The 72,089-nt window shown below is 43.7% G+C and overlaps 1 protein-coding gene across 1 annotated transcript; it reads right to left on the bottom strand.

Moving 5' to 3' along the window:
- Positions 1-27,736: 27,736 nt before the first annotated feature.
- Positions 27,737-50,331, bottom strand: LOC138924185 (putative neuroblastoma breakpoint family member 5). The gene is made up of 8 exons (XM_070267588.1): positions 50,154-50,331; positions 49,349-49,438; positions 48,045-48,147; positions 41,124-41,338; positions 30,743-30,791; positions 29,901-30,115; positions 28,754-28,805; positions 27,737-27,962 (listed from the first exon to the last, which is right to left on the bottom strand). Exons 1-8 carry the CDS (start codon positions 50,329-50,331, stop codon positions 27,737-27,739), a joined length of 1,128 nt encoding a protein of 375 aa, XP_070123689.1.
- Positions 50,332-72,089: the final 21,758 nt, after the last annotated feature.

The raw sequence follows: 72,089 nt of genomic DNA, 5'->3' as shown, positions 1-72,089 counted from the left end.
TGGTCTTCAGTATTTTTAGAAAGCTCTCAAGTGGTTTTTATGCAGCTAGAGATAAGAACCACCCTTTGTCTCCTATGACCTCAGGTTCAGCATAGAAATGTGCCAAACATTTCAGTGCTTTGAAATGTCTGAGTATCCATCAGTCCTTGATGGAATTGTGTTTCTCTCTCAACTGTACTATCTGTATAACATGCAAGAAAATCAAGAAGAAAAAGAGGTAGATGAATGGATTCGACTTAGAAGAACTCTGCTTGGAAAAGAGTTTCTCCAACTTTTTAGAATACAAGATAAAATGAGAAATAAACATTACATAGAAACCCAGGGGCTGGCTCCGTGGCTGAGTGGTTAAGTTCGTACACTCTGCTGCAGCAGCCCAGGGTTCGGATCCTGGGCACGGACATGGCACTGCTCGTCAGGCCATGTTGAGGCGGCGTCCCACATCCCACAACTAGAAGGACATGCAACTAAGATATACAACTGTGTACAGGGGGGTTTGGGGAGATAAAGCAGAAAGAAAAAAAAAAAAAGATTGGCAACAGTTGTTAGCCCAGTTGCCAATCTTTGGGGGGAAAAAAAAGAAACCCAGTTTACAGAAACAACACCTCCCTATTACAAATAACAGAATTTAGCACTTTCTTTAATTTTTTTCTGTCATTTTTTTTTTTTGGTGAGGAAGATTGGCCCTGAGCTGACATCTGTTGCCAATATTCCTCTTTTTCCTTGAGGAATATCATAGCTGAGCTAACATCTGTGCCAATCTTCCTCTTTTTTGTATGTGGGACTCTGCCACAGAATGGCTTGATGAATGGGGTGTCTGGCCATGACTGGGATCTGAACCTGTGAACACCAGGCCACCCAAGCAGAGGGTGCAAACTTAACCACTATGTCACCACGCCAGTCCCTTCTTTCATATTTATAATGTAAAACTTGAAGTTCAGATTCCATCAAATTGAAATCAAGTCCAATGGCTTTGGCACTACAGTTGGAAAATTTTACCATTGATCAATTTTTGTCATTAAGTAAAATCCTCAAAGAGAACCATTATATTCATTCCCCTAAAGAAAATATAATAGTAAATAAACTGAACGTTAGGAAAATGAGTTAGGTTTATGCTTCTTTATGCCATTGTTTACACTGGCATAAATCCTAAAAAGGCATCTTTCCCAAGGGAGTGCTTTGGGGGAACCAAAGGGAGGGTGGAAGAGAACCTATTCAAACCAATTGCCTTATGCATCCCCTTCAGAGACTTTCTGGTCTAGACCTTGAGACTATTCCTAGCAATGCCCTAAGGTGTATCCTGGTGTGGAATCAACAGGAGGACTGAAGGAAAATGAGTGTGTCCATGGTTATACTCCCTGCTGTTTTTTTGATAATTGCATTTTGAATTTCCCCTTGTGGGGTTCTTCCTCAGTCCTTCTGGAGAATATTTCTCTGTAAAGCCTTACACTTGTCCAGCCAAGGTGACCCAACAGTATCTACTTCCTGTTGACACCTCCAGACTGGAGCCCTTCCTCTCACCTTCCCCGAAATGTACACAAAGGGAGAGGCCTGAGTTCTGGCCCCAGGGTTGTCAATAACAGCTCAGGTGGCTTTAGTTAGGCCTCAGCCCCCTCACATCTCCACTACTCATCAGTAGAAGGTGGAACTGGATTTAGATATATTCTGAGGTCCCTGTAGGCCCTTACATTCCAGACCTCTTCCCATCGCCTGCCCTTCCTCCTCAGAGTACTGGGACAGAGAGAGAAAGAGGGTGTGCCTCTCTGCCAAGGGTCCTCTCCTTTCAACAGCAGTCTGTTTCTGAATGTGTGTAATGGATGCTGAGCACATCCCTCCCTGGGAGGTGTGAGACAACCATCCCCTTGCTCCAGACGAAGGGGATTCATGAGTGAAGTGGCTGCTGAGGAAAGGGTGGTGGGGATCTGGCTAAGGCTCTGTAGCAGCTCTGAGCTCGGAAGTCACCAGCTCCTGGTGGGCGAGGACAGGGGTCCCTGGATCCTGTACCATGGACTGGATGGAAGTTTAGGGAGGTTCTTCTTCTACCTTTGGATTTCCCTTTCCCCTTCAGCCAGCCTGTGGCTCCCCCTTCAGCTCCTCCTCACAGTGGGAGCTCAGTTTGCTCCTGGCCTCTGTCACCATGTAGCCAGCCCTCCAGGCTCAGCTTGCAGCAGGACCTGACAAACACTCACACTGGATCTTTTTGTCTCTCGCTCAGATACCAAGTACTTCTGAAACCAAGAAAAGAAGAAACCCCATTATGAAAAGTCACTTTTCCACTTGATGAGAAAATCTAAAACAGATAATCCAGTGCAAACCCAAACAGAACACCAGAGGGATCCTTTGCTGAGAATCCACATCACTACCACAAACCACTCTCCAGGATGTTTACTCCAAAAGCCTGCTTCGATGGGAGCAATCCCAGCCCCTCAGCCTCCAGTTGTGGTACATCGCGAAGGAGCCCAATGCCTAGATGCACACATGGTTCTGAGAGACCTTAACCCTCGCTCCTCTCAATTCCCATCCCCTACGTAACCAGAATCAGGAACAAGTGGGAAAAGACAACAAGTCGAACCGCACATTCTTTGCCACCAGCAGTGCTGTGCTAGGAGCAGACAGCAGTAACCATGCAGTGTTCTCGTTGAGAGTGTGTAGGCTGAATTTCATCATGAGGTCATTATCAGACAACTGCAGAATGTAGACCATTGAACAGACAACTGACCTTTCTTCCAACGGTCAGTGCCACCACAAAGACGAAGACAAAGAGGAGAAGAGATATTTTCGGTTCCTAAGGACTGAAAGGATTATGTTATTGTGTTTTTTTAGTCTTTTGGGACCAAAAATATCTCCTCACCTTTTTGTGGTTGTCTGTGGTGGTGGTGACGTGGCCTTGTTTGCAGGGGACAGGTCAGTCGTCTGGCTCAGTGGTCTATATTCTGAAGTTGTCTGACCATTTCCTCATGATTAAATTCAGACTCAAACTTCTGCCAAGAACACTATACAGATAGTTTCTGCTGTGAGCATCCCAGCGCAGCCCACTTGGCGACCAAGGATGTCCAGTTTATCTACCACCGTTACCGTGAGACTGGCATTGGTCACTTTGTTCTGGAGGGCCTACGAGATCAGTTCATTGTAAAGACACATTTGTTTTCTTTCTATCATTAGCAATTTGGTGAGTGGTATTTTGAGAGTCTATAAATATCCTCTTCTCTAAAGATCTTTCTCTAAAATTTTTACCATCATTAATGAGCCCTGCTGTGTGTCAGTCATCATATTCCTGTTTGTACACTGGAGATTTTCTCATTTCATATTCCTCTATACTTGTAGTTGCTGGCACAGTGCTGTGGAAAAGAACTTTCCCTCCCCCTTTCATGCCATTAAAGTTTCTGTTGTGACTGTCACTGTGGACTCGTGAATCTTTTACATTCGTTAGCATAATCAATTATAATCACGACTGATTTTGATGGATATGGGTTTAACTTAATAGAAATATTCTTAATCCTCCTGTTCATACGTATGTGCTATAGTTTCCCCCATGAATAAAATTTCCTCAGTCATCTCTTATTGGGTAGAGTTGGCCCTTAAAAGACTTCCTGTGATGGAATCAGGACTCCCCAGGGGTTGCATGTTTAACTCTCTTGTTCTGCTGCCTGATGCACGGACAGCTTGGTGGAATGTAAAGGACTTGCCCACAATGACTCTTATTCAGTTTTTTAAAAATATTGTCTTGCTCTGTTTGTTCTGTTGAGATGGAGAATGCAAATTGATTTTCTCCCAGTTGTATGTGAATTGGCTTTGAGGGGGTGGGGGCAGGAGTGGAACTTAAGAGGAATTTTTTGTTCTTTTCCTTTAAATCTTTTAGTTCTAAGAGGATAGATTTGGGAGTTGACCATTCCAGTCTATTTCTCCCAGGTATCCATGATTTTCTCTCTGATCCTGTCTCATCATCTTTTCTTCATTTTTGTTCCACTTGATGCTTTCATTTCTTTATTAAATATCTCATAATTTTGAACAAATATGTTGCCCTTATGAACCTTACCATTTAATCTCTCTTTCAGAGAATTTAATTTTTCTTCATTTTTGTCCTAAGTTCTGCCAATTTTAATTTCTCATTTGCTGTTTTGTGCCAACTTCTCTTTTGAATTGCCTATTTCTTATGTGAAGTTTTGTTTTTTCGTATCCACAAATGCTTTGTCAGGAACATTTAATTCAGTTAGGGATGAATTTAGACTTTTCCTATGTTTTGTGATTGATTTTGAGAGGAATCATTTCATAGGGGAGGAAGACATTTCCTCTACCTACTCTGGGTACTTCTGGCAGGGTAGTGAATTAATTTCACATGAGACAGAATAACAGGAGAAAATTAAACAAAGCTTTATAACATGTATACATGCGAGAGGCTCAGGCAAACTGAGCAACTTGCCAAAATGGCAGATCTTCTCATAAATACCACCCTACCCTAAAGACAAAGGAGGATATTGGGGGTGGAGGGAGTCAGTTATGGGAGATTACCAGACAAGTACAGTAAACAAGAGTCAGGTGATTATGCAGACTTGAGTCGTTGCCTTCCATATTGATGAGAGTTTCTAGAGATAAGGCCATCCCCCCTTCTTCCCAGTACAGAGGGGAAGACACCTTTACAGATGGGGATTTCCTTTACAAATGTAAATGTCTCTTAACAAAGGGTAAGTAAATTCTACTTTTCAAACTTTTTCTCGTGTCTGCAGTTTTTAAAAGTAACCAGCCAGCCCAAAATAATCCTCATACCAACAATACATATCTTGGGGTGGCAAATTCCAGTTCCCCACAGTTTCGTGAGCTGAAATCTTTGACTCTCTAGTTCTGGTTTTTTTCTTCTGTCATCTTAGAATACATGTCTGCCATATGATTTTCCCGTTAACATGCTTAGTTTTACTGAACGAGAAACAAACATTCTATCTAGGAACGGATGAGTGATTTGTTTGGCTTTCTCCATTTCTTAGGTCTGGATCTCTCTCTTTGGTGCAATTTGTCTAATAGACATGAGGTTTGGGAATAGGCGGGCTGTGTCATTTGGATTTGGGGAATCTATTTTCTTCCGGTAGGACCTTTCATTTCTATCACTTACTTCATTCTTTTCTTCACCACAAGCCTCCAAAGACTCTGCCTTCTTCCAGTTCTCTCCCTGGCCCCAGCAATTGTGCCTCCCCAAGATTGTCACCTCTGGTCCTCTGCATTGTGGAAGCCCTTCCTTTTAATTCCCCAGCAGCCAGAGCTGTGGTGGCCCTGGTCTCAGGCCTCCTCTGAGTTTATGACAGTCCCTTTCAGTGGAGGATTTCCCTGTGTTCCCTCCTGAGCAGGCCCTTCCTGCTGTCCTCTCCTCCATGTGTGTGGTCTTTGCTGATCCTCCCCCTGCTGTGTGGCCCCAGACCTGGCTCAGTGAAAGCCAGTTGAATCCACAGTGTTCTCTGGCCCCTGGTGTTTTGGGTGCAAGGTTATGAGTGGTGTTTTGGAGTCCTGTGAGATAGTGGAAAATATTTTCTTTGCTCCTGGTTCCTGGCACACAACTCCTAAAACCTTGGTAATTTCATAAGTGATAAGAAAGGAGCATCTCTCTTGTAATATTTGGTCTTTGACCTTATCCCTGACACAGGGCTCTGAAAACCCTTGTAAATTCCTAAATGACAGGAGCACCAGGAGCAGCATTTGTTCTATTGAGGTGACTCTGGGTGGTCTCCTGGATGGCTCCTGGCTAGGGGTGACCACCAGAAAGACCCAGCCATGATTAGAAGCTTGGAATTTTCAGCCCACGCCCCACCCTCCAGAGGATGGAGAGGTACTGGAATTGGAATTAATAATTGACCCTGCCTACAGGAAGAGGCTTCTAAATCATCCCAGTAGTCAGGGGTTCGGAGGGCTGCCAGGGCGGTGTCCTTATCTGCACTGGGAGGGTGACGCACACCAACCCCATGAGGATAGAAGCTCTTGTACTCAGTTCCCTTCCAGACCTCGCTGGATGTATGTCTTCATCTGGCTGTTCATCGGTAAACCAAACCTGAGGAGTGGGAACTTCTGCTTTGTTGACACATGGGACAGAAGTTGTGAGTGACCTGGGAACCTAGTACACACAATTGGCATGTGAAGTCGGACACTCTCTCCAGGTAGGCAGTGTCAGAATTGAGTGAAATTGTAGGACACCTAGTTGGTGTCCTGGAGAATTGCTTGGTGTGGGGAAAATAACCCACACATTTGGTGACCAGAAGTGTCAGAGGTGAAGTGTTTTGTGTGATGAATAAAGGAGACACACAGGAAAGAAAAACACAGGAGGAATGAACTGGGTTTTTTCTTTTACATCTCTCCATGTTAACTCCTAGTCCTTTGAAATAATGCTGAGAAATTCAGCTGCCGTCATCCTAGGTGGACCTGTACTCTCTACCACTCTTTCCAAATGCAGAATTTCTACAGTACACAGAAATGGAATTCTACAACAGAACATCCTCATCTTCATCAAGCAGCTTCAACAATTATCACCTGATAGCTGAATTTATTTTAATACAATCCCACTTGCGTCCCCTTTCCTATATTATTTAAAGCAGATCCCACACATCATGTTCATCTGTAATTATAATAACATGTTTCCCTAAATGATGACGCTTCTTAAAAGTATTACCTGGTCAGCCTGGTGGTGCAGCAGTTAAGTTCGCACATTCCACTTCTCAGCCCATGGTTAACCGGTTCAGATCCCGGGTGCAGACATGGCACCGCTGGGCAAAAGCCATGCTGTGGTAGGCGTCCCACGTATAAAGTAGAGGAAGATGGGCACAGATGTTAGCTCAGGGCCAGTCTTCCTCAGCAAAAAGAGGAGGATAGGCAGTAGTTAGCTCAGGGCTAATCTTCCTCAAAAATAAATAAATAAAAGTATTACCATAATAACATTATGATTATTCATCAATTAATTTAAAATCTTTAATATCATGAAATAGACAGTCTTCAATTTTCCCATTGTTGTTTTTAGGTTGGTTTCTTTCAATCAAGATGCAAATAAAGTCCACAAACTATGATCAGTTGGATATGTCTTTAAGTCTCTTGCATATGCAGGTTCTCCCTCATTTTCTCTCTCTCTCTCACTCTCTCTCTCTTTCTTGTTCTCTCCTCTTTTGTCAATTATTTCTGACAAAACTGAGGTGTTTGTTCTGTAGCATTCCCGCAGTCTGAATTTGGCTGATTTTGTACCCTGATATACTTTAACACATTCATGTGTACTCCACGCTTCCTCTCAGTGGGTGGTAGAATCTGGAGCACTGCTGTCTAATAGAAAGACAATGCAATCCGCATATGTAATTTAATAAATTTAGGGCCGACCATCTGGCTGAGTGCTTAAGTTCCCACGCTCCCCTTTGCTGGCCCAGGGTTTTACTGGTTTAGAGCCTGGGCACGGACATGGCATCACTCACCAGGGCATGCTGAGGCAGGGTCTCACATCGCATGACCAGAAGGACCTATGACCAGAATATACAACTATGTACTGCGGGGCATTGTGGAGAAGAAGAAGGAGAAGGAGAAGGAGAAGGAGAAGGAGAAGGAGAAGGAGAAGAAAAAGAAGATTGGCAACTGATGTTAGCTCAGGTGCCAATCTTTAAAAAAAGAAAACAAATTTAGTAGCGACCTTGGAAACTAACATGTATGAGCAGTCAACAAAACAAAATGCTCATCTTGTACATTGCTACTGTTAAGGGAAATAGTTCTACCAAAGTTATACAGTTACGTCTAATAAAATAACATTTCACCTGTCTTCAGTTTGAAAGTTTACATTTAAATGTTATAAATTCAATAAAATTAAAATTCACCTCCTCTGTACCCCTAGCGACATTCCAAATGTTCAATAGCCACATGTTTCTTGTGGCCACTGTGTTGGATCTGCAGATGCAGACACTGATCAGATTCGTGTTTGATAGGTTGACAAGACTTCCTCAAAAGCGGTGTGTGCTCTTCCATCAGGGGACACGTCACGTCCTGTGTGCCTCTTCTAATGGTGTTAGCAGCCCTTCATGTGCAAGGCCCAGGTCCATTCAGTGATGACGTGGAGCAAACTGGTGATACTCCATCGTCAGGTCTTATTACCTGGGACACTTGTAGAAAGAGAAAATTCCCCTAGATAACTAGTTAGTTATGGAACAGAACAGTCTGTAAAGAGAACTGCACCTTAATGAGCTGGTCCCCTAGCACCCTCGGTGGTCACCAGTTAGCTTCCTTTCTTTTTCTTTTTCTGGGTTGATATGAACTCTAGGATTCAGACACATGGAAGCAGTTCAATCCATTGCAATATGGTCCTCACTGATGCTCCAATTATCCTCCCTTTCAGCAAAGAATGTGAGTTCAAGTTGGCCCCTTAATCCTTTTGATAACATGCTAATAATCTCTGAGACCTCTCCTCATATCAGTATGACAAGGTGTTTCTATCTCATCTTGAATATTTACTGCTCCTTCGTCGACTCAGCCATTTCTTTAACAAACTCTGGTTTCTTTTTGTGCAAAATGGTCTTCCCAGATCCAACTGTGTATCCTAGAGGTGCTCATTGCCATTCAGTAGTTTCCAGTGGACAGAACTAGGAAATGCACATCTATGTTCATATGTATTCATGTACTCACATATCTTCACCAACACTGCCAATTCTAATTTGGAACTACAGGGTTTTTTTCTTTTTTTGCTGAAGAAGATTCACCCTGAGCTAACATCTCTTGCCAATCTTCCTCTTTTTTATTGTGAGCCACTGCCACAGCATGGCCACTAGCAGATGAGGGGTTAGGTCTGCACCTGGGTACCAGACCTGGGCCACCAGAGCCAAGCACACCAAACTGAACCACTAGGCAACAGGGTCTGGTCTTATAGGGTTTTTATTGAATGTCTATCTTTCATCTGAATCTCTTTTGTCTAACACCAAGCATTTTTTTGTGTGTTTTTTGGTTTTTTTGAGGAAGATTCGCCCTGAGCTAACTACTGCCAGTCCTCCTGTTTTTTGCTGAGCAAGTCTGGTCCTGAGCTAATATCTGTTCCCATCTTCCTCTGCTTTTTTATATGTGGAAGCCCTACCACAGCATGGTATGCCAAGCAGTGCCCTGTCCACACCCGGGATTCGAACCTGAAAACCCCAGGCCGCCAAGAAGTAGAACGTGCGAACTTAACCCATTGCGCCACCAGGCCGGCCCGGCATTTTTTGTTTTAAAGGACACTGGGTGTAATAGAATATCCCACAGTGTCTCATTTATATAAACAAAAGAATACAGACAATAGCAACAACACCACTAATAACACGCTTGAGGAAAGTGGTCTTTGGTCTTGTCACTCTCTTGGAGTATAGATAAATTATTGTGTTTGGGAGTCTCTTGGAACAGTTCTGATCCACATGGTGGTTCTACAACAGGGATACACAGTTGGGTTCATTTGTTACATTATGCTTTCAGTGTCAAGAGGTGAAATTTCTAAAACTTTCCTTTAGTTCATTAGTCAAAATGAATATAGACTGCAACTCAAACCTAAGCAAACAAGGTGTATTCGAAATAGTCTAGCCTCGACTGGAAGCACTGCAAGTGTCTCAAAGGCCTGGGTGGACGTGGGTCCAAGACTCCTGGTCTCCACAGACGTTGGACCCCTGGCTAGGATTCCTCTTTCTGGCTGAGCTGGGGATGCAAAGATGAGATTTCCTGGACTCAGTTTCAAAGCCAGCCTTTCAGGGGCTCTAGAGTCCAGTGGAGACAGAGGAGCTAGAAATTCTGACTAAAATCTGAATCGGTTAGAATAGGATAAGTGAAAACTCTGAATGAAACAGGACATTCAAATAAACAAAGAGCTTCCAGCTTAGGTCTCAAACCTTCAACCCCAAAGCTCAGATACCATCCCCCAGGGCCGCGCTGGCCACGCCTCACAGCATCTCCTCCTGACCCCTTCCTCACAAGGAGACACTGGGTCCAATGACAAGACGGGCCGCGCGGGGACCCCTCGTGGCGTGTCGGAGTGGACCCCGCCTCTGCCTTTGGCCTCGCGGTCCGAGGGTGACCATGACGACGGGGTGGCCCTGGCTCAGTCTCCGGGACCCTGGGCGGAGGGGCTGGGGCCTCCGAGGCACAGCGACAGGCAGAGCTGCACGGGGCCAGCGGGGACACCGCAGGCTGGGACCCCGCTACGCCTGCCCTGTCCATGTGGACGCGCCCGCGGAGAACCCGGTGTCCTTGACCCTGACTCCGCGGAGGCGGCGGGAGCGCGGGGGCCTGGCGGCGAGGCACGGGCGGCGGTGGGAGCAGCAGCAGGGGACCCGGGGCAGCGCCGGCCGTGGAGGCTCTTTCCCGGGCCGGTCGTCTTCCTCGCCGACAGCGGGACCCGAGGGCGCAGGGCGGCCCCCACGCCCCGTCCCCGCGGGGAGAAGACGGCCGAGGCTCGGCCTGGAGCGAGCGTCCGGAGCAGGGCGGGGGCTGGAGGCCGCGGCCGGAGCGCGTCTGGTGCCCACGGAGCCCCGGCGGGGCCGCGCCTTCTCCCGGAGGCGGCCCGGCCCCTCAGCCCCGCCGCCAGGACGGGTCCGCCGGCCCTGTGGCCCGAGGTTGGCCCGTCTGCGACTGACGGGTCACCCCGCCTCCCCGCGCTCTGCCGGGCTGTCCTGGCCGCTGGGTTGGGGGAGATCGGGTCCCTCTGGAGCGGCGACAGGGAGGAACCACGGAGACCGCCGAGGCGACCAGGCGGGCGAGCAGCACATGCTCCACAGCAAGGGGAGCATCTCCTTTCCTCCTCCTTCAGGTCGGCCGCCTCCTCCACCGAGGACCTTTAACTGTGGTGGGTTGTTTTTGGGTTTTTTTTGTTGTTTTTCTTTTGACGTAACTAGAAGTTTGGTCATAAGCTGCAGTCCGACCCCCTCCCCCATCTCCAGAGCAGCGGTTTCTGAACCCCCCCCCCCACCTGTGACTGGGACCTTCTCTGTCGCGGAAAACCTGCGCCCTCTTCTCTTCCGTAAGTCCTGCCCTGCCTCCAGCCCAGTCCCTCTGCCCGGAGACCAAGCTGGCCTCTCGCAAGTCCCCTCCATCCCTGGAAGGGCCACGTGCCTCACCTGCGCCCCGCACCGCCCCCATCCCCGCCCCAACAGGTGGCGTGTCCCCACTCGGGGCCTCAACGGAGCCGCTGCTGCCACGTCACTCAGGACCCCGTGCCCTCCCCTGAATCCGTCCGTGGCGGCCTGAGACCGGTTCAAAGTGCAGCACTAGCGTGTGTCCTTCCACCTTGAGGGTGAGGCAGGCTGTGAAGGTTGTCAACAAAAATAATCCATAACCAATCTATAAATGAAAATTTGGGAGAGTTTATTCTGAGCTAAAATGTGAGGACCATGGCAGGGGACTTTCTTCCCAAAGAAAGAAAGGGCACCAAAGAAGTGGGGTGTACAGAGTGGTTATATACCCCCAAAGAGGATGTTTCACATATGATTGAAATGTCCCTTTTACAATAGTTTCCAGATTGCTCTGTCGGCACATGATTGATGGACACAGCAGGTAGATCTGCTGTCTCTGTGGACAAAGCAGGGTGGCAGGTCTGTTTCCAGGTGGGTGGTCACAGGTGAGCTGGGTGGTCAAAGGTGAGCACAGCAGTCAGTTCCTAGCCTAAGGAAAGATGCTTATCCTTAAGGAAATGCCAATGTGGGGGGAAGTTGTACCTTTATCTTAAGGCCATTTGTTCTTGCCATAGTAAATGTTTAAAGCAGATATACAATACGAGTTCAACAGCCACAGTCAGGCCCTTTTAGGAAAAACAAAGTCAGGCCTAATTAGGTTTACACCAGATGGCTTCCTCATATATTCCAATATATATCCTATTGCTTGCCATTTCTAATTGTCAAGGTGGAGCCCCCTGAGCCAAGAGACGCGTTTTAGGGGCAGGGATGAGTCGGAGGGGACCTTGGAGCCATGTCCCCCGCAGGGCTGGTGCCCCAGTCCCGATAACCATATAAGGCGCGGAACCCGCCCCCAGGCAGACCCCGAAGGGTCAGGTTGGCACCCCGAGAGGCCACTCTGACCCAGCTGGGCCGCTCGCTCTGCGACCCCGCCAGGTTCTGCAGGCTGGGGGAGCGCACGGAGGCCCACACTGGCCTTGGGTGCCCGGTGAGTTGGAGACTCAGCCGCCCTGACCTGGGCCCGTGACCCTCCCCACCGTTCCTCACCGCCTCAAAAGCTGCCGAGCTCCTGGTGACACCACGGCCACTGGGGCTGAAATCATCCTTTTCCTGTTCTTGCTCGCGTCACCATCACGTTCAACACCAGTCCACCAGGCCCCACGCACCAGCTGGCGTGGTGGGCAGGACACGAACTGGCGGTGCTTCCACTGCGCTGCCCTGGGCTCCAGAGGGGGCTCCACGGGGCAGGACCCAGGGTGTGTGCACAGTCAGCCTCTCGCCTGCAGGAGGGCCTGGCATTTGGGAGGGACCAAGGATTCTACTGGGGACTCTTCAGTTTTTGTCCTAGAGACTAAAACAGGTGTAGACAAAGAGGGGAGGAAAGGGGAAAGGGGCAGAGAGAGTGAGAAAGAGAAGCAGGAAGAGGCTGAAGAGGAAGGCAGGAGGGAGAGAGGAGAAGGAAGAGGAGGCAGGGAGGAAAAAGGGATGGAGTGGAAAGAGAGGTAGAGGGAAGGAGGGAGGGAGACAGGGAGAGAGGAGAGGAGGGGAGGGAGGGTGCTACTCATCACGAAAGACAACAAATGTCAAGCAAAGGTTGAGGCTCCCTAAGTCAAATGGGAACCCCCACTTAACACCGCAGGGGCTTCTAGGCCTCAGTACACTGAGTCACAACTGCCCGAAGCTCTGCTGGAATGGGAGTCTGGGCAGAAACCACCTCACTACAGCTCTGCACAAGACCTGCCTCACCTGGGGAAATGCTCAAATCCCTGGCCTGAGGTCTGCAGGCCCACACCTGTGCCCCCAGAACCTAAGCCAGGGAGCCGGAGGGCCTGTGAGGGAGGACAGGCAGCCTGGAGACCTCGCACCTGGGGCAGCCAGAACTTTCTCCTGTGTGTAAGACTCTGGAGAAAGGCATCCAGCACTGTGGTGGAAGGAGGATTCTTAAGAAAAGTCCAGGCAGCTGACCTCCTACTGCTGGGGAGAAAACAAAAGCACTGTTTTTCCTCATCCAGCTTGTTCAATCCATAGCCTTCAACTTTTGTTCTTGTTTCAATTATCATACAGTAAACTTGTCTGTTAAAAAGTATGCAGTTCTATACATTTTAACATGTCTAGATTTGTGTAATCATCACCATAATGAGAATACATAATGATGAGAATGCATAATGAGAATTTCATCTCCCTAGTAACCTTCCGTGTGCTGTCACTTCATAGTCACACCATCAACCCGGACCTGGGCTCTGGGAGACCACCAGTCTGTTCTCCATCACTCTAGTTTTGTCTTTTCCAGAATGTCATACGATGGAATAATATGGTATATAAGCTATTGAGACGGGCTTCCTTCACTCAGCACCATGACTTCAAGATTCGTCTGAGTTGGTGTGCACATTGACGTCCAGTCCTTTTTGCTGCTGAGTAGTACTCCGTCGTGTTGATAGACCAGAGGGGGTCTATTTGTTTACCTGTTGAAGGATGTTTGCATTGATTCCAGTTTTTGGCTTTTACAATAAAACTGCTATAAACATTAGTGCAGACGTTTTTATGTGGACAATAAATTTCTGTTTCTCTAAGGTTGATACCCTGGGGTGAGCTTGCTGGGATGAGAAGTGTATGTTTAACTTTATAAGAAACAGCCAAATCTCATCCAGAGGGGCTGTACCATTTTGCATTCTCACCAGCAATGTATGAACATTCCTGTTGCTCAACATCTGGATACTTGGTATTGTCAGTATTTTCTTTTTTCCCATTTAAGTCATTCTAATAGATGTGTGGTGGTACCTCAGGGTCGTTCTAATTTGTATTACCCTACTGCCTAATGCAAATCAAACATCATTTGTTAAGTTATTTGCCAACACTATATCCTCTTTGCTGAAATGTCTATTCATGTCTTTTGCCTGTTTTGGGGAGGGAGTGGGTTGTTTATTGTTTAGTCTGGAAAGTTCTTTGTATACTCTGGACACAGTTGTCTTAGTCTGCTCATACCACAGACTGGTTGACTTAACAAATTTCTTTTCTCATAGTTCTCGAGGCTGGAAGTCAGATATTAGGGTGTCAGCATGGTTAGGTTATAAGGAGAGTTCTTTTTTCTGTCTTGCAGATGTAACCTTCTCAGTATGTGTTCACATGACCTCCTCTTTGTGGGGGATGGGTGGTAGGGGAGGTAGAGGAAGACAGAGACATAGAGCTTTCTGGTGTCTCTTCTTTGAGGAGCACTGATCCCATCATGAGAGCCCCATCCTCATGACGTCATCTAGCCCTAATTACCTCCCTAAAACCCCATCTCCAAATACTGTCACATTTAGAGTTAAGCGTTCAACATAGGAATTTTGAAGGTAGAGCACAAAATTTCAGTCCATTGCATTCTGCCCCTGGCCCTCCAAAATTCATGTCCCTTTGCTATCAAAAATGCATTCATTCCATCCAAGTAGCCCCAAAGGCCTTAACTCATTCCAGCATCTCTAAGGCCTAAAGTCCAAAATCTCATCTAAGCATCATTTAAATCATGTATGGATGAGACTGGAGCTACGATTCATCCTGAGGCAAAATTCCTCTCCAGCTGAGAACCTGTGAAACTGGACAAGTACTGTGCTTCCAAAATACAATGATGGGACAGGCATAGGACAGACTTTGCCATGCCAATAGAGAAAGACCAAAAATAAGCATCTGTGATGCTCTAAAAGATTGGAACGACCTTGAGATTCATGGAAGGCTGCACCCAACAACTGAGGATACACATTCTTTTCAAGTTCACACGGAACATTCCCTAAGACAGACTATAGGCTCAACAATAAAATGTGCCTCAAAAATATCAAAGAATAGGACTCTGAGTGTGTTATTTTCACCATAAGAGAATTAAATTATAAATTAATAATAGGTATCTGAAAAATTGCCAAGTATTTTGAAGTCAGGCAACATGGTTATAAAAAACCTGTAGGTCAAAGAAGAAGTGAGGTTGGAAATTAGAAACTCTTTTGAACTGAGAGATGATTGACAAGCCTCATATCAAAACTGATAGGATGAGGCTGAAGAAGATCTTAGAGGAACGTTTCTATCACTAAATGCTTATATTAGAAAAGAAGAGAGGAATTAGATCAATATTTGGAGCTCCCACTTTGAGAAGATGGGAAAAGTAAAGTGAACTATGGCAAAGTAGGTAGGAGGAAGTACATAATAAAGCAAAACACTGGAACACAGAAAGTGGAAAACACAGAATCAATAAAGAGAATCAACAAAAGCAGAAGGTAGTTCTGCAAAAAGATTGATAAACTTGACATACCTCTAGCAACACTCATTAAAGACAAGAAAGATGGAGGGAAGGAGAGAGACAGAGAGAGAGAAAGAAAAAGTAACAATATCAGGAAATAAAGACAGGATATCACAGCCCTCAAACCAAGAGGATTATTCTGAGGCTTTGAAACCTAAGTAAAGAATTCCTGCTACTGTTTGTCCACCTTGATTTTGAAAATCTTTGGGGTCAATGACTCATTTTTACCTTCTTTTTTCCCCTTTTTTGAACTGGAATGTCTCTAATTGTTATCCAAAGCCTGTCCCACCAATTGTCTATTGAGAACAGATCTCAATACGGGGAGGAATTGTGCCCAGAAGCTGTACCTGATAGATTCTATTCAGGAGCCTCAGCAGCACCTGATGTGGACATTGAACTGATGCTGTCATGGGATGAGGCTTTAGGAACCTTAAGAAGGTGTGAATGTATTACGTATTTGGGATCTTTGGGGGCCAAAGGGCACATTGTGGTAGGCAGAATTTCTAGACTGGCCTCCCAAATACGTCTCACTCTAATTCCAGAACCTGTGAATAAGATGAGATATCAGTCCTGTGATTATGATGTTATATGGCACAGTTCTCTTTAGGATGGGGCGATTATCTGGGTGGGCCAGGCCTAATCACATGAGTTGTTAAATGCAGAGGGTTTTCTCTGGGTGGTAGGAGAAGACAAAGCCAGAGACATTCGGAGCATGAGAAGGACTCAATGACACATTACAGCATAGAGGATCTGAGGAAGGAGAAAGCCACCTGAGAAAGAATGCAGACAGTCTGTAGAAGCAGAGAATGGCTCCTGGATGACAGCCAGCAAGGAAATGGGGACCTCAGTCCTTCAACTGCAAGGAACTGAATTATGCCAATGCAGGAATGACCTTGGAAAGGGACCCTGAGTCTGGGTGAGATTGTAGCCAGCTATCACCTTCATTTCAGCCCTGAAACCCTTAGCAGAGAACCCAGGCACATCATCCCAGATTCTGACCTACAGAGTCCACGATAATAAATGGGCATTGTTTTAAACAGCTGCATTTGTGGTCATTTGTGACACAGCAATAGAAAACTAACACAGATGCTGTCTCTATTCTGCTGAATTTCTGTCATCAGATACACATAATCTGATGCCAGCAGGAGCAAAAAATCTGCAACCACGGGGAAAGTCCTGCATGCACGTTTGTGTGACTTGTCCTGACCCAGTGCCTCTTGAGGAACACCATGAAAGTCATTTCAAACTCTCAAGGAATGGCTCTTCACACAAAGCTCTGAAAAAATTAAAAAGATGCAGTGCTTAATTCTAAATTGACATTATGTGAGAAGTCATCATCTATTTCTATTTCCTATGACAAATTTATGCAATCTCCTTGTACACTGGAGCTCACCTGCCAAGATTTTAAAGCAATGACCACTTACTGGCACAGACAAAATTCTTCCATAACAACAGAAACCTCCAGTCTTTATTATATTTCCCCAAATAAATGAAAGTGCCAACAATGTAACCCCTCCACCCGTTGTCATGAAAAATAGGGAAAAAGGGAAAAGATCCATTGTTGGAAGTCCTACCTTAACAAACCTTTAAACTTGAAAGCCTTGTTTTCGGAGTTTTATTTTTCTCGTGCCCAGTCATTCAGGCCTTGCTCCATGGGATGGATGGTTCCCAGTTCACTGGGCTCTCTCCAGGAGGAAGTCAGGTTAACCAAATGACAGGTCCCTCCTGTGAATCAGTCCCTCACCCACAAAATCCAGAACGACATGTGAAGCCAACAAACACTATCATCCCCAGCAAACAATGAGTTTGCAGTGCTATCAGCTGCCAGATTATCTAACAGAACAGAGATGACAGAGATAGCAGATAACAGAGAAAAAAAAGTTGTCCTGGTTTCAGCTTTTCCAGGGTGCCAGTTAGTTGGGCTACTTGCACAGAGTCCAATTATATGGTAACTCCTGTGGGCAAATCTCCCAACAGGGGTTGATTGTTGGCAAAAAAAATTGCAGGTCCTGGTACTATGCGTGTTGGCAAGAGGTTGGAAAAAAGAATATTCTCATAAATGGTGAGACTGTGACTTGGTACCACTTCTTTGCAGGGCACTGAGGAGTAAGTTAGCAAAATGGAGAAATGCACAAGTACTTTGATCAGGCAATTCCATTACAAGGAACCTATCCTAGAGAAGAGTACTAGTGATGAGGGATATATGTGTAAGGAGCTCCCCTCCAGCACTGTTTGTAACCATAAACGTTGAAACCAATTTCATGTCCATCAACTGGGAAACGTTTCAATGCATAATGACCAGTCCACACCATGAAAGGCTATGCAGTCATTTAAGAGAACATGGGAGATAATGAAAATGCTGAGTGATGGGCTGACAAGAACTCCTGTATAGTGAGTATTTACTATGTGCCAGGCACTGGGCTCTGATAAGGTCAAATTTTACCTGAGCCTTGTGATCCTGGAGAATAGGGCAGGTTAAGAAGTCCTGGGACCCTTTGTGTCCCAGTCAGTATGGCTGACTGCAAAGAACTGCCCTTTCCACGTGACTCAGATGACACGCATGGACACCTTCCTTGTCTACTTATGACAAGGCCAGACACAGACCCTCCCATTTCCACTCTTTGCTTCACACATGATCAGCTGAACTTCTGGAGACACTAACCAATTAGAACAGAATGATTGTTAATCCAACTCTGCTTAAGTCTCTCTCCTTCCTCCAAGCCCTGGAATTTTGACCCGTCTGCAGCCTGACCTGAGTGTAGGCTGGTCTCAGGATGGCACATTCCCTGATCTGCTGTCCAATCAAGCCCCCTTTCATCTGTCCACACGTGGCTCTTCTCCCCTTGTTTACTCCCCCCGTAAAAGGAAGCTCTTTTGTCTGACCCTTGAGACATTTGCAGATCTTACAGTCAAGGCTAGACTACTTTGCATGTAACTTGTTTGGTTAGATTTCAGTTGCAATCTACATTCATTTTTTTTTTAAGATTTTATTTTTTCTTTTTCTCCCAAAGCCCCCTGGTACATAGTTGTGTATTTTAGTTGTGGGTCCTTCTAGTTATGGCATGTGGGATGCCACCTCAGCGTTGCCTGATGAGTGGTGCCATGTCCACACCCAGGATCCCATCCAGCGAAACCCCAGGCCGCCAACGCAGAGCACACGAACACAATCACTCAGCCACGGGGCAGCCCCTCTATATTCATTGTGAAGTAACTATGAAACTAAATGAAATTTTCAGAAATTTCACCTCTTGACATTGAAAACACAATGCAACAAGTGAACCCAACTGTGTATCCCTATTGTACAACAACCATGTGGATTAAAACTATTCCAAGAGACTCTCAAACACAATAATTTATCTATACTCCAAGAGAGTGACAAAGCCAGAAGCCACTTTCCTCAAGCATGTTATTAGTGGTGTTGTTGCTATTGTCTGTATTCTTTTGTTTATATAAATGAGGGGAAAAGTAAATGAGACATTTTGGGATATTCTAATTCTATTACTCCCTGTGTCCTTTAAAACAAAAAATCCTCGGTGTTAGAGAAAGGAGATTCAGGTGAAAGATAGATAGTCGATGAAATCCTGATAGTGGCAGCCCCTGTTGCCTAGTGGTTCAGTTTGGCATGTTCAGCTTCTGCAGCCTGCGTCCAGTTCCCGGGTACAGACCTACACCACTTACCTGCCAGTGGCCATGCTGTGGCAGTGGTTCATATGCAAAAGAGGAAGATTGGCAAGAGATGTTAGCTCAGGGTGAATCTTCTTCAGCAAAAAAAGAAAAAAACCCTGTAGTTCCAAATTAGAATTGGCAGTGAATTGGCAGTGTTGGTGAAGATATGTGAGTACATGAATACATATGAACATAGATGTGCATTTCCTAGTTCTGTCCACTGGAAACTACTGAATGGCAATGAGCACCTCTAGGATACACAGTTGGATCTGGGAAGACCATTTTGCACAAAAAGAAACCAGAGTTTGTTAAAGAAATGGCTGAGTCGACGAAGGAGCAGTAAATATTCAAGATGAGATAGAAACACCTTGTCATACTGATATGAGGAGAGGTCTCAGAGATTATTAGCATGTTATCAAAAGGATTAAGGGGCCAACTTGAACTCACATTCTTTGCTGAAAGGGAGGATAATTGGAGCATCAGTGAGGACCATATTGCAATGGATTGAACTGCTTCCATGTGTCTGAATCCTAGAGTTCATATCAACCCAGAAAAAGAAAAAGAAAGGAAGCTAACTGGTGACCACCGAGGGTGCTAGGGGACCAGCTCATTAAGGTGCAGTTCTCTTTACAGACTGTTCTGTTCCATAACTAACTAGTTATCTAGGGGAATTTTCTCTTTCTACAAGTGTCCCAGGTAATAAGACCTGACGATGGAGTATCACCAGTTTGCTCCACGTCATCACTGAATGGACCTGGGCCTTGCACATGAAGGGCTGCTAACACCATTAGAAGAGGCACACAGGACGTGACGTGTCCCCTGATGGAAGAGCACACACCGCTTTTGAGGAAGTCTTGTCAACCTATCAAACACGAATCTGATCAGTGTCTGCATCTGCGGATCCAACACAGTGGCCACAAGAAACATGTGGCTATTGAACATTTGGAATGTCGCTAGGGGTACAGAGGAGGTGAATTTTAATTTTATTGAATTTATAACATTTAAATGTAAACTTACAAACTGAAGACAGGTGAAATGTTATTTTATTAGACGCAACGGTATAACTTTGGTAGAACTATTTCCCTTAACAGTAGCAATGTACAAGATGAGCATTTTGTTTTGTTGACTTCTCATACATGTTAGTTTCCAAGGTAGCTACTAAGTTTTTTTCCTTTTTTAAAGATTGGCACCTGAGCTAACATCAGTTGCCAATCTTCTTTTTCTTTCTTCTTCTCCCCAAAGCCCCGCAGTACACAGTTGTGTATTCTGGTTGTAGGTCCTTCTGGTGGTGTGATGTGGGACCCTTCCTCAGCATGCCCTGATGAGTGATGCCATGTCCGTGCCCAGGCTCTAAACCAGCAAAACCCTGGGCCAGCGAAGGGGAGCGTGGGAACTAAAGCACTGAGCCAGATGGCCAGCCCCAAATTCACTAAATTACATTTGGCATTTGGTGCTTGCATTGTCTTTCTATTAGACAGCAGTGCTCCAGATTCTACCACCCACTGAGAGGAAGTGTGGAGGACAGAGGAAGGTGTTAAAGTATATCCGGGTACAAAACCAGCCAAATGCGGGGATGCTACAGAACAAACACTTTAGTTTCATCACAAATAATTGACAAAAGAGGAGAGAACAACAGTGAGAGAGAGAGAGAATGAGGGAGAAACTGTATATGCAAGAGGCTTAAAGACATATCCACTGATCATAGTTTGTGGATTTTTTTTTGCATATTGACTCAAAGAAACCAACCTAAAAACAACAGTGGGATAATTGAACACTGTCTATTTCAGGATACTAAAGATTTCAAATTATTTACTGAATAATTATAATATTATTATGATAATACTTTCAAAAAGAGTCATCATTTAGGGAAACATTCTGTTATAATTACAGATGAACATGATGTGTGGGATTTGCTTTAATATAGGAAAAGGGACGTAAGTGTGGGATTGTATTACAACAAGTTCAGCCTTCAGGTGATAATTGTTGAAGCTGCTTGATGAAGATGGGGATGTTCTGTTGTAGAATTGCATTTCTGTGTACTATAGAAAGTCTGCGTTTGAAAAGAATGGTAGAGAGTACAGGTCCACCTAGAATGATGGCAGCTGAATTTCTCAGCATTATTTCAAAGGACTAGGAGTTGACATGGAGAGTTGTCAAAGAAAGAACCCAGTTCATTCCTCCTGTGTTTTTCTTTCCTGTGTGTCTCCTTTATTCGTCACACAAAATACTTCACCTCTGACACTGCCGGTCACCAAATGTGTTGGTTTTTCCCTCACCAAGCAATTCTCCAGGACACCAACTAGGCGTCCTACAATTTCACTCAATTATGACACTGTCTCCCAGGAGGTAGTGTCAAATCCCACAGATAAAGGGCTCACTCCTACAAGAATGTTCCCACCCAACTTCACATGCCAATTGCATGTAGTAGGTCCCCAGGCTATCCACAACTTCTGTCCCACTTGGCTACAAAGCAGAAGTTCCCACAACCCCTTCCTCAGGTTTGGTTAACCAATGCAAAGCCAGATGAAGACATACGTAGGGTGTGGTCTGGAAGGGTCACGAGTATAGGAGCTTCTGTCCTCGTGGAGTTGGGTTGCCTCACCCTCCTGGTGCGAATATGTATACCACCTTGGCAGCCCTCTGAACCCCTGACTACTGGGATGATTTACAGGCTTCTTCCCATAGGAAAGGTGAATTATTAACTCCATTTTCAGTCCTTGTCCCCTCTCTGGAGGGTGGGGCATAGGCTAAAAATTCCAAGCTTCTAATCATGGCTGGGTCTTTCTGGTGGTCACCCCTAGCCAGGAGTCATCCGGGAGACCACCCAGAGTCACCTCAATAGAACATAAGCTGCTCCTGGTGCTCCTGTCATTTAGGGATTTACAAGGGTTTTCAGAGCCCTGTGTCAGGGATGAGGTCAAAGACCAAATATAGCAAAAGAGATGCTCCTTTCTTATCACTTATGGAACTACCAAGGTTTTAGGAGTTGTGTGCCAGGAACCAGGAGCAAAGAAAATATTTTCCACTATCTCACAGGACTCCAAAACACCACTCATAACCTTGCACCCAAAACACCAGGGGCCAGAGAACACTGTGGGCTCGATTGGCTTTCACTGAGCCAGGTCTGGGGCCACACAGCAGGGGAAGGATCAGCAAAGACCACACACATGGAGGAGAGGACAGCAGGGAGGGCCTGCTCAGGAAGGAACACAGGGAAATACTCCACTGAAAGGGACTGTCATAAACTCAGAGGAGGCCTGAGACCAGGGCCACCACAGCTCTGGCTGCTGGGGAATTGAAAGGAAGGGCTTCCACAATGCAGAGGACCAGAGGTGACAATCTTGGGGAGGCACAATTGCTGGGGCCAGGGAGAGACCTGGAAGAAGATGTAATGTCTTTGGAGGCTTATGGTGAAGAAAAGAATGAAGCAAGTGGTAGAAATGAAAGGTCCTACAGGAAGAAAATAGATTCCCCAAATCCAGAAGACACAGCCTGCCTATCCTCAAACTTCACGTCTCTTAGACGAATTGCACCAAAGAGAGAGATCCAGACCTAAGAAATGGACTAAGCCCAACAAATCACTCATCCGTTCCTAGATAGAATGTTTGTTTCTTGTTCAGTAAACCTAAGCAGGTTAACAGGAAAATCATGTAGCAGACAGGTGTTCTAAGATGACAGAAGAAAAAACCAGAACTAGAGAGTCAAAGAGTTCAGCTCATGAAAAAATTCCTCTCAAAATCAATGAGCAAACATAGGATCACTGTAAAATGACATCCCGAACTGAGTTAAATGTTCCTGACAAAGAATTTGTGGATACGAAAAAACAAAACTTCACATAAGAAATACTCAAAAGAGAACTGGGTACAAAACACGAAATGAGAAGTTTAGAATTGGCAGAACCAAGGAAAAAATGAAGAAAAAGAAAATTCTCTGCAAAATGGCAAGGTTCATAGGGGCAACATATTTGTTCAAAATTATAAGAGACATTGAGTAAAGAAAGTATCAAGCAGAACAAACGTGAAGAAAAGATATTGAGAAAGGATCAGAGAGAAAATCATAGATACCTGGGAGAAATAGACTGGAATGGTGAACTCCAAGTTCTATCCTCTTAGAACTAAAAGACTTAAAAAAAAGAAAAACAAATTCCTCTCACATTCCGGACCTTCCAAAAGTTCCCCACCCCTAAAAGCCAATTCACATACAACTGGGAGAAAATGGATTTACATTCTCCAGCTCAACAGAACATACAGAGCAAGACAATATTTTTAAAAAACTGAATAAGAGTCATTGTGGGCAAGTCCTTTACATTCTGCCAAGCTGTCCATGCATCAGGCAGCAGAACAAGAGAGTTAAACATGCAACCACCGGGAAGTCCTGACTCCATCACGGGAAGTCTTTTAAAGACCAACTCTACCCAATAAAACATGACTGAGGAAATTTTATTCATGTGGGAAGCTTTGGCACATAAGTATGAACAGAAGGAACAAAAATATTTCTATTGACTTATATCCATATCCATCTAAATCAATCCTGAGTATAATGGATTATGCTAATGAATGTAAAAAACCCACGAGTCCACAGTGACAGTCACAACGGAAACTTTAATGGCATGAAAGGGGGAGGGAAAGTTCTTTTTCACAACACTGTGCCAGCAAATACAAGTATAGAGGAATATGAAATTAGAACATCTCCAATGTACAAATAGGAATACGATAAGTGACACACAGCAGGGCTCATTAATGATGGTAAAAATTTTAGAGAAAGATCTTTAGAGAAGAGGATAGTCATACACTCTCAAAGTACCACTCACCAAATTGCTAATGATAGAAAGAAAAAAATGCCTCTTTACAATGGACCAATCTCGTAGGCCGTCCAGAACAAAGTGACCAATGCTAGTCACACAGTAAAGGTGGTGGATAAACTGGACATCCTTGGTCTCCAGGGGGCTGCGCTAGGACGCTCACAGCAGAGACTAACTGTATAGTGTTCTTGGCAGAAGTTTGAGTCTGAATTTAATCATGAGGAAATGGTCAGACAACTTCAGAATGTAGACCACTGAGCCAGACGACTGACCTGTCCCCTGCAAACAAGGCCATGTCACCACCACCACAGACAACCACAAAAAGGTGAGGAGATATTTTTGGTCCAAAAGGACTAAAAAAACACACTAATATAATACTTTCAGTCCTTAGGAACCAAAAATATCTCTTCTCTTTGTCTTCGTCTTTCTGGTGGCACTGACTGTTGGAGAAAGGCCAGTTGTCTGTTCAATGGTCTACATTCTGCAGTTGTCTGATAATGATGACCTCATGATGAAATTCAGCCTGCACATTCTCAACAAGAACATTGCACGGTTACTGCTGCCTGCTCCTAGCACAGCCCTGCTGGTGGCAAAGAACGTCCGGTTTGACATGTTGTCTTTGCCCACTTGCTCCTGATTCTGGTTACGTAGGGGATGGGAATTGAGAGGAGCGAGGGTTAAGGTCTCTCAGAACCGTGTGTGCATCTAGGCATTGGGCTCCTTCGCGATGTACCACAACTGGAGGCTGAGGGGCTGGGATTGCTCCCATCGAAGCAGGCTTTTGGAGTAAACATCCTGGAGAGTGGTTTGTGGTAGTGATGTGGATTCTCACCAAAGGATCCCTCTGGTGTTCTGTTTGGGTTTGCACTGGATTAGCTATTTTAGATTTGTTTCATCAAGTGGAAAAGCTATTTTCATAATGGGGTTTCTTCTTTTCTTGGTTTCAGAAGTACTTGGTATGTGACAGAGAGACAAAAAGACCCAATGTGAGTCATTGTCAGGTCCTTCTGAGAGCTGAGCCTGGAGGGCTGGCTACATGGTGACAGAGGCCAGGAGCAAACTGAGCTCCTACTGGGAGGAGAAGCTGAAGGGGGAGCCACAGACTGGCTGAAAGGGAAAGTGAGATCCAAAGTTAAAAGAACTAACTCCCTAAACTTCCATCCAGTCTGTGATGCAGGATCCAGGGACTCCTGTCCTCGCCCACCAGAAGCTGGTGACGTCCGAGCTCAGACTGCTGCAGAGCCCTAGCCAGATCCCCACCACCCTGTCCTCAGCAGCCACTTCACTCACGAATCCCCTTCGTCTGGAGCAAGGGGATGGTTGTCTCACACCTCCCAGGGAGGGATGTGCTCAGCATCCATTACACACATTCAGAAACAGACTGCTGTCGGAAGGAGAGGACCCTTGGCAGAGAGGCACGCCCTCTTTATCTCTCTGTCCCAGTACTCTGGGGAGGAAGGGCAGGTGATGGGAAGAGGTCTGGAATGTAAGAGCCTACAGGGACCTCAGAATATATCCAAATCCAGTTCCACCTTCTACTGATGAGTAGTGGGGATGAGATGGGGCTGAGGCCTAACTAAAGCCACCTGAGCTGTTATTGACAACCCTGGGGCCAGAACTCAGGCCTCTCCCTTTGTGTACATTTCGGGGAAGGTGAGAGGAAAGGCTCCAGTCCGGAGGTGTAGACAGGAAGTAGATACTGTTGGGTCACCTTGGCTGGATGAGAGTAAAGCTTTACAGAGAAATATTCTCCAGAGGGACTCAGGAAGAACCCCACAAGGGGAAACTCACAGTGGAATTAGCAAAAAAACAGCAGGGAGTATAACCATGGATGCACTCATTTTCCTTCAGTCCTCCTGTTGATTCCACACCAGGATACACCATAGGGCATTGCTAGGAATAGTCTCAAGGTCTAGACCAGAAAGTCTCTGAAGGGGATGCATAAGGCAATTGGTTTGAATAGGTTCTCTTCCACCTGCCCTTTGATTCCCCTAAAGCACTCCCTCGGGAAAGGTTCCTTTTCAGGATTTATGCCAGTGTAAACAATGGCATAAAGAAGCATAAACCTAACTCATTTTCCTAACGTTCAGTTTATTTACTATTATATTTTCTTTAGGGGAATGAATATAATGGTTCTCTTTGAGGATTTTACTTAATGACAAAAATTGATCAATAGTAAAATTTTCCAAGTGTAGTGCCAAACACATTGGACTTGATTTCCATTTGATGGAATGTGCACTTCAATTTTTATATTATAAATATGAAAGAAGGGACTGGCATGGTGATGTAGTGGTTAAGTTTTCACCCTCTGCTTGGGTGGCCCAGGGTTCCCGGGTTCAGATCCCAGGCATGGACAGACACCCCACTCATTAAGCCATTCTGTGGCAGACTCCCACATACAAAATAGAGTAAGATTGGCACACACGTTAGCTCAGCTACGATATTCCTCAACGAAAAAGAGGAAGATTGGTAACAGAAGTTAGCTCAGGGCCAATCTTCCTCACCACAAAAAAAAAAGAAAAGAAAAAAATTAAAGAAAGTATTAAATTCTGTTATTTGTAATAGGGAGGCATTGTTATCTGTAAACTGGGTTTCTATGTAATGTTTGTTTCTCATTTTATCTTGTATTCTAAAAAGTTGGAGAAACTCTTTTCCAAGTAGAGTTCTTCTAAATTGAATCCATTCATCTACCTCTTTTTCTTCTTGATTTTCTTGCATGTTATACAGATAGTACAGTTGAGAGAGGAATACAATTCCATCAAGGACTGATGGACACTCAGACATTTCAATGAAGCACTGAAATGTTTGGCACATTTCTATGCTGAACCTGAGGTCATAGGAGACAAAGGGTTCTTCTTATCTCTAGCTGCATACAAACCACTTGAGAGCTTTCTAAAAATACGGTGGGTTCCCCTTTCTCCTCCACTCTGCACATCCTATTTGCCACAAGTGTTTATTTTACATGTTTCATAAAATGTCATTTGGGATGGTGTTACCATGTAGATTCCTGACAACACACTCTATGAGACTCTCATCATTGACACCTGGATCCATGAATCTCCTTCTGCTTCTCTGATCCTATCATCTCCACACGATCAAACGTCTGAATAATCTAATCACCCAGAAGTCCTGTTCTCATCATGGTCCAACTCTACACATGCAGACTCCTCCCCCCCAGCTTTGTAGTCCTTCTGTCCTGTGGCCTCATGTTCTTCTTTGCTCATAAGTTAAACGAGGGTCCTATCAGGCACACTGGTTGTTGACATTTACATGATAGTAAAACACTGAGATGTGACTCATGCTTGAAGCTCTAACCCACACATGGAAGAAGTCACTGAGCCTACACAAAGAATGAAACCCATGGCCATTTATGGAGGAGGGGAAACCAGAGCCAGAGCTTTGGCTTCACTGAAACCAAGGGGCACAGGCAGGATGGGGCATCCAGGATCTCGTTTTTAAATCTTCAGAGGGAGGTAGTCACCCCAGAGGAAGTAGAGAATCAGCTTTGAGCCCAAAATCATGAGAACAGACCTCCAGAATAATTGCGTAAAACTGTTCCATGTGTGGATGGCCAGAGAAGAGTGGGAGACACTGCTCAGGAAACGCAATTAGCAAAAACACCGCAGGAGATGAGATGCGTCATCTTAAAGAAAGAGGTCTGACAAATACCTACTGTGCCCCTGCTGTACTGGTGGCTGTGAGGTGGTCATGATCCCTTCTCTCTCTCACTTGGGGAAAAATGGCTTGCAGATGCCACTGAGGGACAGGCTGACAGCACAGCTCCGAAGCCCTCCTGAAATCTGTACTTAAAACTTGGTCCAAGAGCCTGCAGAAAGTATATCTCTCTACATGGCCAGCCGTGGTGAGCTTAAAAAAATATGGAGGCTAACTGGGAGACCACTTGGATTTATCTGCTTTATAATAGGAGTACTCAGTGGCTGCCTCCAGAGCCAAGCTGACTTGAGGCTCATCACATGGAAAGGCAGTGCTTCTGAGGGGCTCCCCAGAGGCAGCCAGATCATGAGGACTGGAAGGAGTCAAATTCTGTTCACCTGATGGATCTTGAAGGATTTCATTCACAATCTCCTTCTTCTGCAGCTCGCTCTCCAGACTGGTAAGAGAGGGAAGAGAGAAGAAGAGATGAATAAGGATTAGACATCACGGTATCCCAGCTGGTTCTGATTGAAGGGTAGGGTCCAAGGGACTGGGGTAAAGCCTGGCTGTCCTGGAACAGGAGAGAGGGAGAGAGAAAAAAAGAGAGTGAGCAGAACGTGCTCAGTACACCGGCCAGACAACGAGATGATGATGGGGCCTGCACTCTCCCTGTAAGGCAGACTCATCACACTCGGAGAACCAATACAATGGCTTCCAGTTTGTGAATACATTGTGCTGAATTTACATATGGCAGCCGAGTGAATACAGGCTTCGGAGGCATTGTGGACTCCCAGAGATCTTGTGCCTTCTAGGCCATTTTCTGTCAATACTGTGACCTTTATGTTGTTAATGTTGTTTTTTTTTTTAAATTTTTCTCTAGCTCCTTTTCTGGTGATGCTATACCTATGAAGGACCTAAGGCCAACAGTCGGGAAAGCAGACATGCATCTCATCCTTGTTTTAGCCTTCCAAGAGAGAACAAGGGATTTCTTTAAGGGCAGGAAATCCCTGAGACTGCTTAGTTCCCCTTGTCAGATTGAGGCCACAAGTACCACAAAGACAACAGACAACCTCGTTCAAAGGGCTTTGCCATCGTTGCTGGAGTGACTCAAATCAGCACCAGGGGAGGGGCAATGTTGGTTTCCCCTTGCATGTGAAACCTGGGGCTTTTTGGCCCTCAGGGTCTTTCTTTCAGGTACTCTCCCCACACTTTACACTTACTTATTAGCCCCTCCTCATTCATTGTTACCTGGGGGTCAGTGATTCTTGTTCTTCCTCATCTTCATCATCTTCCAGGTTTTCTGCAAACAAAATTCAGAAATGTCCAGACAGAGATGAAATAGTGCCCCTTCACCCATTACAGACACAAAGGCCTGCCTGGGCATGGACAGCAATGACCTGTGTATGAGGTCAGGACACACTGAGAGAATTGTGCTGACAACCCCACGTTTGACTTTGAAGGAATGGCCTGGGAGGGTGTACTGACCCATCAGGCAAAATGTCCTTGATCTGCTGGACACCCATCATGGCATGCTCTGAGTTTCACTGGGCAAAGATCAAATATCTTTTGTCTCCAGATCAGCGGGTACTTTTCCAGTTACCCTCTGGAATTCTCTAGTTCTTTCCTCACTCCTTCCACAAAGCAGGTTCCCAGTCTCAGTGACTCTATGTCCACTCAGAACTCCCACATAGACCCTACTCCTTTCTCTAAAAGGAGGATAAAAAACTCCATGAATCACACCTCCACACATCCCAGGACTTCATGGGGAACTCCAAATTGTCTTTTACAGCATTAGAGGGGAAAATTTTCTTTGTGGAAAGTGTTCTATTACAAATCAATGTGTCTGCCCCCACATTTTAGGATTATAACTAAATAAACTCCAAACGGTTAGGAGTATCATCCTTTTCTGAAGTACATTCATGAGCCTTCCCTTCTTTAATAGTTACAGCTACCATGCAACACATCTTTTGACCCATTTTACAGATGAGGAAACAGAAATCCCAGAAGGAGAAGTCAATCACTCGCCTGTAGTTATAAAAGCCAGAGCTCAAGCAAGAGCCTGAGGAGCTCATGCTCAGTCCAGGACTCTTTTCACTCTAACAGGCTGCCTCCTGTCACGCCCGCCTTTCTGCAGTGTGACACCGGGTGGAGGCTGCCTCCTGCCCCAAAGGGCACGGTCCCTCAGGGAAGAAGCAGACTCTTGGAGCACTATGACGTCCCCCTGTGCATTTCTCCCCTCTGCTCCCACCCATACAGCCGTGGTCCTCTCATGATTCCATGTGCTATGTGGACACTAGGACAGCTGGCGAAATCATTATGAGGGGAGATGCGGAGGCTCTTGTCAGCCAGGGACCTTGGATAGCCTCAGTGCAATCAGGGCCTGTGGCCGCCTTACCTGGGCTAAGCTTGTGGACAAGGCGCTCTGCCAGCCTGCATCCCTCAGCCAGTTGTTCTCGGAAGCCCTGTCCCCAGTTTCTGCCAATGTCACTGTGGGTGAGGAGGTCCCTGAGGTGCTGATGGAGGAGGACAGAGACCTCTCTTCCTTCCCGTGATGTCTGGCGTATCTGGGTCTGCTTTCGTGCATGATCATGAATTAGGAAGTGGTATTTCCTAAGGTGGGAGGGAAGAGAAATCCTCAGAGTGGAAATAGGGTGATGAGAGATGATAAGGAGTTTGAGAGAGATTTCGGTGAGAATATCCCCAAAAGGCCTTCCCAGTAGAAATCTGCTCATTTTTGGTGGACCACATTTTTTCATCTTTCCTTTTGCATTTTATACACTGTGACCCAGTAAATACATGCTCCTGAGACACTGGAGACTCTAAGAGATCTTGTAACTTCTAGGCCTCCTTCTCTAAAGGTTGAGACAAAATATGAATTTTTATTTAGTCTGGTGACTTTCCTTGTCATGAAATACCTGCCAACAAGCTCAGGCCCACATACAGAGAGCAGGTATGGACCTTACTCTGGGTTTTGACCCTCCGGAGGAGAAGAAGGCATCTCTGAAGGGGCAGGACGTCTCTAGGCCTGGTTACCTCACTGTGAGTGAGACAGACTCCACATGCTGCAAAGAACATGGATGATCCAGTTGGGGGGAGTGGAGGAGACCAGCACAATCAGCCAGTTTTGTGCCTCCTTGCTTCAGGCAAGTAGCTACTTTTGACCTCTGCATCTGTTCTTTCCAGAACCCTCTCTGCATTTGACTTGTACATTACCCTCTTCTGATCCTTCACTGTTACCTGGGGGTCAGTGATCCCAGTTGTTCTTCAGCCTCCTCTTCATGGATTTCTGCAAAGAAATTGAGAAAAGTCCATTTAGACATTAGCTAGTTCCACTTCACCCGTTACAAATACAGGTGCCTCTCTGGGCCTGGAGACACGAATTATCTCTACATGAGTTCAGAAAGGTGTCATGTTTTGTCTGTAAGGAAATGGGCTGCCATGGTATTCTGATCGATCAGGCAAAGTGGCCCTGATCTGATGGATCCCAGAATGGCATGCTCTGGGTTGAATTGGGCAAGGAGTTAAAAATTGATTTTTTACCCAGATCAAGAGATGCTTCTCCAGCTTTCCTAGGGGCTCCTCCCACTCTCTCCTCCCTCCTGCCACAAGGCTGGTTCCCAAGCTCAGTGACTCTGTGTCTCATCATGCCTTTCACAGAGAACTTCCTCCTTTCTCTCGGGAGAGGAAAAGCAATTCTGTCCCACGAGTCTCACATGACTTGGACCTTCGTGGGGACTTCCACGTCTGCGTCTACTGTTCACCAGGAAAATTCTCACCTCGTTAAGTGCTAAGTATTCTAGAGTAAACCCACATCCCACTACCAGATCTATCATACCCAGGACTGAAATCAAACCCAGTGAGTGACTCTAGCATTGTGAAAGTACACTCATAGACATTCCCTATTGGAATGCTACAGCTAGCATGCAACACTTGTGTTAATCACGTTAGAGATGAAGAAACTGAAATCCAGGAAGGATACTTCCATCCCTCACCCACTGTTAGAAAAGACAGAACTCAGGCTGGAGCCTGGGAACATCCACGCTTAGCTCAGGGCTCTTTTCAGCCTAACTAGCTGCCTCCTATCATGTCTGCCTTTCTGTGCTCTAACACTGGGTGAAGGCTTCCCCCTGTCCCAAGGGCCATGGCCCATCATGGAGGAAGCAGGCACTTGGAACACTATCACCTCCACCTTGTACATTTCTCCTCTCTGTCCTCCCACCCAGCCACTCCTCGTCCTGTCATGACCCCAAGTCTGATGTGGAAACCAGGACAGATGGCAAAAACATTACAAGGGGAGAAGTGGAGGCTCTTGTGAGCCGGGGACCTTGGAGAGCTCAGTGCAATCAGGGCCAGTGGCCCCATTCCTGGGCTGAGCTTGCTGACAAGGGCCTGGGACAGCCTGCATCCCTCAGCCAATTGCTCTTGGAAGGCCTGACCCCAGAGGTTGTTAAGGTCACTTTGGCCCAGGAGGTCCTTGAGGTTCTGATTAAGCAGGACGGATAGCTCTCTTCCTTCCCATGTCTTTAGGCTTAACTGGGTCAGCTCTCATGCCTGAACTCCAATTAGAAAATCAAACTCCCTATGGTGGGTTAGAAGGCAAAACGTTTAATTGGAATTTGAGTGAAAGGTTCTTAGGACCTCCACAGAGGTTTCTGTGAGAACATCGCCCATTTGCCTTCAAAACAGAATTTTGGGACATGTTTGGCAAATGCATAAATATTTTTGAAAGTTACATCAGTGGCCAGGCAATACCAGCTCCTGAGGCATTGCCGACTCCAGCGTTTTTGTACCTTCTAGGCCACCATCTCTCAGTATTTAGCATAATACAATTTTGGGGGGGTCTAGTTACCTTCCTTGCTGTGAAATACCTGCCAACGACCTAAGATGAACTCTGCAGTAAGTGGATATGAATCTCACCCTGCCTTTTAACCAACCATCCATGAGTGGACACGTGATGTCCGTGTGTACAGGAAATCCATGAGAGTAGTTAGTTCACCTTGGTTCAGACTAACTCCACAAGTACCAGAAAGAGACTGCACAACCCCATTAAGAGGGCTATGTTGTTGTTGGTTGTGGGAATGACAGGAGTGCAATCTGCAGGTTTGGGTGACCATTGCATCACAGATGTGGTCACCTTTGCACTCCTTGTTCTTTCTAGGACCCTTTCCATAGTTTCCCTGTCCTTCACCCTCCCCTGATAGTTCATTTTGGACAGTGGTTCTCTCTCTTCTACATACTCCTCATCTTCATGATTTTCTGCAAACAAATACAGAAATGTCTAGTCAGACACTGGCCCAGCCCTGGTACATCATCACACCCATATCCTCTGCCCTGAGTCGAACAAACACTTAAATATGTCCTTTTTTTCACCAAAGATCACAGGGAACATTTTAGCAGCCTTCAATAGGTGTTGCTGAAAGAGTCAGCTTGGCCCCACAGACACCCTGATCTTTGGTGAGACAGATGGGATTATACACCAAGACGAGACTGATGGGTAGAATCCCTAGGCCCCGCGGAGGAAAGCGTGTTGGTGCTTTCGAGAGGCCAGGATCCTGGGTGGTTCATAGAGGTGGGGGTACCAGGGCGCATGCCTTGATTTCAGAGAAAACTTCAGACATGGAAAGACAGAGGTATCTTTGTCTTGTTCCTGAGCAAGGACAAGATAGCTCAGAGGTGAGAAGGACCAGGGTCCAGAGCTGAGGAACCATGGTAACAACATCTCCAAAGAGATAGGCAAGACTACCACCCTACTTGGACAGTCATTAATGCTCAGTTCAGGAACTCAATTAGGAAGAAAATTACAGGAGAGATCAGAGGGCCCATCTTTATAGAAGCAGCTCATGGAGACTCCTGTTGTGCACAAGCATCAGTGGTGGCTGGAAGCGTGTTATGATCTCTTCAATCTCCCCACTCTGGTTTACCTGGTGTTCACCACCCTGTGCTTGGCATTGGGTCCCAGGGTGACAGAGATTTGATCTGGGACTTGGAAGGGTGTACAGCTACTTGACCCACCCAATGTCTGTGCTTACAACTGAATCTTAGATTCTGATTCAAACCAGGATGGGTCTCCAAGGCCTGCCATCAAAGAGACATTTGTGTACCTGGACAGAGGTGTGAGCACAAAGAACATGGAGGCTACCTGGCAGACCATTCAGAGCTTGTCTTCTTTACAACAGAGTACTCATGGGCTCCATCCAGACAAGAGTAGATTTCATGCTCATCAGATGGGATGGTGGGACTGTCGGGAGGGTGGCAGGATTCAGACAAGTCATGGTGACTGGAAAGAGTCAAATACTGTTCATCCAAAGAATCCTGACACGCATAATTCATTTCCTCCTCCTCCTGGAGCTCCCTGCCGAGCCCAGAGGCACAAACATAACAGGATATTAAACAAGGAAAGACTGGACACCACAACTTCCCAACTGCTTCTGATTGGAAGACTAAGGGAGAGGTCACAGAAGGTAAAGAGGGCACCCCTTGAAATAGGAAGAAGATAACAGTCCTTCTATGACTGCAACTAAGTGAGGCTGCCGTGGTCAGGAGAGGGAGAGCAGCAGGTGCTCACTGCCCTGTCCAGATAACTAGTTATTCATGAAGGAGACTCAGCTCTCCTCTATGGCACAGTCATGACAGAGCACACAACGAGAACCACAGGAGTTCCTACAACTCCAAAGCATAACTTCTGTTCCACTTTTCTTACAGAGGCCCAGTGAGTAAAGGCTCCTGGGGCATTGTGGGCTCCCAGACGTCTTGTGCCTTCTAGGCCTGTTTCTCTCAATACTGTAATACCATATACCCACTTTTGTCTAGCTATATGTCATGCTATGAAATCCTCAGCATTAAACAGGCCAAATGTGCAGACAGAAGTTATGCATCTTATCTTAGTTTTCCCCAAACAAGAGAGGACACGTGGTCTCCCTGAGTGCAGGAAATCTCTAAGATTGGTTAGTTTGCCTTGTGTCAAACTGATTCTAGGTTCTTAAAACTTGAGAAATTAATACCAAGTGGAAACTAACAGGACAAGTCCAAAGAAAATAGACAGCATTCTTAAAAGGGGTAATTCATCGTAGTCTGATGGGATGAAATAGGCCTACTGGTACTTTCTAATTTCCCCTGGATTTGAGATCTTCAGATGTCACCATTGCTTTCACAACCAGGATTATCAGTTACCTGGGGGCTGTTGGCTTGTCTCTTTCCTCATCCTTCTGATCTTTTTGAGTTTCTGCAAATAAATTTGGACAGGGCCAGTCATAATAAAAAGTTGATTCTTGACACATCACCAAGCTAGGGGCCTGTTTAAACACAGGGACATAAGTATTCTCAGCGTGAGAAAAGGATAGCCTGAGAATATTCCAGGAGGTCTCAGGTTGGGTCTTCTGAAAAGTGACCAGGCTTCCTTTCCTGAGTCATAGGGCAGACTGTCTCTGAATTAGCAGATCACTACAACGAAGTTCTCTTCCCTGAACCTGGGCAAAGAGTTCTACATATTCTTCCAGAGGTCATGAGGAGGTCATCTAGATGCTTTCTGGAAATGCTGCTGCAAGATTCAGCTCTTACTCCATCAGGTACCCTGCCTGCTGTTGGTTTGGATGAAGTTATACACCGAGACTAGACTGATGGATGAAACTTACTCACTCAAAAATAGGAAAGAATCTATGGTGCCACCTAGAGAACAGGATTCTTGCTATACAAAGTGGTGGAGGATCCCAGGGTTCACACCACGCATTCAGGGAAAATTCCAGACACATTCAAGAGGTGTTTATCTTTTGACACTTCAATGGCTCCCTACTGAGGATAAACCAACTTAGAGGAGACAGAGACTGCTGTTTGGAGTGGAGCGGGCATGGTAACGGGGATGACAGAGATTTGGCCTGGGACTCGGAAGAGTGTTGAACTACCTGACCCACCTGATGTGTATGCTTCAAACTGAGTCCTAGATTCTGATTCAAACCAAGTTAAGTCTCCAGGGCCAGACTGAAGAGATGACATATCTTGACCTGTACAGGGACGTGGAGAACATGAATATGGACACTACCTTGGAGACCTGTTGGAGCTTTCTTCTCTTGTTGATGGGAGTACTCAGTAGCTGCAACCAGAGCAGAGAAGTCTTCATGCTCCTAAGACAAGAAAACATTGGTGTTGGGAGGCTCGTGTGAACCAGACGGGTACTGGTGACTGGAAGAAGTCATAGGGCCTTCATCCACTGAACCCATCAGGGCTTCATTCACACTCTCTTTTTCCTGTAGCTCTGTTCTCAGGCTAGGGGAAAAAGGATATGATGAAACCAAGAAGGATTGAATGCCAGAGTCCCAGGTGGTCCTGATTGGTGGTAGAGAGAGTGGTCACAGAAAGTGAGGGACAGTCCCCTCAAAGAGAAGGTAAACAATCCTCCTATGATGAGGGCATGGTCTGGCTGCCCCTGAGGGCAGGAGAGAGGGGAGTGGGCGCTCAGTGAACTGGCCAGATAGCACTAAATGAGGAAGGAGAATCAACTCTACCTGTATGGTACAGAAACTGCACTCAGCAGACACAGAGAACCAGAACAGTGGCTCAACCGTGTGCAGAAATGGTGTTGAATTTTACACACTGCCACCCAAGGAATACACGTTCCTGACACATCGTAGTTGCCCAGAGACATTGTGCCTTCTAGACTTCTTTCTATCAATATTGTGAAGGACATGATTTTTTTGGTCTGATTACATTTCTTGCTATGAAATGCACGCCAACAAGCTAAATCCCACCATGCAGAAAGCAGATATCCATCTCATCTTAGGTTTGGCCACAGAGGAGAGAACAGATGGATTCTGAGACTACAACAAATTCCCCGAGACTGGTTCATTTCCCTTACGTAAGAATGACAAGTATCACAAAAGCAAATGACAACCTTTTTAGAAGGCTATTTCCTGATCGGTTAAGTGAACGGAATAATTCAACCAGCAGTTCCTGTCACTTTTGCCTTAGAAATCTGTGGCTAGTGTTGACCTCTTGGTCTTTATTTGGGAACCATCCTCATATTTTACCCATCTTCTTCCAGGCCCTGATCATTCCTTGTTACCTGGGGTCCACTGATGCTTTTTCTTCTTTGTTCTCTTCCTCTGCATGATTTTCTGCAGACAAATTCAGAAATTCCAAATTCAGAAATGTCCAGCAGGCACTAAGGAGTTCCATGCCACTCATTGTAAACACAATGGCCTGTCTGGTCATGAAGACATAAATACCCAAGTGCAATTTCAGGATACACTGAGAGAATCATACTGAAAGGTCTCTTATTTGTATTAAACGAATGCCCTTTCTTGTTCTTATGATCCATCAGACAGTTTCCCTGATGGCATGCTGTACGTGAAACTGGAAAAAATGTTAGAAACGTCTTTTGTTCCCAAGATCAACATGTACTTGACCAGATTCCCTCTGGACTTCTACAACTATATTGTTTGTCTTGACATAAAGCTGGCTCTCAAACACAGTGGGAACTTTCTCTAAGCAGACCATAAGCAATCCTCTCAGTCTCCCCTCAAGATGTCTAAGGAGACTTCCAGTTTCTGGTCCAACATGTAAGGATCTTGGAAGTGACCACTCCTGTCCTCACAACAAGAAAATAGCTGAACAAACTGAAAATCAACCACTCTTCTTAGATCCATCAGGGAATGAAGGTCAGAGAGCAAACCACTGCCCCCCAAACTGGAGATACAGACAGGCTAGGCAAACACAGAGAATTACAACTTATTGAAGCAGAAACCTAGGCAGGAGCCAGGACCAGAGTAGGAAAACTTAGCATGTATTGACTAATTGCTGGAGACTCAGGGTGGAGAAATTTGAGTTAAAAGCATCAGGGGGCCCAGTCATGGGATAAACCCAAGAGTTCTGGAGAGTTTTATGTCCAGGAGCCCTATCAGTTTCTCACAGTGAAGACAAGAGAAAAATTTCCTTACACTTCTGGCAGCATGAGAGGAAAGTACCTATTGGGAGCTACATCCAGAGCATTTTGTTTTTCTTGACAAAGCCTGCTCTCAAAGAAACTATTTGACCAGAGCCTAACCAACTGGGATTTTACCACATCCCAACTGACCTTGGGGAAAGGAAATACCCAATTCCAGCCCCTTTAGCCTTCCTTTTCCATGGAAGAGAGCAGAAAGGTGAACCCGGAGAAGCTCCTGTGAATGCCACAGCCCAGGGACACAGGCTGACTCAAAGACTGAGACCTGATCATAGGACTATGGAATTTTTCCACACATACACACACCTTACCAGCACATCCATAGGGATCCTGTATGATAACAGGAGAATATAACTGAAAGGATACAACTGAAAGAACTGCAAGTTCTCAGGCCTCATTTAAGCAGAAATCTCCAGGGACACTCAAGACAGAGGAGGACACAAAAGCTAGAATTCTAGAGGAGATTTAAGCCTCTGACGTCCACAGCTACAATAAACAGGAAACCCAGCCTAACCCCTAGCCAGATAAAGACAAAACTTCACACTAAGGCCTACTTACCTCAAATCCTTTACCCAGTATATCATGTTTGGCTTTAACAAAACATTAAAAGACATATTTGAGACAAAAAAACACAGTTTGAAGAAAGAAAATAAGCATTAGAACCAGGCTCCAAAATGGCAGACATGGTGGAATTACTAGACCAGGAATTTAAAACAACAGTGATTAATATGCTAACGACTCCAAAGGGAAAGGGAGACAGCATGCAAGAACATATGGGTAAGGTAAGTAGAAAGATGGGAACTCTAAGAAAGAATCCAAAGGAGATGGTAGAAATGAAAAACACTGGGACAGAAATGAAGAGTGCCTTAGAGGTTCAGCAATACACTGGACACGGCTGAGGAAAGAACCTGCGAGCTTGGAGAAATATCAATAGAAATTTCTAAAACTGAAATGTAAAGAGGAAAAAGAATGACAAGGAAGAGATTATCCAAGAACTTGGAACAATCACAAGATGTGTAAATATGTGTAATGTGACTATCAGAAGGAGCACAGAAGTATTTGAAGCAATAATGACTGAGAATTTCCTAAAAATTTTTTTAGTTTTTGCCGCTCAAAGGTTTTTTTTTAAAATATTGGCAGCTGAGCTAACAACTGTTGCCCATCTTCTTTTTTTCTTCTGCCTTTTCTCCCCAAATGCCCCCAGCACATAGTTGTACATTCTAGTGTGGGTTCCTTTGGTCGTGGCATGTGGGATGCCACCTTATTATGGTTTAATGAGAAGTGCCATGTACGCATCCAGGATCTGAATCAGTCAAACCCTGCACTGCCGAGTGGAGCGTGTGAACTTAACAACTCGGCCGTGGGGCCAGCATCCCCTAAAATGAATTAGAGACATTGAACCACAGATCCAGGAAGCTCAGAGAATACCAACCAGGGAAATACCAAAATGCATACACTTAGGAAAGAATCTCATATTCAAAATGCAGAAAATCAAAGACAAAAGAAAAGTTAAATGAAGCCAGAGGGAAAAAATATCTTACCCAGAGAAGAGTAAGGATAAGAGGTATATCAGACTTCTCTGAGACCATGCAAGCAAGAAGAGAAGGGAGTATAAGAAAAAAGCCCCACCCACCTCGAATTCTGTATCCAGTAAATTATCCTTCATAAGCAAGAGAAAAAGACAACATTCCTACACAAATAAGAATAGAAGGAATTTGTCACCAGTAGGCCTGCCGTGCAAGAAATGTTGAAAGAAATTCCTCAGAACAAAGGAAAATGATATAAGTCAGAAACTGGGATCTACACAAAGAAAGGAAGAGCATTTTGAAGCGATGAATTCAAATGCAATAATTTATTTGTCTTTTTCTTGATTGATCTAACTGATAACAGTTCAAAACCATAGTAGCAATAATGGATTTGGATAAGCAGCTTATGGATAAGTGAAATGAATGACAGTAATGCTCTAACGGATGGGTGGAATGAATTGGGAATACTGTGTTATTAGGCACTTGTGCTAGGCATGAAAAAGTATACTGTTCTTTGAAAGAGCACTTGGATGATTTTTAAATGTACATTGCAAACTCCAGGGCAACCACTGAAAAAGATGAAAGAAAAAATAAAAGTACAGTTGATATGCCAAGAGAGGAGAAAAAAATGGAATCACCTAAAATTCTTTTTTACAACCAGAGAAGACAGAAAAAGAGTGGAAGACAAAAAAGAGAAACCAAGAAAAAGAACAATGAATATAAAACAGTAACTAATATGGTAGACATTAATCCAAGTATATCAACAAAAACCTTCTAAGTCAGTGGTCTAAATGCACCAAGTAAAAGATAGACTGTCAGAGTGGAAGAAGAAAAAAGACTTAATTAGAAGTTGTGTATAAGAAATCCACTTTAAATAAAAAGACACAGATATAATAAGAGAAACAGGATGGAGAAAGATATACCACGCTATCACTGATCAAAACAAAGCTGCGGTAGCTCAAACAATTTCAGACAAAGTAGACTTCAGACGAATGAAAATGATCAGGGATACAGAGGGGTATTATGTAACAAAACGGGGTCCATTCTCCAAAGACATAACAGTTTTTAAGGTGCACCTAGGAGAAGAGCAAGAAAATAACTGAGGCAAAAACAGAGACCTGCAAGGAGAAGTAGATGAATCCAGTATTACAGTTGGAGATTTCAACACCCCTCTGTCAGAAACAGAGAGATCCAGCAGGCAGAAAATCAGGAATGATATAGTTGAAACACACAGCACCATCAATCAAATTGATAGAATTGACACTTCTACAATTCTTCATCAAACCAGGGAAGAAAACAGATTCTTCTCAAGCTCACATGGAACATTCTCTAGGGCAGGCACTATGCTGAGAAGAAATGAGAAAAAAGACAGAAGATACAGATTACTCATATGAAAAATGAAAGAGGGACTGGCACTACTGATCCCATGGACATCAAATGGATAATCAAGGAATGTTAGGAACCAATCTGTGCCCTGAATTTTGAAATGGATCCATTACTTGAAACACACAATCTACCAAAATTCCCGCAAGGAGAAACAGATCATCTGAATAGGCTTATATCTACTACAGAAATTGAAACAACAAAAGAATCTTCCAAAACAGAAAGCACCAGGCCCAGATAAATTCACTGGTGAATTCTATCAAATATTTAAGGAAGAAATTAGGCCAGTTCTCTACAATCTCTTCCGGAAAATAGAAACAGAGGGAATACATCCTAACACATTCTATGAAGTCAGCATTCTCCTAATACAAAAACCAGACGAAGATGTTACGAAAAGGAAAACTACAGGCCAATCAGTCTCACAAACATAGGTGCCAAAATCATCAACAAGATTTGACAAATTGGATCCAAGAAAGTATAAAAAGAATTATACACCACAACCAAGTGAGATTGATTCCAGCTATGAAAAGGGGGTTCAACACTCAGAACTCAATTAATGTGATTCACTGTCCATCAGGAAAGAAACATCTAGTTGGACCACTGTGGCCTGTACCCAGTGCATTTCTCCTCTCTGTTCCCACCCCGCCAGTGCTGGTCCCGTGATGGCCCCAAATGGGACATGGGAACCAGAGCGACAGGTTAAAAAGAAAAAAAATCCTTGTGAGTGGAATCTCTTGGAGCAGCTCAGTGCAATCAGGGCACACGACTGCCTTACCTGGGCTGAGCTTTCGGGCAAGGCGCTCTGCCAGCCTGCATCCCTCAGCCAGTCGCTCTTGAAAGCCCTGACCCTGGAAGTTGGTAGGGTCACCGTGGGTGAGAAGGTTCCTGAGGTGCTGCTTGAGGAGCACAGAGAGCTCTATGCCTTTCTCTATGGTTTGCCGTAACTGGGCCAGCTCTTGAGCCTGATCTTGGATTAGGACATCATATTTCCTAGGGTGGCACAGAAGAGACCATTTAAACATGCAAAGAGTCGAACCATAGATTATAAGATTTTAAATGGAGATTTCTGTGAAAACATCCCCAGGGAGCTATTGTAGCAGAATTCTGGCACATGTATGGCAACCTGCTGGTGCCAGCCCTGATATCAGTTCCCTTACATTAAACCCAGCATATGTGGGGCTAAAACCAAAGCACTCTTTCCCTGCTTACTCCCTGGATCCAGAATATACCATCCACCATGGAGACAAACAGCCAAGCTCACCCACCTGGGTTCCCTATCATCTCCTCCTCCTCCCTGCAAACAGTGTCCCCAGACCGAATGCAGGCTGGTGGGAAAGTTCCGACCAGCAAGGCCAGTGAATCCCCCCACCATCTACAAGCAGCCACAATCCTCACAAAACTTTAAAAACCCCTCTCCTCCCCTCTTTCAGTGAGACGAGATGAAATGAGACAAATGTGAGGGCTCGCTCTCATCTCCTGGCTCATGTCACCCGAAATAAAAACCCTTTCCTTGCCATAAGCCTGGTGTTCCAGTTTTAATTGGGCCCCTCTTGTGTGGCGGGTAAAGAACCTATGTTTGTAGGTGGTAACAATCTGATGAGCCAATGGGAAGCTCTTGTCCATGGGTCCATGGCCCCAGGCCAACTGGGATTTCCTGGGAAGCAGTCCAGCAGCCACCTAGGTCATTTGCCCTAGGGACTGCCCCCAGCACTTTTCATCTGCCTTGGAGCCACTGACCCTAGGCCCATTTTCTTATGGCAAGGAAACAGGTTCTAGATTGGTTTGTTTGCTTCTTCTTCCTTCTGGGAAGTCGATGGACTCTGAAATAGAGTAAGTTGCCTCGGAGATGCCCGTGAACTTCCTTCCCCTCTTTTGGGGTCCCCTCCATTCATGGAAGGGCTATCTGGGGTCCTTTCCATTCACGGAGGGGCCGTCTGGGCGCGCATTTGGAGTGGGAACAGTTGTAGGACTTTCTGCCCTCCATCTGGGAACTGGTTCACTGGTGTCTGGTTTTTCTGTGTCTGGATCTCTGTGTATCGGAATGGGAAACATGCTGTCTGTCGCCAAGCAGAGCTCATTGGGGTTAATTCTGAGTAGATGGTCTAATTATAGTTATAAGCCAACGTCTGAAACAGGTGATTTTCTTTTGTGACACTGCTTGACCACAATACTCTTTAAACTCTGGAGAGAAAATGGCCAAACAATGGATCCTTATGTTAGAAAACTTTTAGAGAGCTGTCTTCATAAAGCGCTGTTGTATTGGTACCTATGAAAAGACCAAATTAAAAGGAAAATACAATGACTAATCTCAGAAACGTAATCAAACTTGGGGTCTCAGCTTCTTCTTGTGGTCTCACAGATGCAAATGGAAACATCAAGTTAACAAAGAGAAGTGAAGAAGGGAAGAGTGACAGAACTCACTCCAACAGGATGGCAATCTTTAGTCATTAAAAAGAAAGAGTAGGGTGAATAGAAGAGACACAAAATAAAGTCAAAAGGAAGCTTCTACTAAAACACTGCCTAAGGTTGGATGGGCTAAAGGGACCCCCTATTGGCCCCCCAACATTAAAGAATACCAGACAAACCTGTTCTATTTACCCCAGTTTGAAAAAATTTTTAAAAGTCAGTAGGCAGAAATCACAGCGAGAAACCTATCAACACTTGTTTGGGGCAACAATTAGGCTGCTCAGGTTGGTACAAGTATAAAGATTGAAGTGTTTACCCTAATATTATATGAGGAGGTTATGTCAACTTTGCCTGGATGTTTTTTGGGAATAAATATTATGCCTAGCTGAGAATGCATTCCCTACATAATATTGTAATGCCAAAACTTGTGAATGGAATTCTAATATAAGTTGTAATTAGGGGTACAACAGTTGAAAAAATTAAGATAAAGGTTTGTAAAAGTTGGTGTATGTAAATAGACCTTCTGTAAAACTATTACATCTGTTTTGCTGGATTGTATTATAGATTCTGTTGTGGGAATAAACATTATGTGTCGCTGGGGAACGTGTCCCTTGCCTGATATTGCAAGAGCTTATAAACCCACCCTTCAGGCTCTGTGAATTGAAGATGTAGAGGAGATCTCACTTTACAATGGCCAAAATGAGGCAGTTTCAGTTTACTCAAACAGATACATGCAATCGGAACAAGCCAGCTACAACAGGAAGCCTATTTTAATCTTTTGATGCTTCTAAAGATAATAAGAAATATTTTACTGCCTCTTTAAGAGAAAAATAATCAAATAATTAAACATGCCAGGGCAGAAGCCAAGCCTGCTGCTTCTTTCTCTTCTCTCACTGAGATTTGCCACTTCAACTCCCCCAAAATGCCTGATCTGAAACTAAACAACTGAAAATAGGGAAACTTTTGAGATAATTTGGAATTATAATGGCCACTCTGGGGAACCGCTGTTTCAGATGAGTCCACCTGAAGGGTCACCCTTCAAAGAGAGGATTCAAACTCTCTTATAACGGAACACAGTCTTTAATTAACATACAGAACCATCTAAAAGACAAAGCTATTTAACGGGATGTAAAATGAACTTTGGTAAATAAAAGCCTGTTTAAGTTTGCTGGTTTGATTTAAAATAGACATGTTCTCAGAGTTATCAGCAGCGGATATAATGCAGACATTCGGCCTGGGTTTACTCATCAAATGAGCTCATGCTCTCTCTGTTACAAAATTTGTCAACAAGAGTAATAACTTAGAATAACAGCTCATTTTGTTCAATGTCTCGTGAGGTTTTCGTAGACGATGTAAATATAATTGTTGAGAACAGGTAAACCAAATAGATGTAAAAGGATAAAGTTTTATCAGAATAAATTTCCTATATTGTTTTTGTCGGGTCCTTAGTCACAGACACTAGGGTTTTTCTTACAAATATTTCATTCTCTGCATTCACCTAAAATTCTTTAACTGTCACTGTGGTTAAAGGGATAAGTAAACATCGTTTCATAGGGACCTATGATATTATATGGGTAAATGTCATTGATATAAATGTTTTAAAAATTGTGTAAAGTTACTATAATTCTGACCTGTCCTGATTGTCAGCCATAATTCTGGTTGTTGTCTCGGAATGTTATGTGTCACCAAAAATAGCCAAGTTTCTTTGTCAATTGCCATTATTAAGTCTTTTATTATTTACAGACAGTTTTTATTTTACTCTGGTGTTTTTACAAATATCTTTCATCTTTAAAGAAATTCACGGAAAGGATTCTGGGGCTTACTCTAGAATACAGGTTTCTGGGAAAGTTTCAGATAATAAAACTAAACTGGGTAAAACATTGCAGAACTCTAATGGGATAACTGATGGCCTCATGAAACTGCCATCCGAAAATCAAGAATTGGTTACCTAAAACTAAGTAAACTGATAGGGATAATTATAATTTTATGACTTTTTGTTTAAAATCTTGCTAATTTTTAAATATGGTTTGCATTTTGTTTTCTCAGTTTCAAGGACATCTTTTCGTCTTTTGTCTTATGCTAATTAAAACTTATAGCAATTTGATGAGATTATACATTTGCAAGCAAAACTAAAATGTTTGTCTTTTTCTCCCTATCTGATCCCTCCAGAATTTAAAAACTCCTGATGACTAAGTGTTCTTCTTTTCATGGCTTTATAGTTATTTGCATAATTTCAATAAGAACCTGTTCTTCTTATAACAGGACACAATTAGAAACACTGGTTATAATTGCAAGGCTTTGACTGGAACCTCATATTTGAGAAAACATAGGGGCTCAGATATGACCAGCTTTTGAGAAACAAAGATTGAGTTTACGGAATAAAGACACTTGGAAATATTGGCCTGGTCCCTTGCTTATGGGTTCCCAGAAACCTGGGAAGGTCAAGTAAAGAATGTCACTCCCACTGGCAGGTACAAGGAACCTCAATATTTTGGGGACCTGTGAAGAGAGGAATTCACCCAAATCTGTAGGTATTGGCACATGGAATCTGATGACAAGTGCTTGGTCTGGCTTTCTTAGCCTTGAGAAGCCTTTAAAATTCAATCTGAGATTCCTTATAAGAACTTCCAGCCAAACAGATTTAAAAGAGCCGATAGGATCAATTGCTATTCTTGCTGTACTTATGTAAATAATTGGGCCAAATTTATTAAAACTAAACTTATCTTACAGTCCAGTTATTCTTCATTTGGCTATGCTTGGTAAAATGGAGGGTAATTTTAGAGAGAAAAATTATGTTTCAATACAGACTAAAATACACATTCATGAATATTAGATTCTGGCTCCATTAATTATCTTTGAAATTGTTGTTTTGCATCTGTAATCTGGACTGGATCCTGAATTCATCTACTCTCCTCAAATATCTGAAATAACAAATCTCCAAAATAATGTTTTCCATCATTTCCATTTGCAATCATTGAAAACTAAACCTGCCGTTTTCCTGAAGCCTTTAAAAGTGAACCTGGAGGAGTTCATGTAAACTTAGGAGAGATTCATGCCTGCTGCTGTGTGAGCCACTCAGAAAGGTACCTGAGTGCCCGAGGACACCATCAGAGACATTTCAAGCCACAAAAAATGGTTTGACTGTGGGGCCAGCCAGATGGCACAGTGGTTAAGTTCACACGTTACACTTCAGTGGCCTGGGGTTCGCTGGTTCAGATCCTGGGTGTGCACCTTTGTACCACTTGTCAGGCCATGCTGTGGCAGGTGTCCCACATATAAAGTAGAGGAAGATGGGCAGAGATGGTAGCTCAGGGACAGTCTTCCTCAGCAAAAAGAGGAGGATTGGCGGTGGATGATAGCTCAGGGCTAATCTTACTCAAAACAAGAAAATGCTTTGATTATGACTTCCAAGAATCTTAATTGATTTCCACCTGGGCTCATGAACTAATTAATAATTTGCTCCAACCGTTAACATTCTTTCTTTTCTTTCTGTTTCTCTGGAAATGCTTCTTATTAAATACCTGGTTACTTACTTACATAATACAGGCCTAACTTTAGGAGCCCACCTGCATCGCCACCTTATTAAACGATTGGTTCAATGAGATGGGACAACCTATGCCCTGATTTAGCAGGAAGTAGATAGATCAGTCATCACCCCCAAATCCCTCAAGATTGAGAAATAAACATACAATAGGGGAGAATTGATGCCAGCCCTGATCTCAGTTCCCCTGCATTAAACCCAACATATGTGAGGTTAAAACCAAAGCACTCTTTCCCTGCTTACTTTCTGACTCCAGAATACACTATCTGCCATGGAGAAAAGTGGCCAAGGTCCCACACCTGGGTGCCTTATCATCTCCTCCTCCTCCCTGCAAACAGCATCCCAAGGCCGAATGCAGGCTGGTGGGAAAGCTCCGACCAGTAAGGCCACCGACTTCCTCTGCCATCTACAAGCAATCACATTTCTCACAAACTTTTAAAAGCGCTCACCACCCCTCTTTCAGGGACATGAGATGAAATGAGACAAATGTGAGGGCTCACTCTCGTCTCCTGGCTTATGTTACCCAAAATAGAAGCCCTCTCCTTGCCATAAGCCTGGTGTCCCAGTTTCCATTTGGCTCCTCTTGTGTGGCAGTTAAAGAACCTGTGTTTGTAGGTGGTAACACTGCCTGTGGCAAAGAGAAACAAGAAGGTAAAACAAAGTGTTCCTGTGTATCCGAGAGTGCTCCTGTAGGATCCCTTGATATTCCTTTTTCGTTTTCCTCTTTCAGCAAACCAAATGTCTCCCTAAAGCTGCTTCATAAAGATGTCCATGCACTTCCTTACTGAATGGCCATGTCCACTCCATGGAAAAATACACATAGTGCCTGAGGTTTTGAATGGACACAAATCCAGGCACAGAAATGTAGACAGGCAGAGCTGGTGCTAATTGGAAAGAACACGAGATGGTCAGTGCCAAGAAAACAGCATTTAAGAAACATTTGGGGGAGTATAAGTGACATACAATATCGTCTTAGCTTCAGGTGTACATCATAGTGATTTGGTCTTTATATACATGATGAAATGATCACCACGATAAGTCTAGCTACCATCTGTCACCATGCAAAGTTGTTCCAATATTGTGGACTACTGTCCCTATGCTCTACATTCCAACCCCATGACTTACTTATTTTATAACTGGAAGGTTGTACCTGTTAATCCCCTTCACCCATTTCACCCACCCCAACCCCTCCTCCCTCTGCTAATCACCAGTTTTTTTCCTGTGTCTATGAGTCTGTTTGTTTTGCTTGGTTTGTTTTTTAGATTCCGTATAGAGGTGGAGAAAAAGAAACCCTCCTAGACTGTTGTTGGGAATGGAAATTGGTGCAGCCACTGTGGAAAACAGTGTGGAGGTTTCTCAAAAACTTTAGAAAGACAGCTTTTTTTCAGAGAAAGTCTGACAAACTGTAGTCAGTCAGGAAGTGATTGTGATTAAAGGTAAATGGGGCAGTGATTGCACAACATCCTGAATGTCCTAAATGCCACTGAATGTTTCACTCGAATTTAGTCAACTTTAGGTTATGTGAATTTCACCTCAATACATTTTATTTTAAAAAAAAGAGTCAAGGAAACTTTGAGTAATTGGAGTCCATAATTTACCAGTTATTGTTCTCTAATCGTGTTATGCAAATTCCTACGCATGTGGCTGCCATGAAAATTTGGGCCATTCTCCTGGCCCAGAGTTGTTCCTTGCCCCCTTCAGACATTCCTACAACTTCCCACCAGACGCCCAGCACAGAGCCCCCCTCACTTGAGCTTCTCCACTAACGTTGACTTCTCTGTCGGTTTCCCCTCCTGGAACTGCAGCTTCTCCCCCAGCACCGATTCAATGATGTCTTTGCATGCTCCACACTCTGAGGAAAGACAGAGAGGCCGGCCTCAGTGGAAACTGGCCATGCTGCTGTGGTCACTGCCTGCAAGGGAGGAGGCAGGCTCCATCTTCTTCTCTCAGAGGGAGATACAACCCCAGCACCAGGCTTCCACTGAGATTTCCACATCCTATTGCTCAGCCTCCCAAATACATGGCATTTGGTCACTCCTCATTTGACAGCTGAGCAAAGAGAAGCTCCCTGGCAGAGAAAGTGACCAGACAAGATTAGCTGGTGTTTGGCAAGCTCAGAATTCACATGCCCTGAGACTGACCCCGAGTCCTGGGCCACTTTACCAAGACTTGCAGCCTCTTGACTAAAACACTAAGCAGCGGCATGAAGTAGCAATCCCTGTGTGCTGGGGAAGGCCCCTGGGCCTACTGATGGTTGGGTCCTCTGAGCTCAGAATTTCAAGGACAAGTACCTTCACGATGAAATATAAATGTATATGAATGCAATTCTGAAAAGTACAAGGCATAGCCATCAATCCCTGAAGGAAATAGGCACGGGTTGTTAAAGAAGTTGTTTTCAATTCAAAGCAGTACAAAGAGAACTAATAAATAGTGTTTCCTGTGTATAAAGAACTGTTTCAGTAACTTTACAGAAATAACTCATGTAATTCATTGCAACCACTCAAAGAAGTAGGCACTATGACAGCACCATACTAACGGAGGAAGAAACTGTGAGGCTCAGAAGAAACCACAGCTTGGATCTGAGCCCAGGATGAGTAGCTCAGTCTTCACCAATGCACTGTGTTACCTCGCCACAAGATCTTGGGTGACATCTTTCTTCTTCATCATCTTCAAAATTTGTTTCCTACAGTTATGTTACGCCTATAAAAAAAAGCTGTAAGAAAAACTTAGTCCTTTCTCAAAACCTCATCTCTTCACTTTCTTAAATAGCAGCTTTCAATGTTTACATTTCTCTGCGTCAGTCATTTTAAATTAACCACTCCCACGATGGTTTATTAGAAAATAACACCCATTCAGACTCAGAGTTGTCAAGATCCCTTTTAATCACTCTGTTTTGCACGAGGCCCTGTTCTCATGATCCCTTTTGTCACCACAGCCCCCTCTTACTGAACAGGTGATGGAGCTTCCAATTGCGAGGCTGACTGTGGAAGGCAAGGGCCTGCCACAGACACTGGCTTGAGTTTTTATTGGGGCTGGTTGCCACCCCCACTTACCGTCATTCTCACTTTGGCCATGTCTCACAGCCCAGATCCTCAAGGTCACCCGGACCTGCTGGAAGTCCTGCATCACCAAAGGTTCACCAGCTCAAAGAGACACAGAAGAGGGGTACGGATTCTCTGATTTCCCCAGAAACACCCTCTACCTCACCCCAAGAGGCAAAGTGGCTTCCTTGGACTCAGAAAGAAAAGCCTGTGCTCAGGAAGCACAGCTTCCCGCTCAGCAGGGTCATCTCTCTCTTGATGGCATCACTCATGGATACCACAGTGTCAGTGAGGAGCACACTCATCTTCAGGCTCCTGTAAAGCAGGGAACATCACCTGCTTCCACCAGTGTGTACCATCACCCCATCTCCCCAGTGTAAGGAGCACAGAGCTTCACCAGTGGGACCTCAGAGAAGCCTGAACTGATGGAGCTCATTAGTCCCGGACATTTAGGCCAAGAGTGATGCAGGATCTGGTCCCATACAGAGAGGATGCTGACCGAAAGAGGTTAGCCTGTTCCAGAGAGAAACACATAGTTCTGTGCCTGCACCAGGAATCAATCACTGGGATTTTAACTCTAATCCCACCTACACCTCACTGCCAATCTGGAAAAGTCCCTCAACTCTTTGGGCCTCGCTTTGTCCATGCTCAGCAAACTGAGGGTAAAATACCCACTTGCACCTTTCCTGGAATGTGGTCAGAATGAAGTTTATTTTGCCTCAGGGAACAGAAGAAGAGGTATGGACAGTTTTTAGTTTCTTAGGGGGAACATAGTGGTCACTCATCACTCTGGTGACCATGACCCTGTAGGACTTACTGTATTTCTGCAGCTGGTTGGCCAGGATGTAGGAAGTGGACTCAGAGACAAGGAACTTCTCTTTCAGGTCTCGAAAGTCCTGTTTGCTTTGTTCCAGCTGGGACTGAAGCTCCTGCTTGACTTCCAGGAGGGTCATTTCAGCCCCCGGATCAGACACAGGGCCAAGAGAAACTGCCATGTTGACGTGGGGCAGAAGAGGTAGGTCAGGGACTGGGGAGAAGAGACCCAAACACAGAATGGGTTAAAAATGAGTGAAAGCAAATAGGTTTAATGAGGACTGAGGGGTATGATCCAGGAATTCTTACTTACTGTTGGGAACAATGTGATCAACACCCCACAGCACTTGAGAGTCTGTAACCCCCAAAACAAGGTTCAAGACACCAGAGCTCCGAGCCAAAGGCACTGCCTCTAGCTCACCCTGCAACACGAGTGATGGAGGGAGGACCCAGCATGCCGGGTAACGGTCTGGAGTTGCAAAAACAGAACTGGAAGGTGGGGGGTGTCATGGAATCTTAGCAGCCCCTGCCTTCCCGTTGCCTAGGCCTTGATGATACACAAGGCCACCTGGTCTCTTCTGAAAGTCACCACTGATGGGGCCATCCTCAGCAGCCACTCTCAAGAGGTGTCTACCCTTGTCCTGATAGTACCAACCTATTTCTTTTCAAGACATATTTAAGCATAACTGTTTCTCAATGTTCGTTCTTGTATGTTTACAAAAACAGCAAGGCAGAAATAGTTTCCCAACAAGTTTTATTGTCTTAAGGGCTGTCTTGAAGTCACCCAACCTTCTCCTTAAATTGAAACAGAGCTTAAAGTTTTTCCACAAGTGAAAGATGTTAAATTTTTAGACTCTTATGGTGATGTTCTTCTACCGTCTTTTCTATATCCATTAAAAGTTGTAGGACAACAGCAGAGTATCATATAAAGGAATTAACAACTCATTTAAAAAAAAATGTGTTCTGTCCTGAAACTCTAAATATTCTGTTTGCTGTATCCTTGTGTCACGTTGGCTTCTTTTCCATCACTGGGGCAGCAAGTCAAGTCAAGTTTAACATCCCTACCTCCCAAAGTCCTCCTCTATTTCTTGGTTGCTTTTTGGATGTTGTTCATCAAAATGTTGTTCACTATGTTTGAAGAGCATGCTTTTAATGTCACTAAACAACACATGTCATATTTCTCACTCATGGATTTCATTCTAGTACCACAAGAGCTCTTTCTGAGTTGTTAAAATGATTAAAATAGTTTAGGTATATACCCCGGAATACATGTTGTGCTCATTCTTTTGGAAAGATTTCTAAACGTGATGCTACTTTTTTATGTTCCTTCAGTTCACCTACATATTGAACAGACAGGGATCCAGGGCAGTTTTTATGGAACGTTGATCGATAGATCTCTTTGACTTGTCCTCATGCCACTGACCTGTAGTTGTATTCCACTAAGAGAACACAGTCAGTTCAAGCTCAAGGGTCAGGGATGGTTGATGATCCACAGTGTACATGTGCAATGGGGGTTCAGTGACAATGAAGCTGAGGTTTCGAAGACAAGGAGAGGCAGGCAAGAAAAACGATGCCCTGAACCCTCTCCTCACCTTCTCAGCATCTGATCCCAAATGGGTCTTGTGAGCCTGAGACTTGGCAGACTCGCTGTCGCATCGGCCTCTTCAGGTTAGCTGCTGGACTTACTTGAGTTAAGGCTGCAACTGGGATGACCATGTGCGGCCCAGCAGTCTTGTCAAAGTGAAGGATGGAGGTCTGGATCAACCACTTGTGGAAGTTTATCTGCTCCCCATCCCATGCCATCCTCCAACTATGCTGTAGAATGATATTGGTGTGAGATCCATCAAAGGCTTTAAAGAAATCAATTTTCCGGTGTCTGTGGGAACTGACATTCGATAGGAGAAAGAAAAAATGTCAAATTCCTTCACTTTAAAACTGACGAAACTGAAGGCTCGCAAAAGTTACATGACATACTTGAAGTCACAGGGAGGAGCGTTTTGCAGTGCTAATTATAGTAATCATAATAACAGTCATAGTTCATTGAGTAGTATTGTGCCAGGCATTTTGCTAAGAAGCGCTGTATACATATCATGGCATTTATTTTCATCATAATCGTTTCAGGTAATATTATTGTCCATAAGCAAAAAGTAAAAAACTTGAAGAAGAGGAACATTGAGTAATTTACTTGGCCAAATTAAAAGTTTTTCAATACAAAAAACGCTTCTTATTTATAAGAGCAAGTAAGTGATTGCTTTGCGTTTTGGAACAGTAGGAGAAACCTATTTGTCTTTATCCTGCATTTGTCCCATTTACTGCTGCTCTTTTTCTCTCTGTGTGACATGGCTTTGCTTCTAGAGCACTCCCTTGTTCTACTAACCCAGCTCCATGCACGTCCAATAGCAGAAGTGCCAGCTGGGGTCTTCCAGAGTCTCCCTGAAATGCTTATGGTGTCAGGACGTCAGACACAGTCTGGAGGCAAAAGCGACCCATATCTGAGAATGGGTAGCTGCTTTCCCACCTTCTTAGTTGGCATGATGACAAACGACAGGAAAGATGACCTCCCTGTAACTCAGGTCAGGAGTCTTGTCTCAGTGCCTGTGATCTATTGGGCTGAACTGTCCTGAACTTGCTAATGTTGTGGTTTCTTGTTTAGTGGCTAGAATATTTATAAGACTTTCTCATTTAATCTTCTCTGTTGAAATTTGCATTAATCCCGATATGATTACATTTTGTAAGGTAAGAGACTTGTGGAAGACTGGTCCCCTCAATGAGCAAAAGAGGGTAAATTTAACTTCTGTTCAAAGCAAGCCGGGATTTGAAATGAGAGCTTTCACTATTTCAAGGTGTAGTGTCAGGTACCTCAGGCATATGTCCCCAAGGGCTTGTGTCTCTGCCATAAACTGGATGAGCTTAAAACGGGGTCAGCCATGCCAGGTCCCTTTGCATTCTAGGGTCCTCCAACAGTTCCTCGTCTGCTTTAGAGAATGGATTGGAAATGTCCTTGTGGTTCTGCTCGGTCCCACTTTTGTCTTTTGGGTAAAAGTTACACAGCTCAGTGTTTCCCACCCCGGGGGGTGAATCATTATAAGAGTCATCTGGGAGGGTTAGTACAAATCAAGTTCACAGTCCTCACTTGTAGCGATTCTGATTCAATGGGCGGAGGTGGGGCATGGAATGTATTTGCTGAAGTTGCTCAGATGTGAAACAGGTTGAGGGCCCACTGCTGTCACTGACCTTCCTCACAGTTTGGGGATGATTATTTCAGATACATTATTAATTCTAACCTTCACCATTGACTTGCGAGGAAAGCATGACATTTCCCTGGTTTGCAGATGAAGAAACCAAGGCACGGAAAGGGTCTGTAACTGGCCCAAGGTCTCCTGGCCGTAAGGGCTGAAGCCAGGGGTCAGGTAGTCCCCCTCTCCCCTCAAATCTTCTTCCCACATTTTCCAGTTCATTCTTATGTCATGTCTTCCCTGGGAGGTACTTTCTTCGCCTATACCTCATTGCTCCCCAAATTTTCCTGAGTTTAATTTTTTCATCCGATTTATTTTTCACAAAAAGCTAATAGCATCATATTCTGGCCTCTGGTTATTAATTTGAGACACATTGTTTCACGAAAATACAGAGCATGGGACTGTGCAAAGTCACATTGCTGCCTTATTGTTATCATCATGGCATAATTCATAAACAGTAAAATTCAGCATTTTGTGTACAAGTCAGTGACTTTCAGTCTATTTGCAGGGTGGTGAAACTATCACCACTACCTAAATTCTGAAGGTTTTCATTACCTCCAAAATGAAACGCCATACCTATTGGCAGTTACTTCCTATTCTCCCATTCTCCCAGCCCTTGGCAACCACTTATCTACCTTCTCTCTCTATGGACTTGCCGAATCTGGACATTTCTTCTAAAACGAACTATTCAACATGTGGTCTTTCGTGTCCGGCTTCTTAGCATACTGTTTTCAAGGTTGACCCATGGTTTGGCATGTATCAGTACTTTTATTATTTTCATACCTTAATAGTATTTCATTTATGGCTATGCTACATATTGTTCATTCATCAGTTGATGGATATTTGGGTTGTTTTTACTTTGGGCTACTATGCATAATGCTGCTATGAATGTTCATGTGCAAGTTTGTTTGTGACCATATGTTTTCAGTTCTCTTGGATGTATACCTAGCAGTGGAATTGCTATGTCTACATCAGCTCTATATTTAACTTTGAGGAAGTGAAAAACTGTTTGCCAAAGCAATTGTGCCATTTTACATTCCCACGAGCAATGCACGAGGATTCCAGTTTCTCCACATCCTCCTCAACACTTGCTATTCCTGTCTTTTAATACATCATAGTAGTGGTTGTGAAGTGGTATCTCATTGTGGGTCTGATTTCCATTTTCTTAATGACTAATGATATTGAGTGTCCTTTCATGTTCTTATTGACCATTTGTACATCTTCTATGGAGAACTGTCTATTCGAATGCTTTTTCCATTCATAGATTATTTGTCTTTTTACTGTTGCATTGTAAGAGTTCGTTAAATATTCTGGGTACTACACGCTTATTGGGTACATGTTTTGCAGCTATCTTCTCTGATTCTGTGGGTTGTCCTTTCACTTCCTTGTTAGCATCCTTTGAAGCACAGAAAATTTTAATTTTGGTGAAGTCCAGTCGATCTACTTATTCGTTGACTGTTTTTGCTTTAGCTGTCATATCTCAGCAACCATTACCTAATCAAAGCTCACAAAGATCTAAACCTCTGTTTTTTTCAACACAATGCTTTGAATTAGAACTTTCCTGGGTTAGTAAAGGGGGACATTTTTGAATTTTGATTCCTATAAATTGATATTTACTTATATCCTCCTTGTTTGATATTCACAGGCCTGCCCACCACTCCAATGGAGCATCCATGTACTACAACAGATATCTGAGGGGCCAGCCTGGTGGCGTAGTGGTTAAGTTCGCATGTTCCGCTTCTCACTGGCCTGGGGTTCGCTGCTTCGGATCTCGGGTGCAGACATGGCACTCCTTGGCAAAAGCCACGCTGTGGTAGGCGTCCCACGTATAAAGTAGAGGAAGATGCACATGGATGTCAGCTCAGGGCCAGTGTTCTTCAGGAAAAAGAGGAGGATAGGCAGCAGTTAGCTCAGGGCTAATCTTCCACACACACACAAAAAAGAACAGAGATCTGGGAAATGGTATTTATTGACATCCAGGCATTGATTCAGGTGAGAGTTCTGGTTATGTGCTTCAGCTTCTCCTTGACGTCTCCTGGTTTCAAAAATTGTTCAATATCTTTAGGGTGGAACCACTGATTGAGTGTTTTTCTGAGAAACCCTTGGGAGCCCAGCTTGTTCTAGAGCTAGAGTGGACGCCCTCAGTCCACTGCAGACAGGGAAGACTGCAGGGGTTGGGCTTAGGCAAGACTTTCCTCTCTGGTCTCTGATGGAAACGAGCCCCGCTTCAGGGTTTGGGGATGGCTGTTCAAGAGGCTCTTGTGCCTCTCCAATTCTATACACTGCATCCATGACTTCTTTCCAGAAATGGTGGGAAAATGTTTTTTTAAGAACAACTAATCTGCTGTCTGCCAATAGTTTTCTGGCTACAGATTTACAGTGAGTAAAGGAGCTCTCAACGTCATGTATGTTCTTAGGGCCTATTATTGTTCGGGTGTTCATATTTAATCCTATGAACTATCCTGTAGTCAGGTTTTTTATTCTTCTTCTCCCCAAAGCCCTCCAGTGCATAGTTGTATAACATAGTTGTATATTCTAGTTGCAGGTCCTTCTGGTTATGCTTTAGTCAGGTTTTATCCTCTTCCGAGAAAATTCTGAAAGACTACACAGTTTCCCAAGATCACACATCAAGTGAGCAGAGGATTGAGCACTAGAAACCATTTCTGCTTGGCCTTCAAAGTCAGCCTTGCACCATGATGTCAAACTGAGTGACAGCACTAAAACATGGCTTGCAAACACCTTTAAATGTGCTTTATTTATATCTGTTTAATCGTTTTCTAAAGGCAGTGTCCAAACTGACTTTCTTTGTACAGTCCAATGTTTTGTTTCCCAATGCTCTGTCCATTTGACAGGACCCAAGAGTCAGTATAAACATAGATTTATCCCATGGGTTTGTTACCAACCAACTCATGGTTGTGTACATTACACATAATTCTATACATTGGGCTGATTGTCTCCTCCTTCATTGACCTGTTTCCTGTTGAGTGTTCAGGTGTTGTGATGTCGCTCACTACTTCCACTGACATTGCTGGAGGACAGGTGCAAGTGGGTATTTTACCCTCAGTTTGCTGAGCATGGACAAAGCGAGGCCCAAAGAGTTGAGGGACTTTTCCAGATTGGCAGTGAGGTGTAGGTGGGATTAGAGTTAAAATCCCAGTGATTGATTCCTGGTGCAGGCACAGAACTACGTGTTTCTCTCTGGAACAGGCTAACCTCTTTCTGTCAGCATCCTCTCTGTATGGGACCAGATCCTGCATCACTCTTGGCCTAAATGTCCGGGACTAATGAGCTCCATCAGTTCAGGCTTCTCTGAGGTCCCACTGGTGAAGCTCTGTGCTCCTTACACTGGGGAGATGGGGTGATGGTACACACTGGTGGAAGCAGGTGATGTTCCCTGCTTTACAGGAGCCTGAAGATGAGTGTGCTCCTCACTGACACTGTGGTATCCATGAGTGATGCCATCAAGAGAGAGATGACCCTGCTGAGTGGGAAGCCGTGCTTCCTGAGCACAGGCTTTTCTTTCTGAGTCCAAGGATGCCACTTTGCCTCTTGGGGTGAGGTAGAGGATGTTTCTGGGGAAATGAGAGAATCCGTACCCCCTCTTCTGTCTCTCTCTGAGCTGGTGAACCTTTGGTGATGCAGGACTTCCAGCAGGTCCGGGTGACCTTGAGGGTCTGGGCTGTGAGACATTGGGCCAAAGTGAGAATGACAGTAAGTGGGGGTGGCCACCAGCCCCAATAAAAATTCAAGCCAGTGTCTGTGGCAGGCCCTTCCCTCCCACAGTCAGCCTCGCAATTGGAAGCTCCATCACCTGTTCAGTAAGAGGGGACTGTGGTCACAAAAGGGATCGTGAGAATGGGGGCTCGTGCACAACAGTGATTAGAAGGAATCTTGACAACTCTGAGTCTGAATGGGTGTTATCTTTCAATAAACCACCGTGGGAGTGGTTATTTTAAAATGACTGATGCAGAGAAAACTGAAAATTGAAAGCTGCTATTTAAGAAAGTTAAGAGATGAGGTTTTGAGACGGAACAAAGTTTTACTTACATCTTTTTCTTTTATTGAGTTATTGATAGGTTACAATCTTGTGAAATTTCAGTTGTACGTTAATGTTTGCCAGTCATGTTGTAGGAGCACCACTTCACCCTTTCTGCCCACCCCCCACCCCATCTTTCCCCTGGTATCCACTAAACTGTTCTTAGTCCATAATTTTAAATTCCTCATATGAGTGGAGTCATACACAGGTTATCTTTCTCTCGCTGGCTTATTTCACTTAACATAATTCTCTCAAGGTCCATCAATGTTATTGCAAATGGAATGATTTTGTTCTGTTTTGCAGCTGAGTAGTATTCCATTGTATACATGTACCACATCTTCTTTATCCATTCGTCTGTTGCTGGACACTTAGGTTGCTTCCACGTCTTGGCTATTGTAAACAGTGCTGCAATAAACATTGGGGTGCATAGGACTTTTGGGATTGCTGACTTCAAGCTCTTTGGATAAATACCCAGCAGGGGGATGGCTGGATCGTATGGTAGTTCTATTTTTAATTTTTTGAGGAATCTCCATACTGTTTTCAATAGTGGCTGCACCAGTTTGCATTCCCACCAGCAGTGTATAAGGGTTCCTTTTTCTCCGCAACCTCTCCAACATTTGTTGCTATTAGTTTTAGATATTTTTGTCATTCTAACGGGTGTAGGGTGATATCTTAGTGTAGTTTTGATTTGCATTTCCCTGATGATCAGTGATGATGAGCATCTTTTCATGTGCCTATTGGCCATCAGTATATCTTCTTTGGAGAAATGTCTGTTCATGTCTCCTGCCCATTTTTTGATTGGGTTGTTTGATGTTTTGTTGTTGAGTTGCGAGAGTTCTTTATATATTATGGATATTAAGTCTTTGTCAGATATATGACTTGCAAATATTTTTTCCCAGTTAGTGGGGTTTTTTTGTTTGTTTCAATCCTGTTTTCATTTGACTTGAAGAAACTCTTTAATCTGATGAAGTCCCATTTGTTTATTCTTTCTATTGTTTCCCTTCTCTGAGAAGGCATGGTGTCCGAAAAGATCCTTTTAATACTGATGTCAAAGAGTGTACTGCCTACGTTTTCTTCCAGAAGCCTTATGGTTTCAGGTCTCACCTTTAGGTCTTTGATCCATTTTGAGTTTATTTTGGTGAATGGTGAAAAAGAATGGTCAATTTTCATTCTTTTCCATGTGGCTTTCCAGTTTTCCCAGCACCATTTGTTGAAAAGACTTTCTTTTCTCCCTTGTATGCCCTCAGCTCCTTTGTTAAAGATAAGCTGTCCATAGATGTGTGGTTTTATTTCTGGGCTTTCAATTTTGTTCCATTGATCTGTGCACCTGTTTTTGTACCAGTACCATGCTGTTTTGATTACTGTAGCTTTGTAGTGTGTTTTGAAGTCAGGGATTGTGATGCCTCCCGTTTTGTTCTTTTTTCTCAGGATTGCTTTAGCAATTCGGGGTCTTTTGTTGCCCCATATGAATTTTAGGATTCTTTGTTCTAATTCTGTAAAGAATGTCATTGGGATTCTGATTGAGATGGTGTTGAATCTGTAGATTGCTTTAGGTAGAACGGACATTTTAACTATGTTTATTCTTCCAATCCATGTACATGGAATGTCTTTCCATCCCCTTATGTCGTCATCCAATTCTCTCAGAAAGGCCTTGTAATTTTCATTATATAGGTCCTTCACTTCCTTGGTTAAATTTACCCTAAGGTATTTTATTCTTTTTGTTGCGATTGTGAATGGTATTGTATTCTTGAGTTCTTTTTCTGTTGGTTCATTACTGGAGTATAGAAATGCTACGGATTTATGCAAATTGATTTTATACCCTGCAACTTTGCTGTAGTTGTTGATTACTTCTAACAGTTTTCCAATGGATTCTTTGGGGTTTTCTATATATAAGATCATGTTGTCTGCCATCAGCGAGACTTTCCCTTCTTCCCTCCCTATTTGGATTCCTTTTATTCCTTTTTCTTGCCTGATTGCTCTGGCCAGGACCTCCAGTACTATGTTAAATAAGAGTGGTGATAGAGCGCATCCTTGTCTCATTCCTGTTTTCAGGGGGATGGGGTTCAGTTTTTGCCCATTGAGTATGATGTTGGCTATGGGTTTGTCGTATATGGCCTTTATTATGTTGAGGTAGTTTCCTTCTATGCCCATTTTGGTCAGAGTTTTCATCATAAATGGCTGTTGGATCTTGTCAAATGCCTTCTCTGTATCTATTGAGATGATCATGTGGTTTTTATTCCTCAGTTTGTTGATGTGGTGTATCATGTTGATTGATTTGCGGATGTTGAACCATCCCTGTGTCCCTGGTATGAATCCCACCTGATCCTGATGTATGATTCTTTTGATGAATTGCTGAATTCTGGTTGCCAAAATTTTGTTTAGAATTTTTGCATCTATGTTCATCAGTGATATTGGCCTGTAGTTCTCTTTTTTCGTGGTGTCCTTGTCAGGTTTTGGTATCAGCGTGATGTTGGCCACATAGAATGTGTTAGGAAGTGTTCCATTTTCCCTAATTTTTTGGAATAGCTTGAAAAGGATAGGTATTAAATCCTTTCTGAAAGTTTGATAGAATTCCCCAGGAAAGCCATCTGGTTCTGGGGTTTTATTCTTCGGGATGTTTTTGATTGCTGTTTCAATCTCTTTCCTTGTGATTGGTCTGTTCAAATGGTCTGCCTCTTCTTGAGTGAGCTTTGTGAGATTGTAGGAGTCCAAGAATTTATCCATTTCCTCTAGGTTATCCATTCTGTTGGCATATAGTTTTTTGTAGTATTCTCTTATAATCTGTTGTATTTCTGCAGAGTCTGTTGTTATTTCTCCTCGCTTGTTTCTGATTTTGTTTATTTGAGCTTTCTCCCTTTTTTTCTTTGTAAGTCTGGCTAGTGGTTTGTCAATTTTATTTATCTTCTCAAAAAACCGGCTCTTTGTCTCATTGATCCTTTCTACTGCCTTTTTCGTTTCAATAGTATTTATTTCTGCTCTGATTTTTATTATTTCTCCCCTTCTGCTGACTTTGGGCTTCATTTTTTCTTTTTTCTCTAGTTCAGTTAGGTGTGCTTTAAGGTTGCTTATTTGGGATTTTTCTTGTTTGTTAAGATGTGCGTCTATTGCGATGAATTTTCCTCTTAATACAGCTTTTGCTGTATCCCATATGAGTTGGTATGGCATGCTATCATTTTCATTTGTTTCCAGGTATTTTTTTATTTCTTCTTTAATTTCTTCAATGATCCGTAGCTTGTTCAGTAATGTGTTGTTTAGTCTCCACATCTTTGTGCCTTTCTCAGCTTTTTCCTTGTAATTAATTTCTAGGCTTATAGCACTATGATCTGAGAAGATGCTTGTTATTATTTCAATTTTTTTAAATTTGTAGAGGCTTGCCTTGTTTCCCAACATATGGTCTATCCTAGACAATGTTCCATGTGCACTTGAGAAGAATGTGTATTCAGCTCTTTCAGGGTGGAGTGATCTATATATGTCTATTAAGTCCAATTGTTTTAGTTTTTCATTTAGCTCCACTATTTCCTTGTTGATTTTCTGTCTGGATGATCTGTCCATTGATGTGAGTGGGGTGTTGAGGTCCCCTACTATTATTGTGTTGTTTTTAACATCTTCCTTTAGGTCTGTTAATAGTTGCTTTATGAATCTTGGTGCTCCTGTGTTGGGTGCATAGATATTTATAAGCGTTATTTCTTCTTGATGAAGTGTCCCTTTGATCATTATATATTGTCCCTCTGTGTCTCTCTTTACCTGTCTTATTTTGAAATCCACTTTGTCTGATATGCGAATTGCAACACCTGCCTTTTTTTCCTTGCTATTTGCTTGAAGTATTGTCCTCCACCCCTTCACCCTGAGTCTGTGTTTGTCCTTGGGGCTGAGGTGTGTTTCCTGGAGGCAACAAATTGTTGGATCGTGTTCTTTAATCCATTTTGCCACTGTGTGTCTTTTTATTGGAGAGTTCAATCCATTCACATTGAGAGTGATTATTGATGCATGTGGACTTAATGCTGTTAATCTGTCGCTCATTATCTTGTTTTCCTGTGTTCCTTTTCCTGTGTGCTTTAGCCTACCCATTTAATACTGCAATTTCTTATGCTGGGTTTCTTAGATTTTTCCTTATTTATGATTTGTGACTCTGTTCTGTACTTTATTTTAGTGTCTACCTTGAAGTTTGTATTTAGAATCTCGTGTATAATATAGTCTGTTCTCTGGTGGTCTCTTACCTACTTGACCAATACTGATTTAGACCCTTTGCTCTTCCCCTCCTAAATAATTATTTTCATTTTTTATTCCAACTCGTCTTATTCATTTGTAGTTAGAGTGCTAAGATCGTCCTTGTTTTGGTAGTTTCCTTACCTTTACCCTAATGTTATAATTGAATATTTGCTATCCTGTTCTGGTTCTATCCATCGGTCTCCCTAGTCTGTGGATTGTGTCCCCTTTCTCCCTTTTTTCTTTTTTCAAGTATGAGAGCCTTCTTGAGGATTTCTTGTAATGGAGGGCTTTTAGTTACAAATTCCCTTAACTTTTGATTGTCTGGAAAAGATTTAATTTCTCCCTCATATCTGAAGGAAATTCTTGCTGGATAGAGTACTCTTGGCTGAAGATTTTTATCCTTTAAAGCTTTGAATATATCACTCCATTCTCTCCTGGCTTGTAGGGTTTCTGTAGAGAAATCCGCTGACAGTCTGATAGGGGCTCCTTTATAGGTTATTCTCTTTTTTTTCCTCACTTCCCTGAGTATTCTCTCCTTATCATTCCTATTTGCCAACTTTACTACTATGTGCCTTGCAGTAGGTCTTTTTACATTGACAAATCTAGGAGATCTAAAACCCTCCTCTACACACATTTCTCCGTTGATCCCTAGATTTGGGAAGTTCTCTTCAATAATTTTGTTAAGCACACTTTCTGCTCCATTTTCCTTTTCCATATTCTCGGGAATTCCTATGATCCTTATGTTCTTATGCCTCATTGAATCCATTATCTCTCAGAGATTTTCCTCATTGTTTTTAATTCTTAGCTCTCTTTCTTCCTCTGTCTGGCACCATTCAGGCTGTCTATCTTCGATTATGCTAATTTTCTCCTCTATGTTGTCTACATGGGCATTCAGGGAATCCGTATTCTGTTTTATCTGGTCCATTGTGTTTTTCATCTCAAGTAATTCTGTTTGATTCTTCTTTATGATTTCAATCTCTTTTGTGAAGTAACTCCAGAACTCAGCTTGTTTCTCTATCTTTCTCTCTACCTCATTGAGTTTTTTGATTATAGCTGCTCTGAATTCATTATCACTTAGTTTACCTAATTCCAAGTCCTCAGGACTTAATTCTGTGTTTTTATTGTTTTCCTTCTGGTCTGGGGCTTTTATAAATTGCTGGATGGTAGAGGAGTGGTTTTTCCTCATGGTGTTAGAATTCAGTTGCAGTTACAGCCTGTCGCCACTAGATGGGGGTCGAGAGCCACGTGTTATGAGCTCTCCGCCTTGCGGCAAGATGGCTGCACCCACTGGCTTTGCTGGAGGGGAGGAGCTGTTACTCACATGTGCCGGTCTGGGTTCAGATCAGTTCTGTTCTCTGGTCTCCCAAGGCCCTTGATTTATGGGGTCCCCGAGGACGGAAGCTTTCCCCCCACCAGCGGGTCTCCACTGAATCAGTGGCAGGAGTCCTGGATGATCCCCCGGTCACGTGGCCCCTCCCCCACTCCTTCCCGACCCGCGCCGCAGCGATCGCAGACTCTAGGGGAGGGAGCCATGTTCTCTTCTACCATTCCAGTGCCTCTGAAGGTGTAAGCAAGGTTTATGATCTCTGCCTTCTTGGTATTGTAGGTTTCTAACGAGCTGGCATTATGTTTATTCTCTGAAATTCAGTTCTTCCAATCTTTTGTTGTATTTTGGAGGGGAGAGAATCCCGGGTCAGCTCACCCCGCCATTTTGCTCCCACTTACATCTTTTTTTTATAACCATAACATAACTGTAGGAAACAAATTTTGAAGATGATGAAGAAGAAAGAAGTCACCCAAGATCTTGTGGTGAGGTAACACAGTGCATTGATGAAGACTGAGCTACTCATCCTGGGCTCAGATCCAAGCTGTGGCTCTTTCTGTGCTTCAGTTTCCTCCTCCATTAATATGGCACTGTCATAGTGCCTACTTGTTCGAATGATTGCAGTGAATTACATGGTTTATTTCTGTAAAGTTAGTAAAACAGTTCTTTACACACAGGAAACACTATTTATTAGTTCTTTCTTGTACTACTTTCAATTGACAACAACTTTTTCTAGAGTCTCTGCCTCTTTCCTTCAGGGATTGATAGTTATGCCTTATATTTTACAGAATTGTATTCACATAAATTTACATTTCATCTTGAAAGTACTTGTCCTTGAAATTCTGAGCTCAGGGGAACCAACAGTTAATAGGCCTAGGGGCCTTCCTGAGCACACAGGGATCGCTACTTCATGCCTCTGCTTAGTGTTTTACTCAAGAGGCTGCAAGTCTTGGTAAAGTGGCCCAGGACTTGGGGTCAGTCTCAGGGCATGTGAATTCTGACCTTGCCAAACACCAGCTAATCTTGTCTGGTCACTTTCTCTGCCTTGGAGCTTCTCTTTGCTCAGCTGTCAAATGAGCAGTGACCAAATGCCGTGTATTTGGGAGGTTGAGCAATAGCATGTGGAAATCTCAGTGGACAGCCTGGTGCTGGGGTTATATCTCCCTCAGAGAAGATGGAGCCTGCCTCCTCCCTTGCAGGCAGTGACCACAGCAGCATGGCCAGTTTCCACTAAGGCCAGCCTCTCTGTCTTTCCTCAAAGTGTGGAGCGTGCAAAGACATCATTGAATCGGTGCTGGGGGAGAAGCTGCAGTTCCAGGATGGGGAGCTGACAGAGAAGCCAACGTTAGCAGAGAAGCTCAAGTAAGGGGGGCTCTGTGCTGGGCGTCTGGTGGGAAGTTGTAGGAATCTCTGAAGGGGGCAAGGAGCAGTGCTGGGCCAGGGGAAGGGCATAAATTTTGATGGTAACCACATGCATACGAATTTGTATAACACAATTAGAGAACAATAATTGCTAAATTATGGACTCCAATTACTTAAAGGATCCTTCACTCTGTTTTTAAAATAAAATTTACTGAGGTAAAATTCATGTAACGTAAAGCTGGCCAAATTCAAGCGAACCATTCAGTGGCATTTAGGACATTCACGATGTTGTGCAATCACTACTTCATTTACCTTTAATCACAATCACCTCCTGACTGACTACAGCTTGTCAGACTTTCTCTGAAAAAAAAAAAAATCTGTCTTTCTAAGGGTTTTGAGAGACCTGCATAGTATTTTCCAGAGTGGCTGCACCAATTTCCATTCCCGACAACAGTCTAGGAGAGTTTCTTTCCTCCACCTGTATATGGATTCTAAAGAACAAACCAAACAATCAAAACAAAGCAAACAGACTCATAGACACAGGAAATAAACTAGTGATTACCAGAGGGAGGAGGGGTTGGTGGCGGGTGAAATGGGTGAAGGGGATTAAGAGGTACAACCTTTCAGATATAAAACAAGTAATTCATGGGGATGGAATGTAGAGCATAGGGACAGTAGTCCACAATATTGTAACAACTTTGTATGGTGACAGATGGTAGCAAGACTTGTGGTGATCATTTCATCATGTATATAAGGATCAAATCACTATGATGCACGCCCAAAATTAATAGGATATTGTAGGTCAATTATAGTCTAAAAACTTTTCTTAGTTGCTCTTTTCTTGACACTGACCTTCTCGTGATCTTTCCAATTAGCACCAGCTCTACCTGTCACATTTCTGTGCCTGGATTTGTGCCCATTCAAAACCTCAGGCACTATGTGTATTTTTCCATGGAGTGGACATGGCCATTCAGTAAGGAAGTGAAGGGAAATCTTTATGAAGCAGGTTTAGGGAGACATTTGGTTTTGCTGAAAGAAGAAAAAGAAAAATGGGATGTCGAGGGATCCTACAGGAGCACTCTCGGATACACATTAACCCTTTGTTTTACCTTCTTGTTTCTCTTTGCCACAGGCAGTGTTATCACCTACAAACATAGTTCTTTACCTGCCACACAAGATGGGCCAAATAGAAACTGGAATGTCATGCTTATGGCAAGGAAAAGGCTTTTATTTGGGGTAATATCAGCCGGGAAAAGAGAGTGAGCCCTCACATTTTTCTCATTTCATCTCATCTCCCCAAAAGAGGGGAGGTGAGTGTTTTTAAAGATTTGTGAGGAAATGTGGCTGCTTGTAGATGGCAGGGGAAGTCAGTGGCCTTACTAGTCGGAGCTTTCCCACCAGCCTGCATTTGGCCTTGGGATGCTGTTTGTGGGGAGGAGGAGGAGATCATAAGCCACCAAGGTGTGGGAACTTGGCTGTTTGTCTCCATGGCATATAGTGTATTCTGGAGCCAGGGAGTAAGCAGGGAAAGAGTGCTTTGGTTTTAACCCCACATATGTTGGGTTTAATGTAGGGGAACTGATATCAGGGCTGGCATCAGCAGGTCACGACACATGTGCCAGAATTCTGCTACAACAGCTCCCTGGGGATGTTCTCACAGAAATCTCCATTTAAAATCTTATAATCTATGGTTCGACTCTTTGCATGTTTAAATGGTCTCTTCTGTGCCACCTTAGGAAATGTGATGTCCTAATCCAAGATAAGGCTCAAGAGCTGGCCCAGTTATGGTAAACGATAGAGAAAGCCAGAGAAGTCTCTGTGCTTCTCAAGCAGCACCTCAGGAAGCTTCTCACCCACGATGACCCTACCAACTTCCAGGGTCAGGGCTTTCAAGAGCAACTGGCTGAGGGATGCAGGCTGGCAGAGCCCCTTGCCCGAAAGCTCAGCCCAGGTAAGGCAGTCGTGTGCCCTGACTGCACTTAGCTGCTCCAAGAGATTCCACTCACAAGGATTCTTTTTTTTAACCAGTTCTGGTTTCCATGTCCCATTTGGGGCCATCACAGGACCAGCACTGGCGGGGTGGGAACAGAGAGGAGAAATGCACTGGGTACAGGCCACAGTGGTCCAACTAGATGTTTCTTTCCTGATGGACAGTGAATCACATTAATTGAGTTCTGAGTGTTGAACCCCCTTTTCATAGCTGGAATCAATCTCACTTGGTTGTGGTGTATAATTCTTTTTATACTTTCTTGGATCCAATTTGTCAAATCTTGTTGATGATTTTGGCACCTATGTTTGTGAGACTGATTGGCCTGTAGTTTTCCTTTTCGTAACATCTTCGTCTGGTTTTTGTATTAGGAGAATGCTGACTTCATAGAATGTGTTAGGATGTATTGCCTCTGTTTCTGTTTTCCGGAAGAGATTGTAGAGAACTGGCCTAATTTCTTCCTTAAATATTTGATAGAATTCACCAGTGAATTTATCTGGGCCTGGTGCTTTCTGTTTTGGAAGATTCTTTTGTTGTTTCAATTTCTGTAGTAGATATAAGCCTATTCAGATGATCTGTTTCTCCTTGCGGGAATGTTGGTAGATTGTGAGTTTCAAGTAATGGATCCATTTCAAAATTCAGGGCACAGATTGGTTCCTAACATTCCTTGATTATCCATTTGATGTCCATGGGATCAGTAGTGCCAGTCCCTCTTTCATTTATCATATGACTAATCTGTATCCTCTGTCTTTTTTCTCATTTATTCTCAGCATAGTGCCTGCCCTAGAAAATGTTCCATGTGAGCCTGAGAAGAATCTGTGTTCATCCCTTGTTTGATGAAAAATTATAGAAGTGTCGATTCTGTCAAGTTGATTGATGGTGCTGTTTATTTGAAGGATATCCTTCCTGATTTTCTGCCTGCTGGATTTCTCTGTTTCTGACAGAAGGGTGTTGAAATCTCCAACTGTAATGCTGGATTCATCTACTTCTCCTTGTAGGTCTCCGTTTTTGCCTCAGTTATTTTCGTGCTCTTCTCCTAGGTGCACCTTAAAAACTGTTATGTCTTCAGAGAATGGACCCTGTTTTGTTATGTAATACCCTTCTTTATCCCTGATCACTTTCATTCATCTGAAGTCTGCTTTGTCTGAAATTGTTTGAGCTACTGCAGCTTTGTTTTGATCAGTGATAGCATGCTATATCTTTCTCCATCCTGTTTCTCTTATTATATCTGTGTCTTTTTATTTAAAGTGGATTTCTTATACACAACATCTAATTAAGTCTTATTTTTTCAGCCACTCCGACAGTCTATCTTTTAATTATTGTATTTAGACCACTGACTTAGAAGGTTTTTGTTGATATACTTGGATTAATGTCTACCATATTAGTTACTGTTTTATATTCATTGTTCTTTTTCTCGGTTTCTTTTTTTTTTTTTTGTCTTCCACTCTTTTTCTGTCTTCTCTGGTTGTAAAAAAGAATTTTAGGTGATTCTGTTTTTTTCTCCTCTCTTGGCATATCAACTGTACTTTTATTGTTTCTTTCATCTTTTTCAGTGGTTGCCCTGGAGTTTGCAATGTACATTTAAAATTCATCCAAGTGCTCTTTCAAAGAACAGTATTCTTTTTCATGCCTAGCACAAGTGCCTAATAACACAGTATTCCCAATTCATTCCACCCATCCGTTAGAGCATTACTGTCATTCATTTCACTTATCCATAAGCTGCTTATCCAAATCCATTGTTGCAACTATGGTTTTGAACTGTTATCAGTTAGATCAATCAAGAAAAAGACAAATAAATTATTGTAATTGAATTCATCGCTTCAAAATGCTCTTCCTTTCTTTGTGTAGATCCCAGTTTCTGACTTATATCATTTTCCTTTGTTCTGAGGAATTTCTTTCAACATTTCTTGCACGGCAGGCCTACTGGTGACAAATTCGTTCAATTCTTATTTGTCTAGGAATGTTGTCTTTTTCTTTTGCTTATGAAGGATAGTTTACTGGATACAGAATTCGAGGTGGGTGGGGTTTTTTCTTATACTCCCTTCTCTTCTTGCTTGCATGGTTTCAGAGAAGTCTGATATACCTCTTATCCTTACTCTTCTCTGGGTAAGATATTTTTCTCTCTGGCTTCATTTAGACTTTTTTTTGTCTTTGATTTTCTGCATTTTGAATATGATATTCTTTCCTAGGTGTATACATTTTTGTGTTTTCCTCGTTGGTATTCTCTGAGCTTCCTTGATCTGAGGTTCAATGTCTATAATTCATTTTATGGGTGCTGGCCTCACGGCCAAGTGGTTAAGTTCACATGCTCCACTCGGCATTGCAGGGTTTCGCTGATTCAGATGCTGGATGTGTACATCGCACTCCTCATTGAACCATAATTTGGCAGCATCCCCTATGCCACAACTAAAAGAACCCACACTAAAATGTACAACTATGTACTGGGGGGATTTGGGGAGAAAAGGCAGAAGGAAAAAAGAGGATTGGGTACAGTTGTTAGCTCATGTGCCAATATTAAAAAAAAAAAAGAAAAACTTTGGGTTGCAAAAACTGAAAAAGTTTTCAGCAAATTCTCAGTCATTATTGCTTCAAATACTTCTTCTGTGCTCCTTCTGATAGTCACATTAAACATATTTACACCTTTTGTGATTATTCCAGAGTTTTCGTATAATCTCTTCCTTTTCATTCTTTTTCCTCTTTGCATTTCAGCTTCAGAAATTTGTATTGATATTTCTCCAAGCTCGCAGGTTCTTTCCTCAGCCGTGTCCAGTGTATTGTTGAACCTCTAAGGCACTCTTCATTTCTGTCCCAGTGTTTTTCATTTCTACCATCTCCTTTGGATTCTTTCTTAGAGTTCCCATCTTTCTACTTACCTTACCCTTATCTACTTGCATGCTGTCCATCTTTCCCTTTGGAGCCGTTACATATTAATCACTGTTGTTTTAAATTCCTGGTCTAGTAATTCCACAATGTCCTATGATCAGGGCTCCGTCTTTGAGTCAGCCTGTGTCCCTGGGCTGTGGCCTTCACAAGAGCTTCTCCGGGTTCACCTTCCTACTCCCCTAGATGGAAAAGGAAGGCTAGAGATTCTGGAATTGGGTATTTCCTTTCCCCAAGGTCAGTTGGGATGTGGTAAAATCCCAGTTGGTTAGGCTCTGGTCAAATAGTTTCTTTGAGAGCAGGCTTTGTCAAGAAAAACAAAATGCTCTGGATGTATCTCCCAATAGCTACTTGTCTTCCACTCTGTCAGAGGTGTAAGGAGATTTTTCTCTAGTCTTCAATATGAGAAAGTGATAGGGCTCCTGGACAGAAAACTCTCCAGAGCTCTTGGATTTCTCCTACAACTGGGCCCCCTGATGCTTTTAACTCAAACTTCTCCACACTGAGTCTCCAGCAATTAGTCAATTACATGCTAAGTTTTCCTACTCTGGTCCTGGCTCATACCTAGGTTTCTGCTTCAAAAAGTTATAATTGTCTTTGTTTGCCTAGCATGTTTGTATTTCGAGATTGGGGGGCAGTTGTTCTCTCTCTGACCTTCATTCTCTGATGGATCTAAGAAGAGTGGTTGATTTTCAGTTTGTTCAGCTATTTTCTTATTGTGAGGACAGGAGTGATGACTTTCAAGATCCTTACATGTTGGACCAGAAACTGGAAGTCTCATTAGATGTCTTGAGGGGAGACTGAGAGGATTGTTTATGGTCTTGTTAGAGATAGTTCCCACTGTGCCTGAGAGCCAGCTTTATGTCAAGACAAATGATACAATTGTAGAAGTCCAGAAGGAATCTGGACAAGTACATGGTGATCTTGGGAACAAAAGACGTTTCTAACATTTTTTCCAGTTTCACGTACAGCATGCCATCAGGGAAACTGTGTCTGATGTACCATAAAAACAAGAAAGGGCATTCATATAATACAAATAAGAGACTTTTCAGTACCATTCTCTCAGTGTATCCTGAAATTGTACTTGGGTATTTATGTCTTCATGACCAGACAGGCCATTGTGTTTACAATGAGTGCCATGGAACTCCTTAGTGCTTGCTGGACATTTCTGAATTTGCAATTTCTGAACTTGTCTGCAGAAAATCATGCAGAGGAGGAGAACAAAGAAGAAAAAGCATCAATGGACCCCAGGTAACAAGGAATGATCAGGGCCTGGAAGAGGATGGGTAAAATATGAGGATGGTTCCCAAATAAAGACCAAGAGGTCAACACTAGCCACAGATTTCTAAGGCAAAAGTGACAGAAACTGCTGGTTGAATTATTCCATTCACTTAACCAATCAGGAAATAGCCTTCTAAAGAGGTTTTCATTTGCTTTTGTGATACTTGTCATTCCTATGTAAGGGAAATGAACCAGTCTCGGAGAATTTGTTGTAGTCACAGAATCCATCTGTTCTCTCCTCTGTGGCTGAATCTAAGATGAGATGGATATCTGCTTTTGGTATGCTGGACTGTAGCTTGTTGGCATGCATTTCACAGCAAGAAATGTAATTAGACCAAAAAAATCATGTCCTTCACAATATTGATAGAAAGAAGTCTAGAAGGCACAATGTCTCTGGGCATCTACAATGTTTCAGGAACGTGTATTCCTTGGGTGGCAGTATGTAAATTTCAACACCATTTCTCCACATGGTTGAGCCACTGTTCTGGTTCTCAGTGTCTGCTGAGTGCCATTTCTGTACCATACAGGTAGAGTTGATTCTCCTTCCTCATTTAGTGCTATCTGGCCAGTTCACTGAGTGCCCACTCCCCTCTCTCCTGTCCTCAGGGGCAGCCAGACCATGCCCTCATCATAGGAGGATTGTTTACCTTCTCTTTGAGGGGACTGTCCCTCACTTTCTGTGACCACTCTCTCTACCACCAATCAGGACCACCTGGGACTCGGGCATCCAATCCTTCTTGGTTTCATCATATCCTTTTTCCCCTAGCCTGAGCACAGAGCTACAGGAAAAAGAGAGTATGAATGAAGCCTTGATGGGCTCAGTGGATGAAGGCCCTATGACTTCTTCTGGTCACCAGTACCCGTCTGGTTCACACTAGCCTCCCAGCACCAATGTTTTCTTGTCTGAGGAGCATGAAGACTTCTCTGCTCTGGTTGCAGCTACTGAGTACTCCCATCGTCAAGAGAAGAAAGCTCCAACAGGTCTCCCAGGTAGTGTCCATATTCATGTTCTCCACGTCCCTGTCCAGGCCAAGATATGTCATGTCTTCAGTCTGGCCCTGGAGACTTAACTTGGTTTGAATCAGAATCTAGGACTCAGTTTGAAGCATACACATCAGGTGGGTCAGGTAGTTCAACACTCTTCCGAGTCCCAGGCCAAATCTCTGTCATTCCCGTTACCATGCCTGCTCCACTCCAAACAGCAGTCTCTGTCTCCTCTAAGTTGGTTTATCCTCAGTAGGGAGCCATCTAAGTGTCAAAAGATAAACACCTCTTGAATGTGTCTGGAATTTTCCCTGAATGCGTGGTGTGAACCCTGGGACCCTCCACCACTTTGAATAGTAAGAATCCTGTTCTCTAGGTGGCACTATAGATTCTTTCCTATTTATGAGTGAATAAATTCCATCCATCAGTCTAGTCTCGGTCTATAACTTCATCCAAACCAACAGCAGCCAGCATATCTGATGGAGTTAGAGCTGAATCTTGCAACAGCCTTTCCAAGATGAACTAGATGAGCTCCTCATGACCTCTGGAAGAATATGTTGAACTCTTTGCCCAGGTTCAGGGAAGAGAACTTTGTTGTAGTGATCTGCCAATTCAGAGACAGTCTGACCTATGACTCAGGA

This window comes from Equus caballus, chromosome 5 (assembly GCF_041296265.1).
Source record: "Equus caballus isolate H_3958 breed thoroughbred chromosome 5, TB-T2T, whole genome shotgun sequence".
Classification (NCBI taxonomy): Eukaryota; Metazoa; Chordata; class Mammalia; order Perissodactyla; family Equidae; genus Equus; species Equus caballus.
The sequence above is the reverse complement of the archived record's forward strand: the minus strand, read 5'-3'. Positions and strand labels throughout refer to the sequence as shown.

Excerpts from the sequence above, each read along its gene's own strand:
- LOC138924185 (XM_070267588.1), bottom strand. The coding sequence starts at position 50,331 with ATGGCAGTTTCTCTTGGCCCTGTGTCTGATCCGGGGGCTGAAATGACC. Across the intron at positions 49,439-50,153 it reads CAACCAGCTGCAGAAATACA|CTGGTGAACCTTTGGTGATG; the intron begins GTAAGTCCTACA and ends TGTCTCTTTGAG. Across the intron at positions 30,116-30,742 it reads CTGGGATCACTGACCCCCAG|GAAATACCACTTCCTAATTC; the intron begins GTAACAGTGAAG and ends CTCCCACCTTAG.